The sequence below is a fragment of the Bufo bufo genome, chromosome 5, assembly GCF_905171765.1.
Source record: "Bufo bufo chromosome 5, aBufBuf1.1, whole genome shotgun sequence".
NCBI classification, from domain to species: Eukaryota; Metazoa; Chordata; class Amphibia; order Anura; family Bufonidae; genus Bufo; species Bufo bufo.
Window position 1 is genome coordinate 560530184 of NC_053393.1, and position 72089 is coordinate 560602272.

A 72089-nucleotide genomic window follows, 5' to 3' on the forward strand; every position below is an offset into this window, starting at 1 on the left:
TTTGTTTTATTTGCCTTAAAGCCAAAAGGTGCAGTTCATTATGGACTTGGACTGACCAACAGAGCCTTATTATTCTGTGGGATGATATAAGAGTGGAAGAGTCTAACATAGGTCATAGGTAGAGATAAGTGAATGGAGCCAAGTGATCCATTCTCCTCCAATGGCAATTGACCCTTCAAGAAAATACAAGGGAGTAGAGCAATTCTTAAAAGTTTCATTTCCATTGACAAACACAAGCAAATAGTCTTCCAATAATGGGTGGATGCAATGAATGAGATGGAACAAATGTCCACAAAAGACCCATCACTGGTTGCAACTAAGATTTCACCAAAGAAGTCTCGAAAACGTCATCAAAGAAAGTGCAACTAGAAGGCGAGCACCAAAGAACACAAACAGTGTTCAGATTCACATTATACTCACATATGCCACCATGTTGATACAGTCATGATCCAAAGTTTAAGACCACTTGAAAAATGGCAAAAAATCATATTTAGCATGGCTGGATCTTAGCAAGGTTCCAAGTGGAGCTTCAACATGCAACAAGAAGAAATGGGAGTGAGACAGAACATTTTTTGAGCATTCAATTTAATGAAAACAACGAATAAACTGAAACAGGCTGTTTTTCAGCTGATCAAAAGTTTAGGACCACACCTCCAAAAGAAAACTAAACCCCCCCAAAACAGAAATCCAACTTCCAAACATGAACTCAGTAATGAGTAGCTTCGCCGTTATTGTTTATCACTTCAAAAATTTGTTTCGGCATTCTTGATGCAAGCGTTTCCATGAGGTGAGTGGGAACATTTCTCCAAGTGGTGAAGACGGCCGCACGAAGGCCATCTACTGTCTGGAACTGTTGTCCATTTTTGTAAACTTCCCTTGCCATCCATCCCCAAAGGTTCTCAATTAGATTTAGATCAGGGGAACACGCAGGATGGGCCAAAAGAGTGATGTTATTCTCCTGGAAGAAGTCCCTCGTCCTGCGGGCATTGTGTACTGTAGCGTTGTCCTGTTAAAAAAAAAACAGTCGTTACCACACAGACGAGGGCCCTCAGTCATGAGGAATGCTCACTGCAACATCTGGACATAGCCGGCGGCCGTTTGACGCCCCTGCACTTCCTGAAGCTCCATTGTTCCACTGAAGGAAATAGCACCCCAGACCATTATGGCGCCCCCTCCACTGTGGCGTGTAGGGGCTGCAGTCAGCACCAGTAAGGGCCTTAATTTGGGTCGAGGATCGTCCTGTGTCTTGACGGACAGCCAATTGGATCCTCCGGCTCAGTGCTGAGGACATTTTTTTGGGTCTTCCACTTGACTTTTTTGTTCCATAACCCTCAGGATCATTTAAGAAATTCCAAATGACTGTCTTACTGCGTCCCACCTCAGCAGCGATGGCACGCTGTGAGAGACCCTGCTTATGCAGTTCAACAACCCGACTACGTTAAAAAAGGGAGAGTTTTTTTGCCTTTGCCATCACAACGTGTGACTACCTGACAGAACATGACAATAAATCCACATCTTTGCACAGATTTGGCCTTTTAAAGGCATGTGGTCCTAAACTTTTGATCAGCTGAAAAACAGCCTGTTTCAGTTTAATCGTTATTTTCAATTAATTGAATGCTCAAAAAATGTTTTGTCTCACTCTCATTTCTTCTTGTTGCATGTTGAAGCTCTACTTGGAACCTTGTTAAGATCCAATAATGTAAAATATGATTTTTTGCCATTTTTCAAGTGGTCTTAAACTTTTGATCAGGACTGTATCAGATACAAACATCAGGAAATCTGAAGTTTGGTCTTGGAGGCTTTGGTACCTCCACCCATTGCAAGATCTAAGCTTGGATGATGGAACATTTTCACCTCTGCAGATTGATATGTGACAGTCGTGGTCACATAGTAGGGTGTCATGCACTACAAGTTGGGTCATTATTAGTGTTGAGTGAAGCAATGCATTCAAAGCGGAATTCGGTCCGGAAAACTTAGATTTACAACGAACCCGAATTTCCTCGCACTTCGTGGAATCAAATCAGTTTTTCCTAAAATGGCGGTTGCATGTGTTACAAAGTGAAAGTAATAAGCCCGAGAACACGAGATCACCCATAATGCCATGCAACCAGCCAATTCACAGATAGCCAGCCCCTGTAATGTCAGAGCCCTAGAAAAGCCTCATGCCGTGTGGTCACCGCCATTGTCCTGTGAGCTGAGCATAGGGAGAGATGTGGCGCTAGGGACAGTGTTGCTGAAAATGATTAATAGAAGAATATTGGAGAGGGAGAGTGCAGGGACGGTGCAAGGAGAGTGCGGGGAGAGTGCAGGGAGAGTGCGGGGAGAGTGCAGGGAGAGTGCGGGGAGAGTGCAGGGAGAGTGCGGGGCGAGTGCGGGGAGAGTGCGGGGAGAGTGCAGGGAGAGTGCAAGGAGAGTGCAGGGAGAGTGCAAGGAGAGTGCAGGGAGAGTGCGGGGAGAGTGCGGGGAGAGTGCGGGGAGAGTGCAGGGAGAGTGCAAGGAGAGTGCGGGGAGAGTGCGGGGAGAGTGCGGGGAGAGTGCAGGGAGAGTGCGGGGAGAGTGCGGGGAGAGTGCGGGGAGAGTGCAGGGAGAGTGCAAGGAGAGTGCGGGGAGAGTGCGGGGAGAGTGCGGGGAGAGTGCAGGGAGAGTGCGGGGAGAGTGCGGGGAGAGTTCAGGGAGAGTGCATGGAGAGTGCAGGGAGAGTGCAAGGAGAGTGCGGGGAGAGTGCAGGGAGAGTGCAGGGAGAGTGCAGGGAGACATGCTGCGTCAGTTTTATTTATTTATTCTTACATTAACTTATTCGTACATCAGCTGTAAATGTAACTCGATACCAATAAGATGGAAGTCTTTATTATTCTGGTGCCAGTGTGCAAACCCATACCGTCCAGTCTCCACCCATTAGGGGGTGGGGGAGCAGGTCTTAATGCTGACCATCCTCATCTTTTCCTGGCTTTACTTCTTCAAAAATATCCTTCTTGGTCTCCGTGACCTAGAAAAGTCAGCAAGATGCAGAGCGAGGAGAAGCTGGATGTTCCTGATGACATATTCTCATCAATATTAGATGATGTGGAAAATCAGAAGATAGCAGAAGGGCTCCCACCTATAGGGCATGAGAGCACTGGGGTTGGAAAAGTGGGTATTTATTTCATTATTTATTTTATGCACTTATATAGCGCTACTATATTGGGGCTCACAATCTAAGGTCCCGATCAGTCTGCCTTTGGACTGTGGGAGGAAACCGGAGAACTCAGAGAAAACCCATGCAAACACAGGGAGAACATACAAACTCCATGCAGATGTTGTCCTTGGTCGGACTCGAACCTATGACCCCAGTGCTGCAAAACACCAGTGCTAACCACTGAGCCACCGTGCTGCCCTCATGCCAGAGCTGATTAATATTCTTTGTTTCCTATCAAATTACCTGCAGGAGATTGCAGGCCAGAACAGCAATAATCTGCATATTGTGCCCACAACCTAACCAGCCAAACCCCAGAGCAGTAACAGCCCCTGTGTAAAGATGCTGCGCGGCCATTAACAATGAAGAAGGACCATACAGTGCCGTCTTAAATGAATGGCAGCTGCGGTATAATTGGACGTGTGGTTGTTCACTGCAGCATGGCCGCTCCGTGTGGCCGTACCCTAAGGCAGAGTGGCTGGGTATACCTGATTTATAGCGATTTGTGATGAATTAATTAAGAAATATTTGAATCTCTCTGCTAACTTTGGCAAATTTGCCAAATCGAATTTTTGAAAACTTTGCCCATCTCTAGTCGTTATACCTGTATATATTAGGGAGGATGGAGGATTTTCTAGTGAGTTATTAGGAAAATAACTTTTTTGGAGATTGCCTTTAACTTTTGAGTTTGGTGTGAATCCAGGAAGATTTTATCCTTGGAAAGTCTTTTGATAAGCTGGGAGCATCGATTTCCGAAAGGGTTATCTGCAGAGAAATACATAACTCCAATGGGTATCTTTGCCACCTGGCTCAAGTATAGAACGGGAAGGGAAAGATAGCCAGCTATGATCCTCCACTTAATATCATATTCATTTCCAAGGCTTGGAGCTTCAGGGTTTCCATAGAATTAGTAACATAGTAACATTGTTTATAAGGCTGAGAAAAGACATCTGTCCATCTAGTCCAGCCTGTTATCCTGCAAGTTGATCCAGAGGAAGGCAAATTGATACCAGTTAGGCTACTTTCACACTTCCCATCCCTTTGTTATCCCTGTAGATAAGCCACTGCCATGGGTGTCTAGAGTGGACAGGAGGGTCTGGAGGGTACAGAAAGGTCTGGAGAGGAAAGAAAGATCTGGAATAGAAAGAGAAGTCTGTAAATGAACAGCAGTGTCTGTACGCAACATAGAAGTCTGGAGAGAACAGAAGAGTCTGAAGGGGACAGAGGAGTCTGTAGAAGACAGAAAAGTCTGGATAGGAGAGATGAGTCTGTAGAATACAGAAGGCTGGAGAGGACAGAGGATTCTGGAGGAAATAGAAGGGTCTGGAGGGGACATAAGGATCTGGAAGAGAAAGAGGAGTCTGTAAATGAATAGCAGTGTCTGTACGCGACATAGAAGTCTGGAGAGGACAGACAGACAGAGATTCTGGCAGAAACAGAAGGGTCTGGAGGGGACAGAAATTCCTTGAGAGGACAAAAGGGTCTGGGGGAGACAAATGGGGTCTGTAAATGAACCGCAGTGTATGTAGGGGACATAGAGGTCTGGAGAGGACAGAGGAGTCTGGAAGGGAAAGAGAAGTCTGGAGAAGACAGAAGGGTCTGTAGGAGACAGAAGAGTCTAGAGGGGACAGAGGTGTCTGTAGGAGACAGAGGAGTCTGGAGAGGACAGAGAAGTCTGGAGGAGACGGAGGAGTTATGAAAGGACAGAGAAGTCTGAAGGACACAGAAAAGTTTGGAGAGGACAAATAGTATCCCAAACCTAGAGATATCTGTAGATGTTTGATAATGTGTTATTATGTATTGTTATGTTATGTTTATACCATTCATTCTAGCAGAGGTATGGTTGGCAGGATCAGGGCTAACCATTCTGTTCTTCCCTTCTTGGTAGAGGTGGGCTGGTCCAGACATAGTGGAGGAAGGAAGCACATGTCAGAGCTCCTACTCCAAGGGAGTCAAGATATAGCTTTCCCAAAAGCTACAGCGGATAAAGTTAGCAGAGTGACCAGAAAGATCCAGCTTTACAGACCCTGCTGCTGGTGAGGGTAGACAAGTCAGACACCCATCACCTAGAATAACCATTAGGCCATACTAATGTCAAGCCTAAATCTCACAGTGGACACCTATATCCACAAATGCCTGCAAATGCCATTAAATTGCCACCTAACCAGACACCACACCTTCTCATCTGGTGCCAGAAACTGCTCTTATACTGTTGGATGCGCCACAAGTTATATTCTGCACTAAGTAAAGAGACTTTTATATTTTTTCTTCTGACCTGATTCTTCAAACCACCTTTCCAATGCACTTATCCCAAAAGAGCAATGGCTTGTGGGAATACACTGTGACACAACACCTCATCAGGTCCACTACTACTCACATCCTCTGCACCGGCTCCACAGGGACTCGCTGCAGACAGAGTCTGTAGGGGACAGAGTAGTTGGAAAAGACAAAGGAGTCTGTAGAGGACAGAGTAGTTGGAGGAGACTGGGGAGTCTGTAGGGGACAGAGTAGTTGGAGGAGACTGGGGAGTCTGTAGGGGACAGAGTAGTTGGAAAAGACAAAGGAGTCTGTAGAGGACAGAGTAGTTGGAGGAGACAGAGGAGTCTGTAGAGGACAGAGTAGTTGGAGGAGACAGAGGAGTCTGTAGGGGACAGAGTAGTTGGAGGAGACAGAGGAGTCTGTAGGGGACAGAGTAGTTGGAGGAGACAGAGGAGTCTGTAGAGGAGAGAGTAGTTGGAGGAGACAGAGGAGTCTGTAGGGGACAGAGTAGTTGGAGGAGACAGAGGAGTCTGTAGAGGACAGAGTAGTTGGAGGAGACTGGGGAGTCTGTAGGGGACAGAGTAGTTGGAGGAGACAGAGGAGTCTGTAGAGGACAGAGTAGTTGGAGGAGACTGGGGAGTCTTTAGAGGACAGAGTAGTTGGAGGAGACAAAGGACTGTGGCAGTGGCTTTTTTCCTCTCTTTCTCTCCACTAAATATATGTTTGCAAATGGTGGAGTTGGGAGAGGCAGCTGTCAGCCGAACAACCATTTGTGGAGAACCTCTTGTGGAGGTTCTGACAAATTAGACAGGACTGAAACGGGAAAGCATCAAGATGGAAGCTGAACGGTATAAGATATGTGACTCAGCGTCCATATGAAAAACTTGGAATTGTCCAAAATTCCTGAGATGTGGACAAAAGTTCACATTAGGGTAACTTGACGGCCATGAGACCCACCAAACCTCATTACTAAAAAGATGACTTTCCACTCCATTCCACATGTTTGATGTCATCACAATTATTTCATTATATTCATGTTATGTTAATTTTGTGATTTTGAGATGAAGAATCTAGTCGTTTCAGTGCACGGTCTATGAGGTCTTCAGCTGCGCACGTTCCATCACCTCCTGCTCAGGTTTAATATTAGCCTGGGTAAACACTTCAGGACAGACGTCTTATCCTGCGTGTCAACCAGGCCGTCATTACACAAGGTGTCACCATAAAAGCTGCTGACAGTTAAATAGACTCCTCCTCAGGTGCTTTATGACAGATGTAAAGTCCCAATGACCGGAGGCATTTTTCATCCTGACTTATGGGAAATAAACGCACAGTAAATTCTGTACGAGAGCTCGCTGGAGGGTGCCGCTCTCAGCACTGGGCAGCTTTGTATTGGAGCTGGGAATCCTGGTACATGTGGAAGAGCTAGAGTAGATCCAGGGCGGTTATCAAGACCAGTAAAGAGTTTTTCCCTTTATATAAAGAAGTTATTTGACTAGTCTGAACTCCACAGCCTCATCTAATCAGCCCTTCTTCAGTTACACTCTTTCATCTACCTCCACAGGAATCCCAGTAACTCCTCTTCTGCTGACAGCCTTCTCCTGTAACCCCTCCCCTACTGACAGATTTCTCCTGTAACTCCTCCCCTGCTGACAGCCTTCTCCTATAACCCCTCCCCTGCTTGCACCCTTCTCCTATAACTCCTCCCCTGCTGACAGCCTTCTCCTATAACTCCTCCCCTGCTAAAAGCCTTAACCTGTAACTCCTTTTCTATTGACAACTTTCTCCTGTAACTCCTCCCCTGCTGACAGCCTTCTCCTATAACTCCGCTCCTGCTGACAGCCTTCCCATGTAACTTCTCCCCTGCTGACAGCCTTCCCCTGTAACTCCTTTTCTATTGACAACCTTCCTCTGTAACTCCTCCCCTGCTGACAGTCTTCCCCTGTAACTCCTCCCCTGCTGACAGTCTTCTCCTGTAACTCCTCCCCTGCTGACACCCTTCTCCTATAACTCCTCCCCTGCTGACAGCCTTCTCATTTAACTCCTCCCCTGCTGACAGCCTTCTCCTATAACTCCTCCCCTGCTGACAGCCTTCTCCTATAACTCCTACCCTGCTAAAAGCCTTAACCTGTAACTCCTTTTCTATTGACAACCTTCCTCTGTAACTCCTCCCCTGCTGACAGCCTTCTCCTATAATTCCGCTCCTGCTGACAGTCTTCCCCTGTAACTCCTCCCCTGCTGACAGTCTTCTCCTGTAACTCCTCCCCTGCTGACAGCCGTCACCTGTAACTCCTTTTTTATTGACAACTTTCTCCTGTAACTCCTCCCCTGCTGACAGTCTTCCCCTGTAACTCCTCCCCTGCTGACAATCTTCTCCTGTAACTCCTCCCCTGCTGACAGCCGTCACCTGTAACTCCTTTTTTATTGACAACTTTCTCCAGTAACTCCTCCCCTGCACACAGCCTTCTCCTGTAACTCCTCCCCTGCAGACAACCTTCTCCTGTGACTCCTTCCCTGCTCACAGCCTTCTTCTGTAACTCCTCTCCTGCTGACAGCCTTCTCCTGTAACTCCTCCCCTGCTGACAGCCTTCCCCTTTAACTCCTCCCCTGCTGTCAGCCTTCCCCTGTAACTCCTCCCCTGCTGACAGCCTTTTCCTGTAACTCCACCCCTGCTGACAACCTTCTCCTGTAACTCCTCTCCTGCTGAAAGCTTTCACCTGTAACTCCTTTTCTACGCTGCAGACAACCTTCTCCTGTAACTCCTCTTCTACTGACAGCCTTCTCCTGTATATCCTCTCCTGCTGACAGCCTTCTCCTGTAACTCCACCCCTTTCTGACAGCCTTCTCCTGTAACTCCTCCCCTGCTGACAGCCTTCTCCTGTAACTCCACCCCTTCTGACAGCCTTCTCCTGTAACTCCACCCCTTCTGACAGCCTTCTCCTATAACTCCTCCCCTGCAGACAGCCTTCTCCTGTAACTCCTCCCCTGCTGACAGCCTTCTCCTTTACAGCCTTCTCCTGTAACTCCTCTCCTACTTATAGCCTTCTCCTTTACTTCCTCTCCCGCTGTCAGCCTTCTCCTGTAACTTCTTTGTATATCTATATTATATCTATCTATCTATCTTTTTCCTATCTATCTATCTATCTATCTATCTATCTATCTATCTATCTTTTTCCTATCTATCTATCTATCTATCTATCTATCTATCTATCTCCTCTCCCTCTTTCTCTTTCTATTGCTATGGTGATTTTACTATATGGACATGTACATTGTTGTACATTATATTTAGTGTTGCACGAATCGAAGTTAACAAAGTGGAATTCGATCTAAATTTCAGGAAAAATTCTATTTGCCACGAATCCAAATTTCCTTGTGCTTTGTGGTAACAAATCTGATTTTTTCTAAAATGGCTGCTGCACACATTAAAAGGTGAAAGTAAGAAGCCTGGGAACGAGAGATCACCCATAATGCCATGCGGCCAGCCCCTATGATGTCACAGCCTCATCAAAAGCCTCATCCTTCCGTTCACTGCTATTTTCCAGTAAACTGAGCATAGTTAGAGATGTGACAAGTGATAGGGAAAGTGTTTTACAAAGCTTTTAATAGTATAATGTGGGATAGGGAGAGTGCAGGGTCAATGTAGGGAGATCGTAGGGAGAGTGTTTAGACTCTGTAGGGAGGGCATGGGGAGACTGCAGCACAGTGAAGACACTGTAAGCTAAAGGAATCCATAGGAGACAGTGCAGTTTGCATTGATCCCATGTGCCCACCTTGTTTAATGGATAAGCAAATCTATTAGGCTTCTATTCTCAAATTGAGGTGAATAACCTGTGTAATATAATTATTATTGGGGTGTCCACATTGACAATGAATAACTTATTTTACAGATACAGTTACTGTTACCGTACAGTATGTCCAACATAGAGGTGCCAGGGCTCTCCAAAGGAATGGGCAGTGGCAAAAATGTATCGGGAGCTGGCAGAAGTAGCATCAGAAGAAGGGAGGGAGGTCATCCAGCCATCGTGTTTTGATGACCAATCCCTCTGTCCTGGAATGGTCTTCAACATCATCTAAACTGACATCAGACACCCCCAGCCAGGAGTCAGTGGTTTACTCTGACACCATGCAGGGCCGGCGCCACCAGTAAGGCGAATTAGGCAGTCGCCTAGGGCGCCATTTAGCAGGGGGCGCCCATTGCAGTGTGTAAAAAAAAAAAAAAAAAGTGGTTATACAAGGCCGGCCGGCAGCGCCCCTCATGCTGCCCCGGCTGAGCGCTCACCGCTCTAAAGAATCTTCGGCCACCGGCTCAGTCCTGCGCAGCCTGCCTGCGCCTGCTGTCATTCTGTGTCTGTGCTGTCCGTGGCCGAGCTCTGTTCGGTCCGCGGTACAGGAGCTTTTGTTTCCTGTACCCGGCCGGACTAACAGGAAGTGCTCACTTAGTGTGCACTTCCTTTCAGTCCAGCCGGGTACAGGAAACAAATGCTCCTGTACCGCGAACCAAACAGAGCTCGGCCACGCTACACTAGAGGTGACCGGGGGGGGGGGGGGCTGCTGCAATAAGAGTGACAAGAAAGGGGGGGGGGCTGCTGCAATAAGAGTGACAAGAAAGGGGGGGGCTGCTGCAATAAGAGTGACAAGAAAGGGGGGGGGCTGCTGCAATAAGAGTGACAAGAAAGGGGGGGGGCTGCTGCAATAAGAGTGACAAGAAAGGGGGGGGCTGCTGCAATAAGAGTGACAAGAAAGGGGGGGCTGCTGCAATAAGAGTGACAAGAAAGGGGGGGCTGCTGCAATAAGAGTGACAAGAAAGGGGGGGGGCTGCTGCAATAAGAGTGACAAGAAAGGGGGGGGCTGCTGCAATAAGAGTGACAAGAGAGGGGGGGCTGCTGCAATAAGAGTGACAAGAAAGGGGGGGGCTGCTGCAATAAGAGTGACAAGAAAGGGGGGGGGCTGCTGCAATAAGAGTGACAAGAAAGGGGGGGCTGCTGCAATAAGAGTGACAAGAAAGGGGGGGCTGCAATAATGAGAGTGACAAGGAAGGGGGGGGCTGCAATAATGAGAGTGACAAGGAAGGGGGGGGCTGCAATAATGAGAGTGACAAGGAAGGGGGGGGCTGCAATAATGAGAGTGACAAGGAAGGGGGGGCTGCAATAAGAGTGACAAGAAAGGGGGGGCTGCAATAATGAGAGTGACAAGGAAGGGGGGGGCTGCAATAAGAGTGACAAGAAAGGGGGGGCTGCAATAATGAGAGTGACAAGGAAGGGGGGGCTGCAATAATGAGAGTGACAAGGAAGGGGGGGGCTGCAATAATGAGAGTGACAAGGAAGAGGGGGGCTGCAATAATGAGAGTGACAAGGAAGGGGGGGCTTCAATAATGAGAGTGACAAGGAAGGGGGGGCTGCAATAATGAGAGTGACAAGGGAGGGGGGGCTGCAATAATGAGTGACAAGGGAGGGGGGGCTGCAATAATGAGAGTGACAAGGAAGGGGGGGCTGCAATAATGAGAGTGACAAGGAAGGGGGGGGGGTGCAATAATGAGAGTGACAAGGAAGGGGGGGGCTGCAATGATGAGAGTGACAAGGGAGGGGGGGGCTGAAATAATGAGAGTGACAAGGGAGGGGGGGCTGCAATAATGAGAGTGACAAGGGAGGGGGGGCTGCAATAATGAGAGTGACAAGGAAGGGGGGGGCTGCAATAATGAGAGTGACAAGGAAGGGGGGGGCTGCAATGATAGTGACAAGGAAGGGGGGGGCTGCAATAATGAGAGTGACAAGGAAGGGGGGGCTGCAATGAGAGTGAAAAGGAAGGGGGGCTGGAATGAGAGTGACAAGGAAGGGGGGGGCTGGAATGAGAGTGACAAGGAAGGGGGGGGCTGGAATGAGAGTGACAAGGGAGGGGGGGCTGGAATGAGAGTGACAAGGGAGGGGGGGCTGGAATGAGAGTGACAAGGGAGGGGGGGGCTGGAATGAGAGTGACAAGGGAGGGGTGGGGCTGGAATGAGAGTGACAAGGGAGGGGGGCTGGAATGAGAGTGACAAGGGAAGGGGGGGCTGGAATGAGAGTGACAAGGGAGGGGGGGGGCTGGAATGAGAGTGACAAGGGAGTCCCCAGAGCCAGACCAAGAGCCAGACTGCAGCCAGAGACCAGATCATCTTATTGTCCTGGTGGTAAGTAGACAATGCAATATGTTTATTATGTAATTGTTTAGTTATTAATACTACATTGGAAACTAATTTACCTCACATTCAGGGTCCATTCACACGTCCGTATGTGTTTTGCGGATCCAGAAAACACGGACAGCGGCAATGTGCGTTCCGCATTTTGCGGGCACTAAAAGAATATGCCTATTCTTGTCCGCTATTGCGGACAAGAATAGGACATGTTACATTTTTTTCAGGATCGGAATTGCGGATCCCATAGAAATGTATGGGTCCGCAATTCCGTTCCGCAAAAAGAGACAGCTACAAGAAGCTGGATTAACCCTAAGGGAAACATAGCAGTTCTTTTAATTTAAAAGCTGAGAAAGGGGTGGAACATATGTGATGTCATGATATGGGCAGATCATCTGATAAGGGGGGGCGGCAATTTTTATCTTGCCTAGGGCGGCAAAAATCCTTGCACCGGCCCTGACACCATGCTCAGTTGGCATGGCCTAGGAACAAGCTCTGTGCCCCCACCTGTACTGAACCTGCCTCTCTCATTTTCTGTTCCTTCTGCTTGGGAAGTATTGTATGCCGTCGGCTCGGCTCGGCTTTTCAGCAAGGGTGAGCTTATTGAGAACGGTCGGCAGTTACTACCCAGCCAAGATGTGGGAAAGAGATCTGCTGCTTCCTCAGGTAGGCAGGCAAAGTAGTGACGATGAGGAGTCACATGGGAGCTTGTGTTGCAAGTGGTCAGGGACACAACCAAGACTGGTGAGGGTGACATCAATGACATGCAGACAGTAGTGGATGATGATGTAGCCAATCACACATGGGTGCCAGGTGAAGAGCAACTTCATCATCAGGGGGTGAGGGTGGCAGCTTTCCCATGAGACAGCGACAGAGTGGCAGCGTTCCGCTTAGCCAGCAGGGTGGTAGCGTGGCCATGAGCCAGCAGGGTGGAAGCAGTGTGAGATCTGAAGCCAAACATGCCTGGGGTAGACTGTCAGCTACTCTGGAGCCTTTGTGTGGTGATACAACCAATGGTGGGTGCACGGCTTCATAGAGGCAGGCAGTCATCATGCAGTGGTGGGTGTAAAATGGCATTTTTGCCAGTGTGGGAATTTTTCATGAAGTCGCCGAGGACATCAGAGTGGCCAGATGTAGGATCTGTGGGCAGAAGGTGAAGCGCAGCAAGGGTGCCAATGTTGGCACCACAGCCCTGCGTCAACACATGGAGCGTCACCATAAAGTGGCCTGGGAACAGAGGGGCACTAATGTAGTGGTACAGCCTGATGCATCTCCCAGTGGCCCCCACCCCTTCTCCAGCAGTCAGGGCTCCACCACCTCAGGAGAAGGGAGTTCTTTCCTTCCCATCATTTACTGGTCCTAATGCTCCTCCTCATCACGTTTTTCACCAGCAATAGATCACCTAGGCGATTGCAAAGAGACAACAATATGTTTGCACTCATCCAACGGAGCAGAAGCTGAACGTGCTCCTGGCCAAGTTGCTGATACTGCAGTCCCTCCCTTTCCATGTGGTTGACTCTGCACCTTTTCAGAGAACTGATGGCTTGTGACGAGCTGAGGTAGAGGGTCCCAAGCTGTCACTACGTCTATAAAAAAAAGCTGTACCAGTCCTGCACACATACATACAGCATAAGGTGGGCCAGTCCTTGAGCCTGTCAGTGTTTGCTAAAGTTCACAGCAGTGCCGACATTTGGAGCTATAACTATGGGCAAGGACAATATATATCCTTTACGGCCCACTGTGTAAATGTGGTTCTGGCCCAGGCACACCAGCAACTTGGCCAGGCAATGACAATGCCGCTGCGTTCTCCTGCTGTGATTGCGGAGTCACACCAGGCAGGAACTGCTCGTCGTTATCAACCAAGAAATCGAATGCTGGCTGTCTCCTCACCAACTGAAGATCGGAACCATGGTCACCAATAACGGGAAGAACATTGTGTCGGCGCTGTGTCAAGGAGGACTTACCCATGCGCCCTGCATGGCACACATCTTTAATCTGGTAGTAAACTGGTTCCTCAAGTCTTACACCCAACTGTAAGACGTCTTGAAAATGGCCAGGAAACTGTGCATGCACTTCAGCTATTCTTACACTGCAAAGTACACCCTCCTTGAGTAGCGTGCCAAACATCGCCTGATAAGCAACGTTTCCACCCATTGGAACTACACCCTCTACATGTTGGACTTACTATATGATCAGAAGAAGGCCATAAACGATTTCTTGATGATGCAGGCGGACAGGAGCACTCCCCTGTGTAACTTTGACGTTAGCCAGTGGCAGCTCATGCGTGACACCTCCATTTACTCAGGCCCTTTGAGGAGGCCACGTTATTTGTCAGTCGCCAGGACTATGGGATGAACAACATCATTCCACTCCTTTAAGTCCTGGAGCAGATGCTGCTAAATCTGGCTGGCCAGAGGACAGGAGACGTGGCATCTACATTTCATTAGTGATGAGCGGCAGGGGCAATATTCGAATTCGCAATATTTCGCGAATATTTGGGCGAATATTCACCATATATTCGAGAATTCGCAAATTCATGATCTCCAGGCATTATTTTCTTGATTGCGAAAATTCGCATAAAATTCGCATTAACTGGTATTTTTTTTAAAATTGAATATTCGCGATTACGAATATATTTTGCAATATTCTAAATATTCGTGAATTCTCGAAGTGCCGATATTCGCAATTAAAATTCGCAATTCGAATATTCGTGATCAACACTACATTTCATGGCCACCTGAGCCCTGTGGGGGCTGAACTTGCAGAGGAGGAGTACTTTAACGCCCTGGAATTGTATATAGAAATAGGTGGTTTATTTGCCCAAGTGACAGGAGAGGAGCAGGAGGAGCTAGAGGGCACCATGGCAGTATGCAGTGGAGATGGAGGCAGGGAGTCCCTCCGAGTCCCTTGTGCAAATGGACAAATGCATGCTCACTTGCTTGCGTAATCACAGCCGCATTATCACCATTTGGCAGAGGGATGACTACTGGCTCTCCACAATGTAATACCCTCGCTATTGGGCCAAAATGGGGGCCTTTTTTCCACCTGCTATACAGGCACAGTGTTCTACACCGCTATACAGGCACAGTGTCCTACACCGCTATACAGGCACAGTGTCCTACACCGCTATACAGGCACAGTGTCCTACACCGCTATACAGGCACAGTGTCCTACACCACTATACAGGCACAGTGTTCTACACCACTATACAGGCACAGTGTTCTACACCGATATACAGGCACAGTGTTCTACACCACTATACAGGCACAGTGTTCTACACCACTATATAGGCACAGTGTTCTACACCACTATACAGGCACAGTGTTCTACACCGCTATACAGTCACAGTGTTCTACACCGCTATACAGGCACAGTGTTCTACACCGCTATACAGGCACAGTGTTCTACACCGCTATACAGGCACAGTGTTCTACACCGCTATACAGGCACAGTGTTCTACACCGCTATACAGGCACAGTGTTCTACACCGCTATACAAGCACAGTGCTCTACACCACTATACAGGCACAGTGCTCTACACCACTATACAGGCACAGTGTTCTACACCGCTATACAGGCACAGTGTTCTACACCGCTATACAGGCACAGTGTTCTACACCGCTATACAGGCACAGTGCTCTACACCACTATACAGGCACAGTGTCCTACACCGCTATACAGGCACAGTGTCCTACACCACTATACAGACACAGTGTTCTACACCACTATACAGGCACAGTGTTCTACACCACTATACAGGCACAGTGTTCTACACCACTATACAGGCACAGTGTTCTACACCACTATACAGGCACAGTGCTCTACATCGATATACAGGCACAGTGTACTACACCACTATACAGGCACAGTGTTCTACACCACTATACAGGCACAGTGTTCTACACCGCTATACAGGCACAGTGTTCTACACCACTATACAGGCACAGTGTTCTACACCACTATACAGGCACAGTGTTCTACACCACTATACAAGCACAGTGTTCTACACCGCTATACAGGCACAGTGCTCTACATCGATATACAGGCACAGTGTACTACACCACTATACAGGCACAGTGTTCTACACCACTATACAGGCACAGTGTTCTACACCTCTATACATGCACAGTGTTCTACACCACTATACAGGCACAGTGTTCTATACCGCTATACAGGCACAGTGTTCTACACCACTATACAGGCACAGTGTTCTACACCACTATACAGGCACAGTGTTCTACACCACTATACAAGCACAGTGTTCTACACCGCTATACAGGCACAGTGCTCTACATCGATATACAGGCACAGTGTACTACACCACTATACAGGCTCTCTGCAGCCAGAAAATAGCCATTTTTTTTTATGCAATTCGTCACAAATTAATTTGGATCGAATATTTTTGAAAAATTTTCCGAACCGTCTGCTCACCTCTAATTATATTATTATACATTATTTCATATTTTTGTCTTTTTGCAGTGTTTCAGGTATTACATTGGCTTTCCACTTCCCAGAATTCCCTTGGGGAGCTATTGGTGAATAGTGGGGAGCGGCTGGGGGTGCCCGTCAGATGTCACCTGCTGAACATTAGCTATTATTAATATCTGCTGCTCCATGCTCCGATCCGCCTCGCACCACCATCTTAATATTTATATAGCTAAGACCCCATTATTGGGAGGGGGTGCTCGCATTCTCCGTGTCAAGTCTCTGGTGTAAGCAAATGTGGACCCTCGCACCGCACTAAATCCAGAGGAAATTAGCGCAGCATTACATGAACATCTATGGGAGTGTTAAATCTGTCTGGACCTACAAGGCGTAAATAGCGCCGACCACGTCCCATAATGAGTTCTGCTAAAGTGTATCCAATATTTTCATTTTATATCCCAGGACTAAGACAAAGAAAAACGTAAATTACCATAAAAACTATATATCGCCAATAAGCCGAGCAGTAAAGAGGTGAACTAACGGCATCAAGAGGTGTTACCATGACAACTGGGCCAAAACAAACATCAGTGGGTCACAATTCCCACACTCCTCACATTCCAGGCCTGCCGCTCTGCAATAGTCACCAAAGATGCAACTATGTTCACATAAGGTGTAATAAATAATAAGGAATCATCAGCAGATATCAATATACTGTAAATGTTACCGCCACCTACAATACTAGCGTTATCTAATCCGCCATAAAAAGAGGTGCAAATACAAAGCGTAGAAATGCGATCACAGCGACCCGAGATAAGTGATCTGACACAAAGGTGCAAATACACTGCATGAACATAGAGTTACCTGAGAAAGATTCTGTGCTGCCTGTGGTGACAATAGGGGGAGATCAGCAGCTCAATGCATAGAGATATACTTTACACTGTATATCCAAAAGCACTAAGCTCCCTCTAGTGGTGGCTGTATATATCTGTATGTACTAATCTCCTGAGCTCCCTCTAGTGGTGACTGTAGATATCTGTATGTAGTAATCTCCTGAGCTCCCTCTAGTGGTGGCTGTATATATCTGTATGCAGTAATCTCCTGAGCTCCCTCTAGTGGTGGCTGAATATATGTGTATGCAGTAATCTCCTGAGCTCCCTCTAGTGGTGGCTGTATATATCTGTATGCAGTAATCTCCTGAGCTCCCTCTAGTGGTGGCTGTATATATCTGTATGCAGTAATCTCCTGAGCTCCCTCTAGTGGTGGCTGTATATATCTGTATGTAGTAATCTCCTGAGCTCCCTCTAGTGGTGACTGTATATATCTGTATGTAGTAATCTCCTGAGCTCCCTCTAGTGGTGACTGAATATATCTGTATGCATTAATCTCCTGAGCTCCCTCTAGTGGTGGCTGTATATATCTGTATGCAGTAATCTCCTGAGCTCCCTCTAGTGGTGGCTGTATATATCTGTATGTAGTAATCTCCTGAGCTCCCTCTAGTGGTGTCTGTTTATATCTGTATGTAGTAATCTCCTGAGCTCCCTCTAGTGGTGGCTATATATATCTGTATGCAGTAATCTCTTGAGCTCCCTCTAGTGGTGGCTGTATATATCTGTATGTAGTGATCTCCTGAGCTCTCTCTGGTGGTGGCTGTATATATCTATATGTAGTAATCTCCTGAGCTCCCTCTAGTGGTGGCTGTATATATCTGTATGTAGTAATCTCCTGATCTCCCTCTAGTGGTGGCTGTATATATCTGTATGTAGTAATCTCCTGAGCTCCCTCTAGTGGTGGCTGTATATATCTATACGTAGTAATTTTCTGAGCTCCCTCTAGTGGTGGCTGTATATATCTGTATGCAGTAATCTCCTGAGCTCCCTCTAGTGGTGGCTGTATATATCTGTATGTAGTAATCTCCTGAGCTCCCTCTAGTGGTGGCTGTATATATCTGTATGTAGTGATCTCCTGAGCTCTCTCTGGTGGTGGCTGTATATATCTATATGTAGTAATCTCCTGAGCTCCCTCTAGTGGTGGCTGTATATATCTGTATGTAGTAATCTCCTGATCTCCCTCTAGTGGTGGCTGTATATATCTGTATGTAGTAATCTCCTGAGCTCCCTCTAGTGGTGGCTGTATATATCTATACGTAGTAATTTTCTGAGCTCCCTCTAGTGGTGGCTGTATATATCTGTATGCAGTAATCTTCCGAGATCCCTCTAGTGGTGGCTGTATATATCTGTATGCAGTGATCTCCTGAACTCCCTCTAGTGGTGGCTGTATATATCTGTATGTAGTAATCTCCTGAGCTCCCTCTAGTGGTGACTGCATATATCTGTATGCAGTAATCTCCTGAGCTCCCTCTAGTGGTGGCTGTATATATCTGTATGCAGTAATCTCCTGAGCTCCCTCTAGTGGTGGCTGTATACAGTACAGACCAAAAGTTTGGACACACCTTCTCATTCAAAGAGTTTTCTTTATTTTCATGACTATGAAGGCATCAAAACTATGAATTAACACATGTGGAATTATATACATAACAAACAAGTGTGAAACAACTGAAAATATGTCATATTCTAGGTTCTTCAAAGTAGCCATCTTTTGCTTTGATTACTGCTTTGCACACTCTTGGCATTCTCTTGATGAGCTTCAAGAGGTAGTCCCCTGAAATGGTCTTCCAACAGTCTTGAAGGAGTTCCCAGAGATGCTTAGCACTTGTTGGCCCTTTTGCCTTCACTCTGCGGTCCAGCTCACCCCAAACCATCTCGATTGGGTTCAGGTCCGGTGACTGTGGAGGCCAGGTCATCTGGCACAGCACCCCATCACTCTCCTTAATGGTCAAATAGCCCTTACTTTCAAAGTTTTCCCAATTTTTCGGCTGACTGACTGACTGACCTTCATTTCTTAAAGTAATGATGGCCACTCGATTTTCTTTACTTAGCTGCTTTTTTCTTGCCATAATACAAATTCTAACAGTCTATTCAGTAGGACTATCAGCTGTCTATCCACCTGACTTCTCCTCAACGCAACTGATGGTCCCAACACCATTTATAAGGCAAGAAATCCCACTTATTAAACCTGACAGGGCACACCTGTGAAGTGAAAACCATTTCAGGGGACTACCTCTTGAAGCTCATCAAGAGAATGCCAAGAGTGTGCAAAGCAGTAATCAAAGCAAAAGGTGGCTACTTTGAAGAACCTAGAATATGACATATTTTCAGTTGTTTCACACTTGTTTGTTATGTATATAATTCCACATGTGTTAATTCATAGTTTTGATGCCTTCAGTGTGAATCTACAATTTTCATAGTCATGAAAATAAAGAAAACTCTTTGAATGAGAAGGTGTGTCCAAACTTTTGGTCTGTACTGTATATCTGTATGCAGTAATCTCCTGAGCTCCCTCTAGTGGTGGATGTATATATCTTTATGCAGTAATCTCCTCTAGCGGTGACTTTGTACTGTATATCTGTTTGATGTAAACTTCTGGATCCCAGCTAATGGAGGCTGTATATTTCTGCATGCAGTAATCTCCCGATCTCCCTCTAGTGGTATCTTTATTTATCTCTAAGCAGTAATCTAATGAGCTTCCTCTAGTCACAGGGGTCTGTCCAACGTCATTTGGACTGGTAGGGAGTGCTTCATATGATCCTTCTGTTCCACTATACTACCTGGGCGTCAGTCGTCTCTGTCGTTATGCTGTTAAATTCATGGACCAGGAATCACACGCTCAAAGGTCCACTGCTAATTTTCCATACAGAAAGCCACCACCTCACCTAATGTCAGTTTCTTTACAGTTTGTCACTTTTTTAGCCCCACTGTCTATGAAGGCGAGAGAATAACCAGATGGACATTTTTAATGTTCTATAAGATGTATTATTAGTTCCCTAATTCAGTTATTTTACAGATGTTCTGGAGCAGAACGGAATTTCAAGGATTCGGGGAGGTAGGAGGCACTACTGGCACAACTCCCAGAATGCTGTGCTCTATAATATTTGATTTGGAATCCCCATGACATGATAATAAATGTCATAGAATTTGGATAACACTATGAATGATGCTCACATCACTCACAGAAAGGAGAGCGCCAGCAGAAATGGTGCACAATCAACATCTACTTTTTAAGTTCATTCTCATAACATGAGCAGGTGGGAAAATGTTCATTCCTTGCTCGACCTTTGATTTTGCTATACTCAAATTCATTCAAATGTTTGAGAATTTTGATAGTAATAATGCAGGCTGAGACCTGTAGACATGAGAATGATCTGTAGACTGAAACCTGTAGACATGAGAATGATGTGTAGACTGAAACCTGTAGACATGAGAATGGACTGTAGACTGAGACCTGTATACATGAGAATGACCTGTAGAATGAAACTTGTAAACATGAGAATGACCTGTAGAATGAAACTTGTAGACATGAGAATGACCTGTAGAATGAAACCTGTAGACATGAGAAGGAGCTGTAGAATGAAACTTGTTGACATGAGAATGACCTGTAGACTGAAAACTGTAGACATGAGAATGGACTGTAGACTGAGACCTGTATACATGTGAATGACCTGTAGAATGAAACTTGTAGACATGAGAATGGACTGTAGACTGAGACCTGTAGACATGAGAATGACCTGTAGAATGAAACTTGTAGACATGTGAATGACCTGTAGACTGAAACCTGTAGATATGAGAATGAGCTGTAAAATGAAACTTGTAGACATGAGAATGACCTGTAGACTGAAACCTGTAGACATGAGAAAGACCTGTAGACACGAGAATGATCTGTAGACTGAGACCATTAGATGTGGAAATGACTTGAAGATTAAAACCTATCAGGGGCAGACTGGGAACTTAAAGTGGCCCCTAGTGGCAAATGAGACAAAAATGTAGGCGAAGGTGGGGCAACACTTGTAGGCAGGGCCAATACAAGTAGCTGGGGCCAAAACAAGTAGGCGGGTCAGCAATACTTCAGTGCAGCACAAAATAGTGTTTCAGCAGAACCAAATACCACGATGCAGCCCAATATACTGCCCAGAAAGCTGTTCCTCTGTGGTGGCCATAATAGCATCTTGATTCAGAGGAAGACAAAAAACCCTGTGAGGTAGAAGCCAATTTTCCACATTTTAGGGGGGGAAAGTTCCTTCATGATTCCATTCAGGCAATCAGGATTACTCCCTGAATCAACAATCCTTCTCCAGAAATCTAATAACTATAACCTATCATATTATTACCCTCCAGAAATACATCCAGGCCCCTCCTGAACTCCTTTGCTGAATTTACCACCTCCTCAGGCAGAGAGTTCTATAGTCTCACTGCTCTTACAGTAAAGAGTCCATAGTCTCACTGCTCTTACAGTAAAGAGTCCATAGTCTCACTGCTCTTACAGTAAAAAGTCTATAGTCTCACTGCTCTTACAGTAGAGTCCATAGTCTCACTGCTCTTACAGTAAAGAGTCCATAGTCTCACTGCTCTTACAGTAAAGAGTCCATAGTCTCACTGCTCTTACAGTAAAGAGTCCATAGTCTCACTACTCTTACAGTAAAGAGTCTATAGTCTCACTGCTCTTACAGTAAGGAGTCCATAGTCTCACTGCTCTTACAGTAAAGAGTCCATAGTCTCACTGCTCTTACAGTAAAGAGTCCATAGTCTCACTGCTCTTACAGTAAAGAGTCCATAGTCTCACTACTCTTACAGTAAAGAGTCTATAGTCTCACTGCTCTTACAGTAAAGAGTCCATAGTCTCACTGCTCTTACAGTAAAGAGTCCATAGTCTCACTGCTCTTACAGTAAAAAGTCTATAGTCTCACTGCTCTTACAGTAGAGTCCATAGTCTCACTGCTCTTACAGTAAAGAGTCCATAGTCTCACTGCTCTTACAGTAAAGAGTCCATAGTCTCACTGCTCTTACAGTAAAGAGTCCATAGTCTCACTGCTCTTACAGTAGAGTCCATAGTCTCACTGCTATTACAGTAAAGAGTCCATAGTCTCACTGCTCTTACCGTAAAGAGTCCATAGTCTCACTGCTCTTACAGTATAGAGTCCATAGTCTCACTGATCTTACAGTAAAGAATCCATAGTCTCACTGCTCTTACAGTAAAGAATCCATAGTCTCACTGCTCTTACAGTAAAGAGTCCATAGTCTCACTGCTCTTACAGTATAGAGTCCATAGTCTCACCGCTCTTACAGTAAAGAGTCCATAGTCTCGCTGCTCTTACAGTATAGAGTCCATAGTCTCACTGCTCTTACAGTAAAGAGTCCATAGTCTCACTGCTCTTACAGTAAAGAGTCCATAGTCTCACTGCTCTTACAGTAAAGAGTCCATAGTCTCACTGCTCTTACAGTATAGAGTCCATAGTCTCACTGCTCTTACAGTAAAGAGTCCATAGTCTCACTGCTCTTACACTAAAGAGTCCATAGTCTCACTGCTCTTACTGTAAAGAGTCCATAGTCTCACTGCTCTTACTGTAAAGAGTCCATAGTCTCACTGCTCTTACAGTAAAGAGTCCATAGTCTCACTGCTCTTACAGTAAAGAGTCCATAGTCTCACTGCTCTTACAGTAAAGAGTCCATAGTCTCACTGCTTTTACAGTAAAGAGTCCATAGTCTCACTGCTCTTACAGTAAAGAGTCCATAGTCTCACTGCTCTTACCGTAAAGAGTCCATAGTCTCACTGCTCTTACAGTAAAGAGACCATAGTCTCACTGCTCTTACAGTATATAGTCCATAGTCTCACTGCTCTTACAGTAAAAAGTCCATAGTCTCACTGCTCTTACAGTACAGAGTCCATAGTCTCACTGCTCTTACAGTATAGAGTCCATAGTCTCACTGCTCTTACAGTAAAGAGCCCATAGTCTCACTCCTCTTACAGTAAAGAGTCCATAGTCTCACTGCTATTACAGTAAAGAGTCCATAGTCTCACTGCTCTTACAGTAAAGAGTCCATAGTCTCACTGCTCTTACAGTATAGAGTCCATAGTCTCACTGCACTTACAGTAAAGAGTCCATAGTCTCACTGCTCTTACAGTAAAGAGCCCATAGTCTCACTTCTCTTACAGTAAAGAGTCCAAAGTCTCACTGCTATTACAGTAAAGAGTCCATAGTCTTACTGCTCTTACAGTAAAGAGTCCATAGTCTCACTGCTCTTACAGTAAAGAGTCCATAGTCTCACTGCTCGTACAGTATAGAGTCCATAGTCTCACTGCTCTTACTGTAAAGAGTCCATAGTCTCACTGCTCTTACCGTAAAGAGTCCATAGTCTCACTGCTCTTACAGTATAGAGTCCATAGTCTCACTGCTCTTACAGTACAGAGTCCATAGTCTCACTGCTCTTACAGTAGAGAGTCCATAGTCTCACTGCTCTTACAGTAAAGAGTCCATAGTCTCACTGCTCTTACAGTAAAGAGTCCATAGTCTCACCGCTCTTACAGTAAAGAGTCCATAGTCTCACTTCTCTTACAGTAAAGAGTCCATAGTCTCACTGCTCTTACAGTAAAGAGTCCATAGTCTCACTGCTCTTACAGTATAGAGTCCATAGTCTCACTGCTCTTACAGTACAGAGTCCATAGTCTCACTGCTCTTACAGTATAGAGTCCATAGTCTCACTGCTCTTACAGTAAAGAGTCCATAGTCTCACTGCTCTTACAGTAAAGAGTCCATAGTCTCACTGCTCTTACAGTAAAGAGTCCATAGTCTCACTGCTCTTACAGTATAGAGTCCATAGTCTCACTGCTCTTACAGTATAGAGCCCATAGTCTCACTGCTCTTACAGTAAAGAGTCCATAGTCTCACTGCTCTTACAGTAAAGAGTCCATAGTCTCACTGCTCTTACAGTAAAGAGTCCATAGTCTCACTGCTCTTACAGTAAAGAGTCCATAGTCTCACTGCTCTTACAGTAAAGAGTCCATAGTCTCACTGCTCTTACAGTAAAGAGCCCATAGTCTCACTGCTCTTACAGTAAAGAGTCCAGTCTCACTGTTCTTACAGTATAGAGTCCATAGTCTCACTGATCTTACAGTAAAGAATCCATAGTCTCACTGCTCTTACAGTAAAGAATCCATAGTCTCACTGCTCTTACAGTAAAGAATCCATAGTCTCACTGCTCTTACAGTAAAGAATCCATAGTCTCACTGCTCTTACAGTAAAGAGTCCATAGTCTCACTGCTCTTACAGTAAATAGTCCATAGTCTCACTGCTCTTACAGTAAAGAGTCCATAGACTCACTGCTCTTACAGTATAGAGTCCATAGTCTCACTGCTCTTACAGTACAGAGTCCATAGTCTCACTGCTCTTACAGTACAGAGTCCATAGTCTCACTGCTCTTACAGTATAGAGTCCATAGTCTCACTGCTCTTACAGTAAAGAGTCCATAGTCTCACTGCTCTTACAGTAAAGAGTCCATAGTCTCACTGCTCTTACAGTAAAGAGTCCATAGTCTCACTGCTCTTACAGTATAGAGTCCATAGTCTCACTGCTCTTACAGTAAAGAGTCCATAGTCTCACTGCTCTTACAGTATAGAGTCCATAGTCTCACTGCTCTTACAGTAAAGAATCCTCTTCTATGTTTGTGTAGAAACCTTCTTTCCTCCAGACGCAGAGGATGTTCCATCGTCAGTCACAGTCCTGGGGATAAATAGATGATGGGATAGATCTCTGTACTGACCCCTGATATATTTATACATAGTAATTAGATCTCCCCTCAGTCGTCTTTTTTCTAAAGTGAATAACCCTAATTTTGATAATCTTTCAGGGTACTGTAGTTGCCCATTCCAGTTATTACTTTAGTTGCCCTCCTCTGGACTCTCTCCAGCTCTGCTATGTCTGCCTTGTTCACAGGAGCTCAGAACTGTACACAGTCCTCCATGTGTGGTCTGACCAGTGATGTGTAAAGTGGTAGGACTATGTTCTCATCACCGGCATCCATGCCCCTTTTGATGCAACCCATTTTCATATTGGCCTCGGAAGCAGCTGCCTGACACTGGTTTTTGCAGCTTAGTTTGCTGTTCACTAAAATTCCTAGGTCCTTTTTCGTGTAGTATGTATGAGTGACATGTATTATTCCTTCCCATGTGCAAAACCTACATTTCTCAGTGTTGAACCTCATCTGCCACTTCTCTGCACAAGCCCCCAACATACCCCGAGATCATATGTAGACGTATACTGTGCTTTGTAGTATATAAACAGTATACTGTCCTCTGTAGTATATATATACAGTATACTGTCCTCTGTAGTATATATACAGTATACTGTCCTCTGTAGTATATATACAGTATACTGTCCTCTGTCGTATATATACAGTACACTGCTGTCCTCTGTAATATATATATATATACAGTATACTGTCCTCTGTAGTATATATATATATATATATACAGTATATACACAGTACACTGTCCTTTGTAGTATATATACAGTATATTGTCCTCAGTAGTATATATACAGTATACTGTCCTCTGTATTATATATATACAGTGTGGCGAAACCAACCTCGCCACTGGGTTTTGGAGAGGCCTGTTTATCAGCCTCTTGCCCCAGGATTATGGCCCATACTAACTTTTAAACCCCTGAACCTATTCAAGTGAATTTTGGATAGGTTTGTCCCCAAGTTATACTGTTTAAATTGATGTTAGTTATATGTATGGCCAATGTAAACTCACAAAGTTGTAACAAATTATAATAAGTGTAACTTGTCAGCTTGGGAGGAATATGCTGGGTGTGTTTCTATTGTGCCATTGTCCCATTGTGTGTTTAAATGGTGATGTCTGTCCTGTTGTCTGCACATGTGTATTGGCGATCTCCCTTTGTCCTGAGAGATAATTGGATTGCGCCTCGGGTGTCTCCAGGGCAGAGAGGAGGAAACTATGATGCATTGTGGGGATGTATTGTCTCTGTGTATCCTACAGTGCTGCATATCTGTCCTATGTCACAAGTCTTCATTCTGGTCCCCTAGGGGCGTGTACACCAGAGGGGCTTGGTTGTTTTATACCTCCCTGTGGGCGGACCTGTATTTGCAAACAACTGTAATAAAAACCAGGCTGGGTGTGCCAGCACCTCAGACCACTGCTTGACCCTCAACACGGAGCCTTGTCTCGTTATCGGGGGGATCCGCTGTATGCTGTTAGAGACTGATTGCCAGGAGTGTAAGCTGATTCCTGTTCGTCTGCTAGCAGCTATTCGTGAGGTTCCAGTTTGGAGTGCTACTTTGTATCCAGTTCGGGAGGTTGGTGTCCTACAGTAGCTGTGCCTGTCTCTCAGAAAAGGGGCACATCGCCTAAACGGATTTTAACCCCTTGTCTGCTAAAACGGTCCGTTACATACAGTATAGTGTTCTCAGTAGTATACACTCACCTAAAGAATTATTAGTGCCCCCATACTAATACGGTGTTGGACCCCCTTTTGCCTTCAGAACTGCCTTAATTCTACGTGGCATTGATTCCACAAGGTGCTGATAGCATTCTTTAGAAATGTTGGCTCATATTGATAGGATAGCATCTTGCAGTTGATGGAGATTTGAGGGATGCACATCCAGGGCACAAAGCTCCCGTTCGACCACATCCCAAAGATGCTCTATTGGGTTGAGATCTGGTGACTGTGGGGCCATTTTAGTACAGTGAACTCATTGTCATGTTCAAGAAACCAATGTGAAATGATTGGAGCTTTGTGACATGGTGCATTATCCTGCTGGAAGTAGCCATCAGAGGATGGATACATGTTCTCATTCTGTTTACGCCAAATCCGGACTCTACCATTTGAATGTCTCAACAGAAATCGAGACTCATCAGACCAGGCAACATTTTTCCAGTCTTCAACAGTCCAGTGTTGGTGAGCTCGTGCAAATTGTAGCCTCTTTTTCCTATTTGTAGTGGAGATGAGTGGTACCCGGTGGGGTCTTCTGCTGTTGTAGCCCATCCGCCTCAAGGTTGTGCGTGTTGTGGCTTTACAAATGCTTTGCTGCAGACCTCGGTTGTAACGAGTGGTTATTTCAGTCAACGTTGCTCTTCTATCAGCTTGAATCAGTCGGCCCATTCTCCTCTGACCTCTAGCATCCACAAGGCATTTTTGCCCACAGGACGGCCGCATACTGGATGTTTTTCCCTTTTCACACCATTCTTTGTAAACCCTAGAAATGGTTGTGCGTGAAAATCCCAGTAATTGAGCAGATTGTGAAATACTCAGACCGGCCCGTCTGGCACCAACAACCATGCCACGCTCAAAATGGCTTAAATCACCTTTCTTTCCCATTCTGACATTCAGTTTGGAGTTCAGGAGATTGTCTTGACCAGGAGCACCCCCCTAAATGCATCGAAGCAACTGCCATGTGATTGGTTGACTAGAGAATTGCATTAATGAGAAATAGAACAGGTGTTCCTAATAATTCTTTAGGTGAGTGTGTGTGTATATATATATATATATATATATATATATATATATAGTATACTGTCCTCTGTATTACATTATATATACAGTATAATGTTCTCTGCAGTATATATATACAGTATTCTGTCTTATGTAATATATATATATACACACACTGAACAAAAATATAAACACAACACTTTTGGTTTTGCTCCCATTTTGCATGAGCTGAACTCAAAGATCTGAAACATTTTCTACATACACAGAAGACCCATTACTCTCAAATATTGTTCACAAATCTGTCTAGATCTGTGTCAGTGAGCACTTCTCCTTTGCCGAGATAATCCATCCCACCTCACAGGTGTGGCATATCAAGGTGCTGATCAGACACATGAATATTGCACAGGTGTGCCTTAGACTGCCCACAATAAAAGGCCACTCTGAAATGTGCACAGTTTTGCTTTACTGGGGGGGTCAGAAAACCAGTCAGTATCTGGTGTGGCCACCATTTGCCTCATGCAGTGCAACACATCTCCGTCGCATACAGTTGATCAGGTTGCTGATTGTGGCCTGTGGAATGTTGGTCCACTCCTCTTCTGTGCGAAGTTGCAGAATATTGGCAGGAACTGGAGCACGCTGTTATATACGCCGATCCAGAGCGTCCAAAACCTGCTCAATGGGTGACATGTCCGGTGAGGGTGCTGCCAGGCAAGAACTGGGATGTTTTCAGCTTCCAGGAATTGTGTACAGATCCTTGCAATATGGGGCCGTGCATTATCATGCTGCAACATGAGGTGATGGTCGTGGATGAACGGCACAACAATGGGCCTCAGGATCTCGTCACGGTATCTCTGTGCATTCAAAATGCCATCAATAAAATGCACCTCTGTTCGTTGTCCATAACATACCCCACCGCCGCCATGGGCCACTCGATCCACAACGTTGACGTCAGCAAACCGCTCACCCATACGACGCTGTCTGCCATCTGCCCTGAACAGTGAAAACCGGGACTCATCCGTGAACAGAACGCCTCTCCAATGTGCCAGACGCCATCGAATGTGAGTATTTTCCCACTCAAGTCGGTTACGACAACAAACTGCAGTCAGGTCCAGACCCCGTTGAGGATGACGAGCGTGCAGATGAGTTTCCCTGAGACGGTTTCTGACAGTTTGTGCAGAATTTCTTTGGTTATACAAACCGATTGTTGCTGCAGCCGTCCGGGTGGCTGGTCTCAGACGATCATGGAGGTGAACTTGCTGGATGTGGAGGTCCTGGGCTGATGTGGTTACACGTGGTCTACGGTTGTGAGGCCGGTTGGATGTACTGCCAAATTCTCTGAAACGCCTTTGTAGACGGCTTATGGTAGAGAAATGAACATTCATTGCACGGGCAACAGCTCTGGTAGACATTCCTGCAGTCAGCATGCCAATTGCACGCTCCCTCAAACGTTGCGACATCTGTGGCATTGTGCTGTGTGATCAAACTGCACATTTCAGAGTGGCCTTTTATTGTGGGCAGTCTAAGGCACACCTGTGCAATATTCATGTTGTCTAATCAGCACCTTGATATGCCACAGCTGTGAGGTGGGATGGATTATCTCGGCAGAGGAGAAGTGCTCACTGACACAGATTCAGACAGATCTGTGAAGAATATTTGAGAGTAATGGGTCTTCTGTGTATGTAGAAAATGTTTCTGATCTTTGAGTTCAGCTCATGCAAAATGGGAGCAAAACCAAAAGTGTTGCGTTTATATTTTTGTTCAGTGTGTGTGTGTGTGTATATATATATATATACACAGTATATATACACAGTATACTGCCCTCTGTAGTATATATACAGTATACTGTCCTCTGTAGTATATATATACAGTATACTGTCCTCTGTAGTATATATACAGTATACTGTCCTCTGTAGTTTATATACAGTATACTGTCCTCTGTAGTATATATACAGTATACTGTCCTCTGTAGTATATATACAGTATACTGTCCTCTGTAGTATATATATATACAGTATACTGTCCTCTGTAGTATATATGTACAGTATACTGTCCTCTGTAGTATATATGTACAGTATACTGTCCTCTGTAGTGTATATGTACAGTATACTGTCCTCTGTAGTATATACACAGTATACTGTCCTCTGTAGTATATATATACAGTATACTGTCCTCTGTAGTATATATACAGTATACTGTCCTCTGTAGTATATATACAGTATACTGTCCTCTGTAGTATATATACAGTATACTGTCCTCTGTAGTATATATACAGTATACTGTCCTCTGTAGTATATACACAGTATACTGTCCTCTGTAGTATATATATACAGTATACTGTCCTCTGTAGTGTATATATACAGTATACTGCCCTCTGTAGTATATATATACAGTATACTGTCCTCTGTAGTATATATACAGTACACTGTCCTCTGTAATATATATACAGTATACTGTGGCTGAAGCAGGTGGCCAGAAGAAATGGGTCTCTTTTCACAAAGTTTGGGTGAGGCACGCAGAATGATCTAGTCTGATGCATCAGGCACCGGCGTGTGGAAATCCTGGTTGATCCACACCTGATTCATCTTCACAAAAGTTATTCTCTCCACATTTTGGATGGAAAGGCAAGTTCTCCTGGGGTGACTATGCCCCCATCCGCACTAAACACCCGCTATGATGCCACACTTCTGGCCGAGCAGGAATGCTTGTCTAGGGCAAAATCGCGCACTTGCGGTCACAAATCAAATTTGGCAGCCCAGTAGTCATGGGGATCTTGGATGTCAGGTGGCAGGGTGCAGTCCAAGTATGCCACCACCTGCTGGTTCAGGTTCTGCTCCATGTCTTGCTGCTGCTGCTGGTGGGTGGTTTCTTAAGTAGGCATGTGAAGAAGGTAGAGAATCCAGACTTAAGTTGCTGCTGATGGAGCTGGTGCTCCTCCTGCCCTCCGCCCCCCTTCCTCAGTGGAACATAAGAATGTCTCGATAGTAGTTCACAGTTTATTCTCCCTCTAAGCGGGTGAAAAAAAGGCCCCCATTTTGCACCGGTAGCGAGGGTCCAAAAAGGTGGAGAGCCAGAAGTCATCCCTCTCCTGAATGGTGATAATATGGCTGTCGCTATGAAAGCAACTCAGCATGCATCTGGCCATTTGCGCAAGGGACTCCATCTCCACTGCATACTGCCATGTTGTGTCGGGGTCATTTGCCTGGTCTTCCTCATCGCCCTCTATCTCCTCCTGCTCCTCTCCTGTGCAGATAATCCACCCATGCCTGTATACATTGCTTGTGCGTGAATGTCCTCCTCCTCCAGTTCAGCCCCCACAGGGCTCAGGTGGCTGTGAGATGTAGGTCCCATGTCTCCTGTAACCTGGCCTGCCAAATTTATCAGCATCTGTTCCAGGACATGAAGAAGTATAATGACGTTGTTCATCCCATCGTCCTGGCGACTGACAAATAAAGTGGCCTCCTCAAAAGGCCTGACCAAACGGCAGGTGTCACGCATGAGCTGCCAGTGGATAACGTAGAAGTTACACAGGGGAGTACTCCTGTCCGCCTACATCATCAAAAAATCATTTACGGCTTTCCTCTGCTCATGTAGTCGGGTGCAACATGTGGAGGGTGGAGTTCCAACGGGTGGAAACATTGCATATCAGGTGACGTTGGGGAAATCTATTTTGCCTTTGCAGCTCAAGGAGGGGTTGTTTTGCAGTGTAAGATTGGCTGAAGTGCATGCACAGTTTCGTAGACATTTTCAGGATGTCTTGCAGATGGGTGGAAGACTTCAGGAACCGCTTTACTACCAGATTAACCATGTGTGCCATGCAGGGCGCATGGGTCAGCCCACCTTGACACAGCGCCGACCAGGTTTCAATTTTAAGATGGCGAGGAGAGAGCGAGGATTGGATTTCCTCTTGAAGCACAAGGAGCAGTTCCTCCCCGGTGTGACTCCATTCGGCCAGGCAAACCAGGTGCAGAACAGCGTGACACTGCCATACTCTGCACAGGTGGTATGCTGGAGTAGGATTCTGAATTGTGCCTGCAGTGGAGGCTGAGGACAAGGTGGAGGATGAGCTGGCAAAGGAGGACATTGGCGCAGGACTCACAGTTGAGAACCTGGAGGCAGCAGTGCCGTCAGTGCCGTCACCTGGACAAGTTGCTGGTGTGGCTGGGCAGGAACCACATTTACCCAGTGGCCTGCAAAGGCCATATATTGTCCTTGACCATAATTATAGCTCCACATGTTGGTGCTGCCGTGAACTTTAGCAGTCACCGACAGGCTGAAGGACTGGCCCACCTTCTGTTCAACATATGTGTGCAGGGCTGGTGCAGTCTTTTTGGAGAAGTAATGATGGCTTGGGACTCTACACCTTGGCTCGGCACAGTTCTCTGAAAGGAGCAGCGTCCTTCACATGGAAAGGGAGGGACTGCAGCACCAGCAACTGGGCCAGGAGCACATTAACCTTCTGTGCCGCATACTGTTGTCTTTTAGCAATCGCCTCTGTGATAGATTGCTGATGAAATGAGTGATGAGGAGGAGCAGAAGCATTAGGACCAGTAGAGGATGAGAAGGAAACACAGCTCACTTGTGCTGAGGGGTGCGGTTGCTGAGTCAGGCTGTACCACTACATTAGCACCATGATTTTCCCAGGCCACTTCATGGTGACGCTGCATGTGTTAATGCAGGGCCGTGGTGCCAACATTGGTACCCTGGCCACGCTTCACCTTCTGCTCACAGATTCCGCAAATGGCCACGCTGACGTCTTCTGGCCGCTTGATGAAAAATTCCCACACCGCCGAGTAGCGCATTTCCCCCCTACCACTCCGTGCTGACTGCCTGCTGCCTCCGAGAACCCGTGCACCACTAGTTCTTTCTGGAAAGGTAGGCTCCTGTGTAGCAGACAGTATACCTTGGGTACGTATGGCTCCAGACCTCACACTGCTGCCAACCTGCTGACGGCCTGGCTACCACCCTGCTGACTCAGCCACTGCCTCACGCTCATGCTGCAACCCTCATCCCCTGATGATGAAGCCCCCTCTTCACCCGGCTCCCACATGCGATCGGCTACATCATCACCCGCTGCTGTCGGCACATCACTGATGTCACCCTCACCAGTCTCAGGGTCTAGTGCCTGACCGCTCGCAACACTAGTTCCCATGCAACTCTCATCGTCGCTACTTGCCCACCTACCGCAGGAAGCAGCGGATCTCTTCTCCACATCTTGACTGGGCAGTAGCTGCTGACTGTCCTCTAAAAGCTCGTCCTCACTGAAAAGTGGAGCCAAGCCGATGGCATACAATACTTCCCGAGCAGAAGGAACAGAAAATTAAAGAGGCAGATTCAGGACAGGTGGGGGCACAGAGCTTGTTCCTGGACCATGCTAACTAACAGTGGTGTCAGAGGAACCCACCAACTCCTGGCTGAGGGTGTCTGATGTCACCTGAGTCAACCATTCAAGGACAGCCGGGTTGCTGGTCAAAACCTGACCGTTGGATGACACTGGCAGCTCTGGTCTGTCACTGTGACTGCTGCTACCACCCCCCTTCTTTATTCTGCTGCTACTTCTTCCAGCACCAGAAACATTTTGGCCACTGCCCATTCCCTTAGAAGGGGGTGACACCTGTCTGTCGGACATACTGTACTGTAACAGTAACTGTAAGTGTAAAAGAGCAGTAGTGTCAGGCCACAATTTCACCCCAGAATCAAGCATGAATGGATGCACCCTAAAATCTGTAGTATAAGATCACTTTTTGCAACCCCAATTAGTGCAGCAAAAATAGCCCCTATAAGCCAAGTTTTATACTCTTCTATTGGTCCCTGCTCTCTACCTATTGTGCAGATAAAGCCTTCCTATTATATCCCTACACTATCAATAAGCTGTCCCTCCTCTCTCCCTATAGTGTGGATGAATCCTCCCTATTATATCCCTACAGTATCTCTGTGCTGTCCCTGCTCTCTCCCTATTGTGTGGATAATGCCTCCCTATTATATCCCTACACTATCTCTAAGCTGTCCCTGATCTCTCCCTATAGTGTGGATAATGCCTCCCTATTATATCCCTACACTATAACTAAGCTGTCCCTGCTCTCTCCCTATAGTGGGGATAATGCCTCTCTGTCCTTTTTCTACACTATCACTAAGCTGTCCCTGTTCTCTCCCTATAGTGTGGATAAATCCTCCCTATTATATCCCTACACTATCTCTAAGCTGTCCCTGCTCTCTCCCTATAGTGTGGATAAAGCCTCCCTATTATATCCCTACACTATCTATAAGCTGTTCCTGCTATCCCTATAGTGTGGATAATGCTTCCCTATTATATCCCTACACTATCTCTAAGCTGTCCCTGCTCTCTCCATATAGTGTGGATAAAGCCTCCCTATTGTATCCCTACACTATCTCTAAGCTGTTCCTGCTATCCCTATAGTGTGGATAATGCTTCCCTAGTATATCCCTACACTATCTCTAAGCTGTCCCTGCACTCTCCCTATAGTGTGGATAAAGCCTCCCTATCCTTTCCCTACACTATCTCTAAGCTGTCCCTGCACTCTCCCTATAGTGTGGATAATGCCTCCCTATCCTTTCCCTACACTATAACTAAGCTGTCCCTGCTCTATACCTATAGTGTGGATAAAGCCTCCCTATTATATCCCTACACTATCTCTAAGCTGTCCCTGCTCTCACCCTATAGTGTGGATAATGCCTCCATATCCTTCCCCTACACTATCACTAAGCTGTCCCTGCTCTATACCTATAGTGTGGATAAAGCCTCCCTATTCTATCCCTATAGTGTGGATAAAGCCTCCCTATTATATCCCTACACTATCTATAAGCTGTCCCTGCTCTCTCCCTTAAGTGTGGATAATGCCTCCCTATTATATCCCTACACTATCTCTAAGCTGTCCCTGCTCTCTCCATATAGTGTGGATAAAGCCTCCCTATCCTTTCCCTACACTATCTCTAAGCTGTCCCTGCTCTTTCCCTATAGTGTGGATAATGCCTCCCTATTATATCCCTACACTATCTCTAAGCTGTCCCTGCTCTCACCCTATAGTGTGGATAATGCCTCCCTATTATATCCCTACACTGTCTTTAAGCTGTCCCTGCACTCTCCCTATAGTGTTGATAACGCCTCCCTATCCTTTCCCTACACTATCTCTAAGCTGTCCCTGCTCTCTCCGTATAGTGTGGATAAAGCCTCCCTATTATATCCCTACACTATCTCTAAGCTGTCCCTGCTCTCTCCCTTCAGTGTGGATAATGCCTCCCTATTATATCCCTACACTGTCTTTAAGCTGTCCCTGCACTCACCCTATAGTGATGATAATGCCTCCCTATCCTTTCCGTACACTATAAATAATCTTTCCCTGAACTGCTCAATAGTAATTTTTTGTGAATAAAGTCTTTCATAAACATTGTCCCTAGTGCCTCTCACGTCTCTCCCTGCACTAAGTTCACTGTAAAATGGCAGAGACCGAGCAGGCTGAAGCTATTTATAGGGCTGGCTATCTGCTGATTTCTGTATGGCATTATGGGTGCTCCCTCGTTCCTGGGCTTCTTACTTCCTCTTTCTCACATGTGCAGCAGCCGTTTTAGGAAAAATCTGATTCGTTATCACGAAGCGCAAGGAAATTCGACTTCAGGATGAATCAGATTTTTCCTGAAATTCAGATCAAATTCCACTTCGTCAACTTTGATTTGCTCATCTCTAATATTCAGTATACTGTCCTTTTTTGTTTCAATAACTGCAATGTTCTATCCACCTCCTCCAATTACATTTAATTAAGATTTAGTAGTGGACTTGCAGCCAGCCAGTAGGGCAGGGGCCACACGTGAGGTGCACGGTGGACCGATGAGGGGCCAAATAATAACACACAGTTCATCAGTTTACTCATGGTTAGCAGAAAGCCTCCCTGGGCCGGCAGCACAGTGTTGAGGTGGACAGCACGAAATCCTCCGGGGCACGCTCTGTGGTAGGGAAGCATCAGCCAAGATGGAGGTTGAAGTGACCTTGATGTTAGTGGTGCTTAGGGTGCTTGTTGTGGCTGAGTCCCTTGATGGTTTTTATCGTGACGCCAGTACCGTTAATGGTGGTACAACCAATGGTAGTAATAATGAAGTAGACAGTGGTAAGATACAACTCACAACTTTTACTGAGGTTGACTTTGGTTGCAGCAGTACAGAATACAGTCTCTTGTTGGCATTAGAGTTAATCTGCAAATCCACTGTTCCTAGGCTTTCTTAGGCCTGACTTAAGCTAAGCCGGATATTTTCTATATCAGTGTAATTTGGTGAGGTGGCCGGAGGCTATGGTATCCTTCACCTGAATATCCCAAAGGTCCTTGATGCCTGATTTGTGGCTTTTATCATTTGGATGTTTAAGTCTTTTCTTTTGTCCCTTTCTGGACTAAACTTTCATCAGAGCAGAAGTGCTGGATCTGCACTCTCTCACTCTCAGCAGATTAACCACTGATCTGTCCCCGTCCTGTCTCACTAGGCCTGAACTAGGTATATATATAAGACCTAAGTTTTATCCCCATCTAGTGGTCTGATGTAAAAATTACACCTAATCTGCCTGGTAACAGGGATTTTGCAGATAAATTAGTACAAAGTCACATAATACAGCATAATACAATTTTTAGGGTAAAAAGTGCTTTTAAGCAGTGCCCACACACGTGTAGTGGGACGCTGCAGACTTTGGAGGCAAGATGCCAGACACAACAACATGCCAGCCCTTACTTCATGCTACCTAACTTCAGCATACTCTCCATAGTAATGGCCACTATGGTATACTTCGCAAGTGGCCAAGGAAAGACAAAAAAAAAAAAAAATAGCTAAGTCCCGTTCCAAACTGCTATCTCTGGTGTAGGACACAGGACTTTTCCAGCCTGCGATCTCAGAGGCCTTTGTCCCTGTGCCAGTTCTATATGGACTCATATAGTGACATGTGGCCTATGAGGGCAGGGAGCCATGGCATTCTATGCCCCACCGCAATATTCAACTGTATCGACGTCATGAGGACAGTGATATAATTGAATTTAGGAAAACATCTGCGGCCTCTGGCCAGGTACATAAATACGTGATGCTCCCAGTATTAGTTAACCCTGAGAACCTCAGATCATTATGCATTCAGCCAGCGGCTGTGAGGAGGACTTGGGAAGTGACCTGGACATTGGCCCACCTGGAAACTTCCCTGTAGGGTCTATGGCCAGCCCATCACTGAAACCTATAGACATGAGAATGACCTGTAGACTTAGACCTTTTGACATGGGATAAACCTGTAGACATGAGAATGATCGGTAGAGTGAGACCTGTAGATGTCAGAATGACCTGAAGATTAAAACCTATAGACATGAGAATGACCTGTAGATTGAAAATTGTAGACACGAGAGTGACCTGTGGACTGAGACCTGTAGACATGAGAATGAACTAAAGATTTAAACCTCACATGAGAATGATCTGTAAAATGAGACTTGTAGACATGAGAATAACCTGCAGACTGAGATACAGTCCTGATCAAAAGTTTAAGACCACTTGAAAAATGGCAAAAAAATCATATTTTACATTGTTGGATCTTAATAAGGTTCCAAGTAGAGCTTCAACATGCAACAAGAAGAAATGGGAGTGAGACAAAACATTTTTTGAGCATTCAATTAATTGAAAATAACGATTAAACTGAAACAGGCTGTTTTTCATCTGATCCAAATTTTAGGACCACATGCCTTTAAAAGGCCAAATCTGTGCAAAGATGTGGATTCATTGTCATTTTCTGTCAGGTAGTCACATGTTGTGATGGCAAAGGCAAAAAGACTCTCCCTTTTTGAACGTGGTCGGGTTGTTGAACTGCATAAGCAGGGTCTCTCACAGCGCGCCATCGTGATCCTGAGGGTTATGGAACAAAAAAGTCAAGTGGAAGACCCAAAAAAATGTCATCAGCACTGAGCCGGAGGATCCAATTGGCTGTCCGTCAAGACACTGGACGATCCTCGACCCAAATTAAGGCCCTTACTGGTGCTGACTGCAGCCCCATAACCATCAGACGGCATCTGAGACTGAAGGGCTTCAAAAACAAAAAACTTCTTCAAAGACCTCGTCTCCTTGAACGCCACATAACTGCTCGTTTGGACTTTGCAAGAGAGCACCAAACATGGGACATTCAAAGGTGGAAGAAAGTTTTATTCTCTGATGAGAAAAAATGTAACCTTGATGGTCCTGATGGTTTCCAACGTTACTGGCAGGACAAGCGGATCCCACCTGAGATGTTTTCTACGCGCCACAGTGGAGGGGGCGCCATAATGGTCTGGGGTGCTTTTTCCTTCAGTGGAACAATGGAGCTTCAGGAAGTGCAGGGGCGTCAAACGGCCGCTGGCTATGTCCAGATGTTGCAGAGAGCATTCCTCATGACTGAGGGCCCTCGTCTGTGTGGTAACGACTGGGTTTTTCAACAGGACAACGCTACAGTACACAATGCCCGCAGGACAAGGGACTTCTTCCAGGAGAATAACATCACTTTTTTGGCCCATCCTGCGTGTTCCCCTGATCTAAATCCAATTGAGATCCTTTGGGGATGGATGGCAAGGGAAGTTTACAAAAATGGACAACAGTTCCAGATAGTAGATGGCCTTCGTGCGGCCATCTTCACCACTTGGAGAAATGTTCCCACTCACCTCATGGAAACGCTTGCATCAAGCATACCAAAACGAATTTTTGAAGTGATAAACAATAACGGCGGAGCTACTCATTACTGAGTTCATGTTTGGAAGTTGGATTTCTGTTTTGGGGGGGTTATTTTTTTTTTGGAGGTGTGGTCCTAAACTTTCGATCAGCTGAAAAACAGCCTGTTCCAGTTAATTTGTTGTTTTCATTAATTTGAATGCTCAAAAAATGTTTTGTCTCACTCCCATTTCTTCGTGTTGCATGTTGAAGCTCTACTTGGAACCTTGTTAAGATCCAGCCATGCTAAATAAGATTTTTTGCCATTTTTCAAGTGGTCTTAAACTTTTGATCAGGACTGTATATTGACATAAGAATGATCTGTAGATTGAGACCTGCAGATATGAGAATGACTTGTAGCTTGAGACCTATAAGCAAAGATAAAGATCTATAAGCATGAGATTGACTTGTTGACTAAGTCCTGTAGATGTGAGACTGACCCATAGGTTGAAGCCACAAGACATTAAAATGACCTGTAGATTGAGACTTGTAAACAAGAGAATGATGTGTAGATTAAAACTTGTAGACATGAGAATGAACTGTAGATTGAGACCTGTAGACATGAGAATTCCTGGTAAATGACCCATACTGTAGTTGACACTCATAGATATGAGAATGACAGGTAGATTGAGATCTGTAGACATCAGAATGACCTGTAGATTGAGACCTTTAGGAATGTATCACAGATTTGCGAGTGTGAACCCACTGTGCCAACTAGCCGGTATGGTTTTGGGCTAAACCCTATAAGCGTTGTTCCAGCACTTCTATGCTATTCCCCCTTCAACCCTTGTGTAGGCATATGGACTTCACTGAAACAGAGCAACCAGACTGATATGTCTTGGTATAGCCCCAGTATAGTTGACAGCTGACCCACTGGAGTCAGGGACACAGTTGCAAGCACCAGAAGCTCTAGGCACAGAAAACGCACCAAGAATCCGCCAAACCCACAAGTACAGTCTGAACAGTGACTTACACTGATTATGTGTTTTTTTGGCAGAACTTGACTGTAGGAAACTTGACTGGATGGTTAAAATGCAGGGTATTGCTGAAGAGAGTGCCTTATATACCTGGACCCTCAGCCATTGGCTAGGAAGGATTTGAAGATGTGCCCACTGGCCCATAAAGAAGCAGGTGAGTGTGCAAGTGCCCTATAGGAACAGAAACGAGAGAAATGGAGACAACAGCTTGCATAGGACGCTGGGCAGAATGGTGAGTAGTATGGCAGCAGTGGGCAAGGACCGCTGACCTAACAGCATGAGAATGACCTGTAGATTGAAACCTATAGGCATGAGAATACCATGTAGAGTAAGACCTGTAGACATCTGTTACCGCCAGTTCTGTGAGAAGATCTGGCAGACGTTCTTCTCTACCTCTTGTATGATGTTCTTTGTTTTGGTTTCACTTTCTCATCTCCTTTCCTTCTGCCAGGTGTCACTTATTTCGACTAATTGTCATCCTTTATAATCCCTCCCATACTGCCTCACTTTGCGGTTTATACTACTTCCTGGATGAGGTGTTCACTGCTGGAGGCTGCTTCTGCTGTTTGTTCAGATAAGTCATTTACTTTATTGTGTTTCCTTGCTGGCTTGATTCTAGGTGACCCTGACTCCGTCCGTATTAAGTGCAGGGAGCCGGTGGTCGTGTCTGTAAAGGAACCCATATAATACAGATGAGCCCTTATGCAGCTTACGCCCGAACCCACAGCCGAAAATCCGAAATAAGGCGAATAGAAGATCCCAGTCCCCCAAACATGCGCCGAGACTCCATGAAGGGGTAAAATCAGTGTGTTTTATTAGCAGTTGAGTCTTCCCTTTTATGCCCTCCTCCCATGCAAGGGAGACACCCACAACAAATATGCATTAACCCATAACACAAGGTTACAACCCACATAGACTCCTCCCCTCGGCCCGTGATATAATCATGGTACACCATGGTTAACATAATCAACACAGGCAGGACAATACACACAGAGAGACAATGGAACAGACATCACTTACTCAACGTATACAATGCCCCACCTTTTACAATACACATAGACGTTTAACATCCCAACATGGCACGAATTAGTAAAAGTAAGCAGAAACCTCCCTTTCTCCACATAGCTCCCCCTCAGTTCCATGGGACGGCATACCCACCTAGACCTTAACGGGTTGTCTTGGGGATGTCCGGTGTTAAACGTAGTTTTTCCAGTTCTGTTTGCCGAGATAGCCCATCTGCATTGGCATTCTGCTTCCCTGGCCGGTACTGCATTGTAAAATTATAAGGTTGCAGTGCCAAGCTCCACCTAAGCAGTCTGGGGTTATCTCCGGCCACCCTGTTGAGCCAGATGAGGGGGTTATGATCCGTCATAACAGTGAAAGATCGTCCGTATAAATAAGGCTGTAATTTCTTGAGGGCCCAGACCAATGCTAAACATTCCTTCTCAACGGTGGCATAACTGACCTCTCTGGGTATAAGTTTTCTGCTCAGATATGCCACCGGATGCTCCAGTCCATCATCCCCCACTTGGCTTAGCACGGCTCCCAGTCCAAACATTGAGGCATCTGTGTGAACGAGAAATCTCTTGATCCGGTGCCGCCAATACAGGGGTTTTACTTAATGCAAGCTTGAGTTTCTGGAAAGCTTCCTCACACTCTGGAGACCATACTACCTGCCTAGGTAAGGACTTTTTGGTAAGGTCGGTCAGGGGTTTGGCTATGGTGCTATAATCTGACACAAATTTCCTATAATAGCCAGCGGTCCCTAAGAAATCCATAACCTGAGTCTTGGTGCGGGGTTGAGGCCACTGAGTGATAGCCTCAATTTTAGCGGGTTCAGGCCTCTGCTTGCCTGACCCTACCCTATGGCCTAGGTATTGGACCTCCGCCATGCCCACATGACACTTTTCTGGTTTCAAGGTTAATCCAGCCTCTTGAATGCTCTTGAGTACTACCGAAATGTGCTCCAGGTGGGCCTCCCAAGTGCTGCTGTAGATGGCTATGTCATCTAAATAAGCACAGGCAAAGCCCTGAAATCCCTCTAGGAGCCGGTCTGCCATCCTTTGAAAAGTGGCGGGGGCATTCTTCATCCTAAATGGCATGACCTTAAATTGGTACAAGCCAAATGGGGTGACGAATGCCGACTTAGGAATAGCATCAGGCTCCAAGGGGATTTGCCAATAACCCTTGCACAAGTCAATAGTGGTCAAGTAATTCCCTCCTGCCATACGGTCTAATAGCTCATCTACCCTGGGCATGGGGTAGGCATCCGTAACTGTTCGGTCATTAAGCCTGCGGTAATCCACGCAAAACCGTGTGGTACTGTCTTTCTTTGGTACTAACACCACTGGGGAGGCCCAGGGGCTCTGAGAGGGTTCTATAACCCTTAGGTCTAGCATCTCCTGAATTTCCTTTAACATGCTATCTCTAACTGCCTCAGGAATTCTGTACGGTTGCTGTCTCAAAGGTACCTGACCTGGGGTCTCTACCCGGTGTACAGCCAGGGTGGTGTAGCCTGGAAGAGCCGAGAACATATCTCGAAATTCCTGCAATAGCTGGGTAGCCTGTGCCCTTTCCTCTGGCTTTAGCTATGGCCCTAATCCAACCTGCTCCACCCCCGTGGGTTCTTTGTGGAGCAAATTGGGTAAGGGTATACCCTCACTATCCTCAAACGCCGGAGCGCATACGGCAGAGACCTCCTCTGGTCTCTCTAAGTAGGGTTTTAACATATTGACATGAAATGACCTGCGAATCCTTTCATTGCTACAATCTGTTACTATGTACGTGGTATCGCTGACCCTGGCTAATACTTTGTAGGGCCCTTGCCAAGAGGCCTGCAACTTATTGGTTTTTGTCGGTTTGAGGACTAGCACCTTTTGATCTATCTCTAGGATACGATCTCTAGCTCCCCTATCGTACCAGTGTTTTTGTCGCTGTTGAGCCGCCTGCAGGTTTTCTCTTACCGATTGAGTAAGGGCATGCAGTCGGTCTCTCAACTCCAAAACAAATGGTACTATAGGCGTGCCAGATTCCCCCATATCCCCTTCCCAGTGTTCGCGGACCAGGTCCAGAGGTCCTCGGACTCTCCTTCCATATAATAGTTCGAAAGGAGAGAATCCGGTGGATGCCTGGGGTACTTCCAGTAGGTGGGGAAGGAATTTTTCCCAGTTCCGACAGGTCTCTGTGAACGTGATTAGCATCTGTTTCAGAGTGCCATTAAAGCGTTCGCAGAGCCCGTTCGCTTGGGGATGATATGGAGAACTTAGTATGGGTTTTACTCCGCAGCTCTGCCAGAGCTGCTGAGTAACTACCGCCGTGAATTGGGTCCCTTGGTCAGATACTATTTCCCTAGGGAACTCCACTCTAGTGAATACCTGGATGAGAGCTTCAGCTACGGTTTCAGCAGTGATATTAGGTAGGGCTATAGCTTCCGGGTAGCGAGTAGCATAGTCCACCACTGTAAGAATATACTTCTTACCTGATGGACTAGGCTTACTAAGGGGTCCTACCAAATCTACTGCTACCCTGAAGAAAGGTTCCTCTATTATGGGTAGTGGGTGTAGTTTCGCTCTGGGGTGGTCACCCCTCTTTCCTACTTTCTGACATACGTCGCAGGTTCTACAATAATTTCGCAAATCTCGGGTAACACCTGGCCAAAAAAATCTCTGGGTCAACCTATCCTGGGTTTTCTTGATCCCTAAAAGTCCTGCTAACGGTATGTCATGGCTAATCCGTAATAGCTCTGCCCTATATTTGCGGGGTACCACTAACTGCTTCTTTATTACCTGTCGGGCTCCTCCCCCTGCCCCCTCTGTTAACCGATATAGTAAACCTTTCTCCCACTGGAACTTCTCATGTCCTATGTCTCCCTGGGGATTATCCGCCTCCCTCCTGTACCCACTTAACGTGCTATCCTCCCTCTGTGCTTGCCCAAAGTCTGTGGGAGTGCCCCAATACATGTTAGGACTAGAATTTACGGCAGCATTATCAGTGCCTACCTGGTCATCCGAGGAGTGTGAGGTACCCATAGCGCGTGCCTGTTGTCTGGTTGAGACTGGGAGTGCTCCTGCTGGAGTTAGCTGTACAAATTGAGACGTCAAGCACCCCAAGTCATTTCCAAGCAAAACCTCTGCTGGTAGCTCTGGCATGATGCCCACCTCCACAGCCTTAGCCCGAGTACCCCAGTCAATGTGTACCATGGCGGTGGGTAACTTGTGAATAGCCCCTCCTGCCACCCTTACCACCACAGATCGCCTGGTATGTTGGGACGGCTTAACACGGTGAGGTTGGACTAGAGTGATCGTAGCTCCAGTGTCTCTCAGTCCTCTGGCTTCCTGCCCATTAAGGGTCACGGTCTGTCGATGGTGTGCCCGGTTGTCATCTGCTGCTTGCACTGGATTGACCTCATGTAGTATGGACCAATTCTCAGATGGATTGCGGTCCCCCCCTTGTGTAGAATAGTTGTAATCCTCTTGTACACAGTGAGCAGCTGCTCTCGTTGGAGGGTTTGGTGCTCGCCCCCATCGATCATTATTACGGTGGGGACAATTAGGTCTGATGTGTCCCACTTGCTTACACCCAAAACACATCGGTGCAGTTTTCTGAACCCCAGTGGCGGTAGGTTGACTCACCGGTGGTACTGGTTTCGGTTGCTGTGTTGGGGCAGGAGTGTGATACTGTGGTCGAAATCCTGAGGCTCCCCGGTTGTTATCTGCCCGTCTGCTTTCGTAAAATTCGTCTGCTAAACGTGCGGCTTCTTCTACTGACGGTGGTTTTCTGTCCTTGACCCAATCCCTGGTATCTGTAGGAGTGTGGTCAAAAAACTGCTCCAACAATATTAACTGTAATGCATCCTCCAGTGTAGTCGCCTGGCATCCCTGCATCCAATTACTGGCAGTGCGGTGCATGCGGAATGCCCACTCCGTGTAAGAGTCTTTGCCCTGTTTCCGTAGAGACCGAAATTTTCTCCGGTGTGCCTCTGGGGTAACTGCATAACGGGCCAACAATATCTACTTCACTTTCTCATAATTTTGCATGTCTGCATCCGGTAACGCTCTAAAGGCTTCTGCGGCTCTGCCTGAAAGCTTGCTGCTCAATATCGCAGCCCAATTAGTGTTATCCACATCTTCCTGCAGATAATTGTCAATATCCATTTCACTTTCTATGAAACTTTTAAAAGCAGCATAATTTATCTTACGTGGCCGCCCCATAGAGGATCCTGGTAGTGACAATATATCCATTTGCTGTGATCTTTCTCTGGCCTCCCGTGCTTCCCGGCGGCTTTCTGCTTCCGAAGCTTGTGCCATAATCTGTACCACAATTTCTGGTGTAGGATTCGGTCCTACCAAACTGAGTCTCCATCTCACATCTTTCTGAAACTCCATTTCCTCTGTGTTCGCCATTTGCACCTCGCTGTTTCGGTCACTCTCCAGTAATTCGGCTATTATCGTGGCTTTCGGCTTGTTGCTTGCCACTATGCCTCGAGCTTCCAGCAGGTTTTTAAGTGTTGTTCGTTTCAGCCGTTCGTATTCATGCGCCATTCACTTTCTTTTCGGTTCAATGAAGTAAATCCATTCGGGAGAAATCCCGCTGCTGCCCCCAGTGTAAAGGAACCCATATAATACAGATGAGCCCTTATGCAGCTTACTCCCGAACCCACAGCCGAAAATCCGAAATAAGGCGATTAGAAGATCCTAGTCCCCCAAACATGCGCCGAGACTCCATGAAGGGGTAAAATCAGTGTGTTTTATTAGCAGTTGAGTCTTCCCTTTTATACCCTCCTCCCATGCAAGGGAGACACCCACAACAAATATGCATTAACCCATAACACAAGGTTACAACCCACATAGAATCCTCCCCTTGGCCCGTGATATAATCATGGTAAACCATGGTTAACATAATCAACACAGGCAGGACAATACACACAGAGAGACAATGGAACAGACATCACTTACTCAACGTATACAATGTCCCACCCTTTACAATACACATAGACGTTTAACATCCCAACATGGCACGAATTAGTAAAAGTAAGCAGAAACCTCCCTTTCTCCACAGTGTCCCCTCACTTTTATAGGGTTTTCAGGTGTCACACAGTATTAGGTACGCGGGCATGCAATCGTCTACCATACAGACCCTTGCATGTGCATAGCAGTCAGGGAGAGCTCTTAGGGTTTTATACGGCTCACCTATAAGCTCCTTAGTTTGGGATCAAGCCAGTCGCTCGTTTATTTATATGTTCCAGCTATCTGCTAACTTCATCCGTGACATTAAAAACCGCCATAACCGTCTTAAGCATGGATCCGGTTTCAGCCTTGATTGACCGCATGCAAGGTCTTTCACTGGAGGTAGCAGATCTCTGTAAAACTGTGTCTCAGTTTCAGGTGACCGGTTCTGCTTGCGTTCATGGAGTTTTTCCGAGCCTAAGATCTCGCTTCCGGATACGTTCTCAGGGGGTAGTGAGAATTTTGTTTGCTTTAGAGATGCTTGCAAACTCCATTTTCACCTACTTCCCCATTCCTCTGGTGATGAGGAGCAGAGGGTGGGGATCATCATCTCGCTGCTCAGGGAAAACGCTCAGTCTTGGGCCTTTTGGCTGCCGGTTGGGGCACGGCCCCTCCAATCGGTGGATGAATTTTTTTTAGCCCTGGGGCAGATATATGATGACCCGGATCGTATTGCTCTGGCTGAATCTAAACTGCGTCTTTTATGCCAGGGTAAACAGTCTGCAGAGATATATTGTTCTGAATTTCGGAGATGGGCAGCTGATACTGGTTGGAATGATGCTGCACTCCGAAGTCAATTTTGCCATGGTCTTTCGGAAATATTGAAAGATGCATTTGCTTTTCATGAGAGACCAGCCTCGTTAGAATCTGCTATGTCTCTAGCTGTTCGTATTGACAGGCCTCTTAGAGAGAGAGAGGAGACTACTCCTTCCTGTCATATTCAGCCCAAGGACAGTGGGGCTGTCTCATTCAGTGCGCAGGGGTCTCAGTCTGTCTCAATCCCCTCTGAGGAGGAGGCCATGCAGCTGGGTTTGCTTGCCTCTGATAGTAGAGGATTCAGGTCTCAGAGGAGGGTTTGTTTCTGTTGTGGGGGTATAAATCATTTGGCTAATGTTTGCCCCTCTAAGAGATTCATGGCGTTTTCTGAGGGTAATAAAAACAAAACAAAAAAAACCTCTAAAAACTTTCCATTTGCTACTATTGGCAAGGTTGATGCGGAAATTGAAGGTTTGCCGTTTGCTTGTAGTTCCCGTTTTCTCCTACCTGCCAGGGTGGCGCTAGATAGCAAGAACATTTTTTGTGAGATTTTTGTAGATAGTGGAGCAGCTGTCAATCTCAATGATAATCAATTTGCAATAACTCATGGTTTCCAGGTATGCACTTTGGGAAAGGATATACCTGTTTTTGCTATCAATTCCGCTCCACTTTCTCAAAGATCGTTAAAGGGCATAGTTCACAATATCCGTTTGACTGTGGGTGACGCTCATGTTGAGGATATGTCATGTTTCGTCTTAAGCGGATTACCTACTCCTCTAGTGTTGGGGCTACCCTGGCTCACTAAACATAACCCCACCATTGATTGGCAAGCAAGGCAAATAAATGGTTGGAGTGAGTTTTGCAGAGAGAATTGCCTCACGGCGTCTCTTTCAGAGGTTTCTACCAAGACTGTGCCATCTTTTCTCTCTGAATTTTCGGATGTGTTTTCCGAGAGTGGTGTCCAGGAGCTGCCAAAATCACGACTATACAATCTCTCCCAACCTGAAAGGGTCGCTATGCGTACTTATATCTCTGAGAGCCTGAGAAAGGGACACATCCGACCCTCGAAGTCACCTGTTGCCGCTGTTTTTTTTTTTGTTAAGAAAAAAGATGGTTCTTTAAGACCTTGTCTGGATTTCAGGGAGCTGAACCGTATCACGATTCGTGACCCATATCCGCTTCCTCTGATCCCGGACCTGTTTAACCAGATTGTTGGGGCTAAAGTTTTTTCTAAGTTGGATTTAAGAGGGGCATACAACCTGGTCAGGGTCAGGGAAGGGGACGAATGGAAGACGGCCTTCAATACCCCTGAGGGTCATTTCGAGAATTTGGTTATGTCCTTTGGTTTGATGAATGCTCCGGCCGTCTTCCAACATTTTGTGAACAGCATTTTTTATCATTTAATGGGGAGATTTGTACTGGTGTATCTAGATGACATTTAGATTTTTTCTCCTGATTTCAAGACTCATCGGGACCACCTACGTCAGATCTTGCTGATTCTGCGGGAGAATAAATTAAACGCTAAGGGTACTTTCACACTTGCGTTTTTCTTTTCCGGCATAGAGGGGCTCTATACCGGAAAAGAACTGATCATTTTTATCCCCATGCATTCTGAATGGAGAGTAATCCGTTCAGGATGCATCAGGATGTCTTCAGTTCAGTCATTTTGACTGATCAGGCAAAAGAGAAAATCGTAGCATGCTACGGTTTTATCTCCAGCGAAAAAAACTGAAGACTGAAAACGGATCCGGCATTTTTTCCCATAGGAATGTATCAGAATACCGGAATGCCGGATCCGTCCTTCCGGTCTGTGCATGCGTTTTGCCGGATGACACCGGAAAAAGACGGATCCGGCATTTCAATGCATTTTTTCGACTGATCAGGCATTTTTAAGACTGATAAGGATCCTGATCAGTCTTACTAATGCCATCAGTTGGCATACGTTTTGCCTGATCCGGCAGGCAGTTCCGGCGATGGAACTGCTTGCCGGATCTCTCTGCCACAAGTGTGAAAGTACCCTAAACTGGAAAAATGTGTGTTTGCGGTTCCGGAGATTCAATTTCTTCTCCGCTTCTGGTTTTTGGATGGACCCTGAGAAGGTCCGCGCTGTGCTTGATTGGGAGCTTCCTAAGAATCAGAAGGCGCTGATGCGGTTTTTGGGTTTTGCCAATTATTACAGAAAGCTCATTTTGAATTATTCCTCTGTTGTTAAGCCACTCACTGATATGACTAAAAAGGGGGTGGATTTTTCCTCGTGGTCGGTAGATGCGCTTAAAGCCTTTTCTAGGTACAACCTGATGTCTCTCTACCTTTTACTGTTGAGGTGGACGCTTCTAAGGTGGGTGTGGGTGCGGTCTTATCTCAGGGTCCCTCTCCTGCCAAATGGCGATCGTGTGCCTTTTTCTCAAGGAAACTCTCCTCTGCAGAGAGAAATTACGATGTGGGAAATAGGGAGTTGTTGGCCATCAAATTAGCTTTTGAGGAATGGCGCCATTGGTTAGAGGGGGCCAGACACACTATTACCGTGTTTACCGATCATAAGAATCTGGCCTACTTGAAATCGGCCAAGCGTCTGAACCCGAGACAGCTGGAACATATAAATAAACGACCGACTGGCTTGATCCCAAACTAAGGAGCTTATAGGTGAGCCCTATAAAACCTTACGAGCTCTCCCTGACTGCTATGCACATGCAAGGGTCTGTATGGTAGACAATTGCATGCCCGCGTACCTAATACTGTGTGACACCTGAAAACCCTATAATAGTGAGGGGACACGACCACTGGCTCCCTGCACTTAATACGGACGGAGTCAGGGTCCCCTAGAATCAAGCCAGCAAGGAAACACAATAAAGTAAATGACTTATCTGAACAAACAGCAGAATCAGCCTCCAGCAGTGAACACCTCATCCAGGAAGTAGTATAAAGTGAGGCAGTATGGGAGGGATTATAAAGGAAGACGATTAGTCGAAATAAGTGACACCTGGCAGAAGGAAAGGAGATGAGAAAGTGAAACCAAAACAAAGAACATCATACAAGAGGTAGAGAAAAACGTCTTCCAGATCTTCTCACAGAACTGGCGGTGACACTCTAGACCGAGAATAACGTAGATTGAGATCTGTAGACATAAGAATGAACTGCAGATTGAGATCTGTAGACATGAGAATGAGCTGTCGACCAAGACCTGTAGAAATGAAAATGAAGCCTGTAGACACGAGAATGATCTAGACCGAGATTAGTAGATGTGAAAATGACCTGAAGATTAAAAGGTATCAGGGGCAGACTGGGAACTTAAAGTGCCCATGAAAAAAATACTAAAAGTTGCCCTATGTTGTAGGTGGGCCCAAATTTTTAGAAGGTGGGGCAATACATGTAACGCAATGACCTATAGACTGGGACCTGTAGACATGAGAATGACCTATACAACATTCTCATCATTTGTGCTTAAACTTGAAAATAATTCTTCTGGATCCCAATCCCTAGAAATCCTGGATTCCAAACCAGTCCTTTCCTGCATCCCTTATTCACTATAAAGATGGAACACAAGTAGGGGGATGCTAAACCACTGAGGAAGGGGTCATTCTTTAAATCCCCGAAACGCGTCTGGTGTTAATCCCCCCCATTGGGAAGAGAGACCCTGCAAGACCGAGGAAGCCTGGAAGATTGCTGTCCAAACCAACGAATTGCCGCAGTGATTTAATCGCTACTATACGATCGGCTCATACCTCGTGTAGCAAACACACTTCACTGGCGCCAAAATTCAAACTTGGACATCAGCTCTTGAGACCGGAGATACGACAGACATGCCGAGTCGAGAGCGCATTATCCAGCACAACCAAATCCTCGGGTAAGATCTTGCATACTTCTTCCAAGCGATCGCTTCTCATAGCAAATACAGCGGGACGCCGCTGTGCGTATGAACAGCCAGTTCATTGCTCAATAAAATCTTCAGGCTGATTACGCTTGGGATATTGACTACTCTTAACAATTGTGATTAAGGACTGTCTTCAGGCTGCACACGCTTGGGATACTGACAATTGTGATCAAGGACTGTTTGCAGGAGAGGATTATCTGCATTACCGCAACAAAAATTTTTAAAAATTTTAAAAATTTATGGATTAATATACCAAATACGATCAGTGGATCATCCGCACGATCATTATTATTAACTGGTATGATCATCATTGAACAGTTCAATTTATTACAGATTGTATGAACTTCACAATATATTTATTGGGATCCATAGTTATATTTATTGTCCGATTATATATTTTTATTGTGTATCTATTTATTGTTGTTTTTTAAACTTACTATCTTAATATTGGTGATAATATTTATCTGCTGCTCTTCTATTCTATAATTATATATGCTGATACCATATCGTATTGTGATAAATAGTGTTATATGTTAATAAAGATCCCTATACTTTTAGAGTGTGCCCCACCTCAATTATTTATACCTTTTACCTCTTTCAGACTGGGTGTTGTCTGTTAGTGGGAGCACCTCTGTTTGGATCTCCACCTTATTTTAGTGCGACATATCCATTTAATACATTCTCATCATTGCTATGACCCTACTGCAGTGTTGAATGATGAACCAGTGTTAACCCTGAGAATGCTAGTCAACCTGAGAATCATTCAGCTGTCTCATGAAGGAACATATGCTGGGATGTGTGGCTTAACACTGAGCATTGAACGTTGTCTTCTTCTCTATTGCATAAGGTTATATTGATGCATATCTACAAGGCGTGGTCAGTGGTGTTTTTGTGACACTAGACTTCCCATTGACTGACATGGGGTATAATTGCTGCACACATCATGTGACGCACATGACTCTGACATTGCACACTGGTGCAGGTACTGTATCCCCTCCCTCACCATTATGTGTTATTTAGGTTACTCCACCGGCCGCCTCACAATGTGACTGGGATCTGAGCAAAACTTGGAAAGCAGCTGCTCCCCCTGGCACTGCCAGCCACTTTACCCAGCGCGCGAATGTGCACATCTAGACTGAAGCCTGGTTAAGCAGCTTGCAGGTACTTAGACTTCGTGCCATGAACACTTAATACTAAACCCCTTTTAATTTGTTCGGTGATGTCGGCGAGCTCTGTCGTCCCCGGCTGGAGCTGATGGAATTTTTATTTCATATTTGATAAGGATTTAGCCGTCTTTATTGGCTGTAATTGAATCCGGCTGCTGAGATGGCGCAGTCAGCTGATCACCGCAGTGTCTAATCGCCCATCTTATCCCTTTATGAAAATTTGTTGGAGGGGAATTGTTAAGCCGCGGTAAACGCCTCCCGAACAAAGCACCGAGAAAACACGCAGCAAATATCAAAGCTTTCCAATTCAGCTGCTGAAATAATAACGTGCTCAGTGCTAATCCGGACCCTCCAAGTAGCTGCAGCCTCTGCTGTGCCAGAACGCGCTCCCTGGCGGAATCCATCCACTGTGTGGCGCTCTTCTGCTGTGTCTGGAAGTACAAACTATGAAAGGCTGGGGCAACAAGCTAAGAATGGGGGGGGGGGGGGGAATTACCCAAATCCTTGAGGGCACATCTGGTATGGACTCAAATATCCTGTGAAGTAGAGAAGGGAAGGATGAGTTCTAAGACTTAACAGGAGAACTCCTCTTATCCCCACATCAGGAGTCAGTGTGAGGTATTTGACTCCTCTCCACACATTGTGGAATTTTTGACCCCTCCCATACACCATGAGACAACACAGTGTGAAGTATTCGACTCCTCTCCACATCATGAGCCCACTCCCCACACTGTGTGAAGTCTTTAACCCTACCCCTCCATCATGAGCCCCTCCCCACACCATGTGAAGTCTTTAACCCTACCCCTACATCGTGAGCCCATTCCCCACACCATGTGAAGTCTTTAACCCTATCCATACATCATGAGCCCCTCCCCACACCATGTGAAGTCTTTAACCCTACCCCTATATAATGAGCCCACTCCCCACACCATGTGAAGTCTTTAACCCTACATCATGAGCCCACTCCCCACACTGTGTGAAGTCTTTAACCCTACCCCTACATCAAGAGCCCCTCCCCACACTGTGTAAAGTCTTTAACCCTACCCCTCCATCATGAGCCCACTCCCCACACCATGTGAAGTCTTTAACCCTACCCCTATATCATGAGCCCACTCCCCACACCATGTGAAGTCTTTAACCCTACCCCTACATCAAGAGCCCCTCCCCACACCATGTGAAGTCTTTAACCCTACCCCTCCATCATGAGCCCACTCCCCACACCATGTGAAGTCTTTAACCCTACCCCTACATCAAGAGCCCCTCCCCACACCATGTGAAGTCTTTAACCGTACCCCTACATCATGAGCCCCTCCCCACACCATGTGAAGTCTTTAACCCTACCCCTCCATCATGAGCACACTCCCCACACCATGTGAAGTCTTTAACCCTACCCCCACATCATGAGCCCCTCCCCACACCATGTGAAGTCTTTAACCCTACCCCTACATCATGAGCCCACTCCCCACACCATGTGAAGTCTTTAACCCTACCCCTATATCATGAGCCCACTCCCCACACCATGTGAAGTCTTTAACCCTACCCCTACATCATGAGCCCACTCCCCACACCATGTGAAGTCTTTAACCCTACCCCTACATCATGAGCACACTCCCCACACCATGTGAAGTCTTTAACCCTACCCCTATATCATGAGCCCACTCCCCACACCATGTGAAGTCTTTAACCCTACCCCTACATCATGAGCCCCTCCCCACAACATGTGAAGTCTTTAACCCTACCCCTACATCAAGAGCCCCTCCCCACACCATGTGAAGTCTTTAACCCTACCCCTACATCATGAGCCCCTCCCCACACCATGTGAAGTCTTTAACCCTACCCCTACATCATGAGCCCACTCCCCACACCATGTGAAGTCTTTAACCCTACCCCTACATCATGAACCCACTCCCCACACCATGTGAAGTCTTTAACCCTACCCCTACATCATGAGCCCACTCCCCACACTGTGTCAAGTCTTTAACCCTACTCCTACATAATGAGCCCACTCCCCACAACATGTGAAGTCTTTAACCCTACCCCTACATCATGAGCCCACTCCCCACACCATGTGGAGTCTTTAACCCTACCCCTACATCATGAGCCCACTCCCCACACCATGTGAAGTCTTTAACCCTACCCCTACATCATGAGCCCACTCCCCACACATGTGAAGTCTTTAACCCTACCCCTACATCATGCGCCCACTCCCCACACCATGTGAAGTCTTTGACCCCAGCTTCTACATCATAAGACCCTCCCTACATTGTGTGAAGTACTTAACCCCTCCCTTACATCATAAGCCCCTCCTCACTCTGGCAAGTTTTAACCCCTCCCCTCGATCATAAGCCCCCCCACACACACTGTGTGTCATCTTTAACCTCTTCCCTACATCATGAACCCCTCCCCATGGAAGTTTGTACATTGTAGCACCTTATTTGTCTCCAGGACAATGCTTTTCCCGTGCCAGTAAGATCTTGTCCGACTCCACCCAGTTCTCTAAATATGGGTCATGTTACAATCAAGCTCCTCCCGGGGAGGGTAAGATTTAGGAAATTACAAGGATCTAGAAGATATTTCCAATCTTCCATACGATCAGATCAGTTCCTCCACCGTCTCCTGTAGTGGGCTCTTTGTAAAGAATTAATGTCTCAGATTTCTCGACCATGAGGCAGACATTATTTCAGGTTCTTTTGCAAACATCACAGCAAAACTACAGTCTCCCCTACTTAGCAATGGTGCCTATCTGCAGACATTTAGAGGTTCTGACTGCTCTACTTTTATACAGTTTTTAACTGATCCAGAATCTTTTAGTGGGAAGGATGAAGCTGTAGAAGCACAGCCTAACAGAAACAATGTTATAGTTCAAGGCTGCCGTACACTTGTATCAAGCCTCAATACAAGTCAATGGGAATGACTAAGCTGTTTCATTGGTAAACAATGGACTGACAGAGCTAAACTACAAAATTTCACTGGAATGTCACGAAGTCTGTCAGTATTAGCTGGCTGTGCATTTACCCCTCTAACAATTCAGTGCAAAATCCTTGCAATAACAGGATATAGCATATAAAATGCAGTTCAAGAGTATAAAACAATCAACGTACACACAATGGCATAAATCACAGTGCAAGTTATCCCTTCAAAATGCACTAAAGTAGTGAGTTGAAGGCTTTTCATAGCAGCAATAGGGGCAAGCGTCAACAAACATCCAGACTCCAAAGTATCTTTGCTCCTGGGCACTCTACCAGAAGATGTGTGAGCAGCTGTTAAGGGATAGTAGTCGTGGTAGTTAGTTACATAGTTAATACGGTTGAAAAAAGACATACGTCCATCAAGTTCAACCAAGGTATCGGTGGGGACATGAATCCCAGAAGGAAGTGAGTCTCAGATTTCTACACGTTTCCATAAGCATTAATGTTGTTTACTTTTAAGAATTCATCTAAACCCTTTTTAAAACTGTCCACTGTTCCTGCTGTGACCACGTCCTGAGGAGTCTATTCCACAGATTCACCGTATTTGCAGTAAAGAAGTTTTGACGCTTCCAGAGACTGAGCTTCTTCCTCCCCAGTTGGAGGCAGCGCCCCCTTGTCTTCTGAGGACATTTTACATGGAACAGTTTTTCTCCGTATTTTTTGTATGGCTCATTTATATATTTGTACAGGTTCATCCTGTCCCCCCTTAGACGTCTCTTCTCAAGACTAAATACATTAAATTATTTTAATCTTTCTCCATAACTCAGACCCTCCAGGCCCCTTATCAGTTTAGTCGCTTTCCCCCTTACTTTTTCCAGCTGCAGTGCATCCTTTCTATGGACTGGTGCCCAGAACTGAACTGCATATTCCAGATGAGGCCGCACCAACGCTTTGTAAAGTGGTGATATTACATCCCTGCCCCGCGAGTCCATGCCTCGTATAATGCATAACAATATCCTGGTGGCCTTAGAAGCAGCTGATTGACATTGTGCTGTAATTTAATCTATAATCTACAAGGACACCCAAATCCTTCTCTATAAGTGACTCTCCCAGTGTTACATCACCTAGGACATATGAAGCACAGAGATTATTACTACCAAGATGCAGAACTTTACATTTATCCACATTGAACCTCATTTGCCAAGTTGATGCCCAATCACTCAGAGTGTCCAAGTCAGTTTGTAGTTTATGGACATCTTCCATAGACTGTACAGTACTACACAGCTTAGTGTCATCTGCAAAAATAGAAATGGTGCTATTAATCCCATCCTCAATATCATTAATATACTGTATAAATTAAATAACAGAGGACCTAGCACTGCCCTTGGGGTCACCACTTATAACCTGGGACCATTCTGAATAGGAATCATTGACCACATCGCTCTGGACACGGTCCTTCAGCTAGTTTTCAATCCAATTACAGACTATACTTTCCACTCTTATAGACCTTACTTTACCTATTAAACGTCTATGAGGGACAGTATCAAAAGCCTCTGCAAAATCCAGGAACACTACATCCACAGCCGCCCCTCTGTCCAGGCTACTACTCACCTCTCTACATCCACAGCCGCCCCTCTGTCCAGGCTACTACTCACCTCTCTACATCCACAGCCGCCCCTCTGTCCAGGCTACTACTCACCTCTCTACATCCACAGCCACCCCTCTGTCCAGGCTACTACTCACCTCTCTACATCCACAGCCGCCCCTCTGACCAGGCTACTACTCACCTCACTACATCCACAGCCGCCCCTCTGTCCAGGCTACTACTCACCGCACTACATCCACAGCCGCCCCTCTGTCCAGGCTTCTACTCACCTCTCTACATCCACAGCCGCCCCTCTGTCCAGGCTACTACTCACCTCACTACATCCACAGCCGCCCCTCTGTCCAGGCTACTACTCACTGCACTACATCCACAGCCGCCCCTCTGTCCAGGCTTCTACTCACCTCTCTACATCCACAGCCGCCCCTCTGTCCAGGCTACTACTCACCTCACTACATCCACAGCCGCCCCTCTGTCCAGGCTACTACTCACCGCACTACATCCACAGCCGCCCCTCTGTCCAGGCCTCTACTCACCTCTCTACATCCACAGCCGCCCCTCTGTCCAGGCTACTACTCACCTCACTACATCCACAGCCGCCCCTCTGTCCAGGCTACTACTCACCTCACTACATCCACAGCCGCCCCTCTGTCCAGGCTACTACTCACCTCACTACATCCACAGCCGCCCCTCTGTCCAGGCTTCTACTCACCTCTCTACATCCACAGCCGCCCCTCTGTCCAGGCTACTACTTACCTCACTACATCCACAGCCGCCCCTCTGTCCAGGCTTCTACTCACCGCACTACATCCACAGCCGCCCCTCTGTCCAGGCTACTACTCACCTCACTACATCCACAGCCGCCCCTCTGTCCAGGCTACTACTCACCGCACTACATCCACAGCCGCCCCTCTGTCCAGGCTTCTACTCACCTCTCTACATACACAGCCGCCCCTCTGTCCAGGCTACTACTTACCTCACTACATCCACAGCCGCCCCTCTGTCCAGGCTTCTACTCGCCACACTACATCCACAGCCGCCCCTCTGTCCAGGCTTCTTCTCTCCTCCCTACACCCACAGCCGCCCCTCTGTCCAGGCTACTACTCACCTCCCTACATCCACAGCCGCCCCTCTGTCCAGGCTTCTACTTACCTCACTACATCCACAGCCGCCCCTCTGTCCAGGCTTCTACTCACCTCACTACATCCACAGCCGCCCCTCTGTCCAGGCTACTACTCACCTCACTACATCCACAGCCGCCCCTCTGTCCAGGCTTCTACTCACCTCTCTACATCCATAGCCGCGCTTCTGTCCAGGCTACTACTCACCACACTACATCCACAGCCGCCCCTCTGTCCAGGCTACTACTCACCTCCCTACATCCACAGCTGCCCCTCTGTCCAGGCTTCTACTTACCTCACTACATCCACAGCTGCCCCTCTGTCCAGGCTTCTTCTCACCTCACTACATCGGCAGCCGCCCCTCTGTAGCCCTTTCAAACGCTACAGCTGACCCCTCAGATTAGTATTCTTTAAATGTCCTTTTTTGTCTTTTATAGCCCTTTTTACAGTAGCTGTAAGCCATGGGGGTTTAATTTTAGCCCAGTGGCGTAACTACCGGGGAAGCAGGGGAAGCAGCTGCTTCGGGGCCCGGGCTGCCAAGGGGGCCCGGCGTCGGCAGCGTGTGTGACAGTTTATTTTCAAGTTCTATCGATGTCTTAAAGGGGTTATCCGAGTTAACTTAATTTATCTCTATGGCTTTATTTCTCCTATACATTAGTTTTCCTAAATCACTTACTGTACCTATCTTGTGCCGTTTCTCTGCTATACTAAACAGTCATGTGACCGCCCACATCATCAGCTGTGACGTTCCGTTGACATGGAGCTCTCTGCTTGTCGGAGTGACTAAGCCATGTAAACGGAACGTCATCAGCCTTGGCCACGCCCCCACCTCTCTGCATTACAGTCCGTGCGGCTGTGAGTTGATCGCGCATGCGCAATCCTCACTTGTGCCGCGGCTACCTCCAAGTTCCTCCCTGCGGCTAATAGCTGATCGCATATGCGCGATCCTCAGGTCAGGCAAAACAAGCAATAGCTTGGGGCCCCGAACTGGTTGGGGCCCCGAGCTGGCCAAGCAGAGTAACAGTCAGAAGATCCAATGGTATAAAATATTCTAACCCCCAGGCGTTCCCATGGTGACGGGGACGCTTGCCTGGTTAGAATATACCATCGGATCTGAGTTTTTCGAGCTCAGTGAGATCGTAAAAAACTCAAATCCGATGGTATATTCTAACCCCCAAGCATTCCCATGGTGACAGGGATGCTTGCCTGGGGGTTAGAATATACAGGGCGCTGTAGTGAGCTCTTTACTTGGATTATTACAGGATATCTCTTACTTTGTCTTAGCTCCGTACTCCGGTAATAGCAGAGCAGGCAGTTCGGGGGGCGGCGCTCACTCACTGTCACTGACGTCATGCGCCTGCTCCTCCCACTAGGCGGCGCAGGTCCGTGACGTCAGTGAGTGAACGCCGCCTGCACTGCCTGCTGTTGTTACCGGAGCTAAGCCAAAGTAAGAGTCAGAGACTCAGAGATATCAAAATAATAAGTAAAGAGCTCAGCATTGAGAAATGAAGTGACTGATTAGTTTATTAATATACTGCTGCTGTGAGCGTCGGGGAGGGGGATCTGTGGATGGCACTGTAGGGGGATCTGTGGTCTGTGGATGGCAGGCAGTGCCATCCACAGATCCCCCTACAGTGCCATCCACAGATCCCCCCTCCCCTAAACAGTGCCATCCACAGATCAACCCCTCCCACAAATATTCATGAGGGAGAGATGAGTCATTGTTGTTACTGCTGCATGTAAACACAGCAATAACAGAACCTAGAAAAGGTGTAAAGATCGTTCTTTTTTCAAAAAATCAAGCTTGACTAATGTATATGTATATCCTGATTAATTTTGTTAGGTTTTATTTTTTTCCCCATAACTCGGATAACCCCTTTAACTGTTCAGGGCCCCTTCACAGCAGCTGACCAGGCTTCCCTCTCGCTAATATGATCTAATCTTTCTGTCTCCTAAAGTCTTCTGATGTGTCTGGGATTCGAACCCACAACCTCCAAAGTCTGAGTGTATCAGAGGCAAAGCATTAACCCTCACAACCATAAAGGCTGCAATACTACTGACTAAAAAAAATGAGACTTCTACTGTTATAGCTGGCTAAGTGTACAGCTATACACATGACAGCTGCCCCAACACACCCAGCACTGCTATATCTCTATATGACAGCTGTCCCAGCACACTCACCTCCGCTATATTTCTATAAATGAGCAGCTGTCATGTGTATAGATGTACACTTAGCCAGCTATAACAGTAGAAGTCTCAAATTTTTTTTAGTCAGCAGCAAGGTGTCTCCTATGGTGGCACCTGATACTGGCACATTGGGGGGGGGGGAGAGAGGCACCTCATACTGGCACATGGGGGGGGGGAGGGGTTGGCACCTGATACTGGCACCTGGGGGGGAGGGGGGGTTGGCACCTGATACTGGCACCTGGGGGGGGGGAGAGGCACTTGATACTGGCACTTTTTTTGTGGGGGGGGAGATGGCACTATGATACTGGGACATGTGGGGGGGGGAGGAGAGAGGCACTTGATACTGGCACATGATGGGGGGCATTATGGGGGACACTAGGCCGGGGACACTGGGGGCATTACAAGGGGGTATTTTTTGCACTGTCACATTATAAGGAGAATTATTACTACTGGGGGGCTTTATTACTCCCCCATGGTATGACCCCCTAGTAGCAGCACCAGCCTCTCCCTGCTCTGCTATCCCTCTGCCCCTTCTCCAAATCCTTATTATGAAATCTTTCTCATTAGGATAAAGCACAACATCAGCTCCGCCGAGCCCCCGGCCAAGTGTGGAAGTGGCGTCCGAGACCCCCAAGGGCCAAGTAACTGTAAGTGTTCATGTGGAGTATGTTTGTTATACACATATAGCCTACACTGTGCCACACAATATACAGTATACCGCTACACTGTGCCCCACAATATACAGTATACCGCTACACTGTGCCACACAATATACAGTATACCGCTACACTGTGCCACACAATATACAGTATACCGCTACACTGTGCCCCACAATATACAGTATACCTCTACACTGTGCCCAAAATATACAGTATACCGCTACACTGTGCCACACAATATACAGTATACCGCTACACTGTGCCCCACAATATACAGTATACCTCTACACTGTGCCCCACAATATACAGTATACCTCTACACTGTGCCACACAATATACAGTCTACCTCTACACTGTGCCACACAATATACAGTATACCTCTACACTGTGCCACACAATATACAGTATACCTCTACACTGTGCCACACAATATACAGTATACCTCTACACTGTGCCACACAATATACAGTATACCTCTACACTGTGCCACACAATATACAGTATACCGCTACACTGTGCCACACAATATACAGTATACCTCTACACTGTGCCACACAATATACAGTATACCTCTATACTGTGCCCCACAATATACAGTATACCGCTACACTGTGCCCCACAATATACAGTATACCTCTACACTGTGCCACACTATATACAGTATACCTCTACACTGTGCCCCACAATATACAGTATACCTCTACACTGTGCCCCACAATATACAGTATACCGCTACACTGTGCCACACAATATACAGTATACCTCTACACTGTGCCACACAATATACAGTATACCTCTACACTGTGCCCCACAATATACAGTATACCTCTACACTGTGCCCCACAATATACAGTATACCTCTACACTGTGCCCCACAATATACAGTATACCTCTACACTGTGCCCCACAATATACATTACACCTCTACACTGTGCCACACAATATACAGTATACCGCTACACTGTGCCACACAATATACAGTATACCTCTACACTGTGCCACACAATATACAGTATACCTCTACACTGTGCCACACAATATACAGTATACCTCTACACTGTGCCACACAATATACAGTATACCTCTACACTGTGCCACACAATATACAGTATACCTCTACACTGTGCCACACAATATACAGTATACCTCTACACTGTGCCCCACAATATACAGTATACCTCTACACTGTGCCACACAATATACAGTATACCTCTACACTGTGCCACACAATATACAGTATACCGCTACACTGTGCCACACAATATACAGTATACCTCTACACTGTGCCACACAATATACAGTATACCGCTACACTGTGCCACACAATATACAGTATACCTCTACACTGTGCCCCACAATATACAGTATACCTCTACACTGTGCACACAATATACAGTATACCTCTACACTGTGCCACACAATATACAGTATACCGCTACACTGTGCCACACAATATACAGTATACCCCTACACTGTGCCCCACAATATACCTCTACACTGTGCCCCACAATATACAGTATACCGCTACACTGTGCCACACAATATACAGTATACCTCTACACTGTGCCACACAATATACAGTATACCTCTACACTGTGCCCCACAATATACAGTATACCGCTACACTGTGCCACACAATATACAGTATACCTCTACACTGTGCCCCACAATATACAGTATACCTCTACACTGTGCCACACAATATACAGTATACCGCTACACTGTGCCCCACAATATACAGTATACCGCTACACTGTGCCCACAATATACAGTATACCTCTACACTGTGCCCCACAATATACAGTATACCTCTACACTGTGCCCCACAATATTCAGTATACCGCTACACTGTGCCAAAGGAGTGGGGTTTACACAGGAGGAGGAAGGTGCGAAGCGCGCTGGGGGGGGGGCCTTACAAATATTTGCTGTGGGGCCCAGTCACTTCTAGTTACGCCCCTGTTTTAGCCGCTTATACTTGTTACCTAAAAGGATAAGTTTTTTAGTGCAATTACTCAATGTGGATCCTCAGTATTATTATGTGACAGCAGCTGCTCCCAGTCTATGCTGTGTAGTGGTAATGGTAGTTGGGGAGTAGTACCTGTGGCAGCAGAAGCAGCCATACAGTATAGGACATGATGGTAGGCAGACAGACAGCGGCAGTGGCAAGATGGGGCACCGTCAACAAGAACAGATCTATTTATCGGCCTCAGCCGGAGGAATGTGAAAATCCTCCCGGATCCATGTTTCCATTTGACAAATGTGATGTTTCGACACTGTTGGAGGATAACTTGGTCTGTTTAGATGTCACCATGCCCCCTGCAGCGCTGAAAACCCTCCCCAAGATGACATTGGATGTGGGGCAAGAAAGAAGACAGACAGTGTGCTGTTCCAGTTTGGGCCACTATTCCAGTCTGCCTGCCCACTAGTCCATGGGGTAAGAGGACAGGGTATGCCACACAGACGGCCATAGTTTAGGTAGACTGGAAACTGGGCGTTGAGGAGGTAGGTCTCTGCTGATTTGTGTTAGTCTGGAATGGCACATAAAATGACTGCTCCATCATGTTGATGAACCTGAACTGTCTGATGCAGCGGCTTCTGGTAGCAAGGCGCCTGGAGTGCACAGCGTCATAGAAACCAGTGACGCTGTGCACTACGGGTGTCAGGAGGAGCATGGCAACAGAGCTGATGGCACAATGGGGGCAGAGCTGATGGCACAATGGGGGCAGAGCTGATGGCACAATGGGGGCAAAGCTGATGATGGCACAAGGGGGCAGAGCTGCTGATGGCACAAGGGGGCAGAGCTGCTGATGGCACAAGGGGGCAGAGCTGCTGATGGCACAAGGGGGCAGAGCTGCTGATGGCACAAGGGGGCAGAGCTGCTGATGGCACAAGGGGGCAGAGCTGCTGATGGCACAAGGGGGCAGAGCTGATGGAACAAGGGGGCAGAGCTGATGGCACTGGGGGGAACTGATGCACTTGGGCTGATCGCACAGTGGGGAACAAAGGGTGTTGGGGGCTAATGGCAGGGGGTCTGAGTTTTTATAAAGGAAAACAGTATTATTTTTTTCTTATTAGATTACTCGATTAATCGTAAAAAATAATCGATAGAATACTCGATTACTAAAATAATCGTTTACTGCAGCCCTAGTAGGAACAGTCTATATTCAATGGCAAGGGAACTTGACCACACTGACTGGTGGCTGAGACTGGTGGCTGTGGCTGAGACTGCTGGCACTGACTGGTGGCTGTGGCTGAGACTGCTAGCACTGACTGGTGGCTGTGGCCGAGACTGCTGGCACTGACTGGTGGCTGTGGCCGAGACTGCTGGCACTGACTGGTGGCTGTGGCTGAGACTTCTGGCTACGGCTGAGACTGCTGGCAATGACTGGTGGCTGTGGCTGAGACTGCTGGCACTGACTGGTGCCCGAGACTGGTGGCTGTGGCTGAGATTGCTGACTGTGGCTTGTGGCTGAAAGAAACTGCTGGCACTGAGTGCTGGCTGTGGCTGAGACTGCTGACTGCGGCTTGTGGCTGAGACTGCTGGCACTGAGTGCTGGCTGTGGCTGGTGGCACTGACTGATGGCTGAGACTGCTGGCACTGAGTGCTGGCTGTGGCTGAGACTGCTGACTGCGGCTGGTGGCTGAGACTGCTGGCACTGACTGGTGGCTGTGGCTGAGACTGCTGACTGCGGCTTGTGGCTGAGACTGCTGGCACTGAGTGCTGGCTGTGGCTGATGGCACTGACTGATGGCTGAGACTGCTGGCACTGACTGGTGGCTGTGGCTGAGACTGCTGACTGCGGCTTGTGGCTGAGACTGCTGGCACTGAGTGCTGGTTGTGGCTGGTGGCACTGACTGATGGCTGAGACTGGTGGCTGTGGCTGGTGGCACTGACTGATGGGTGAGATGTCTGGCACTGACTGGTGGCTGACACTGCTGGCACTGTGACTGGTGGCTGGGGCTGTACGACTGGCACTGACTGCTGGTGCTGAGACTGCTGGTAGCGACTGGTAGGTCAGACTGCTGACAGGGACTGTGAAAGACGAACTGAAATGGTGTCGCTCCGCCCTATTTGCCGGCGCGCAGATGTGGGCGGTGCAGGCAGCGTGTGGAGCGCCGTATCCTGATTGGTTGGCGCGCTGGTGTAAGCGGTGCGGGGGGCGTGTTATTAGGGTTATTCCTATAGAAATAATTTGCTAGATGTAGTTGTGCACTGTGTGTATGTATATATGAGGCAAGGTAACCAAAAAATGGCTGTTATAGCAGTTTTTATTATTAGTTTTTTTACAATGTTCACCTAACAGAGTGGATATTGTGATATTTTTATAGAGCAGATTGTAACGATGCAGCGATACCTAATAAGTCTATTTTTTTTTATGTTATTTTGGATTTACACAATAAATTATTATTTTTTTAAAATCATGTTTTTGTGTTTCCATTTTCTGAAAGCCATAAAAAAAAATTTGGGGCGATTGTCTTAGGTAGGGTCTCATTTTTTGCTGGAAGAGATGATGGTTTGATTGGTACCATTTTGGGGCACACATGAATTTTTGATCGCTTGGTATTACACATTTTGTGATGTAAGGTGATAAAAAAAAAGGCTTTTTTGGCAATTTTTTTTTTTTATGGTGTTCACCAGATGGGTTGGATCACATGCTATTTTTATAGAGCAGGTCGTTACGGACATGACGATACCTAATATGTGCATTTTTTTTAACTTTATTTTATTCAATAAAAGCATGTTTAGAAAAAAAAAGCATGTTTTTGTGTCTCCATTTTCTGAAAGATTATTTAATTTTTTTTGGACTATTGGCTTATGTAGGGGCTCATTTTTTGAGGTCACGGTTTGATTGGTGCTAATTTTGGATACATATGACTTTTTGATCACTTTTTATACCATTTTTTGGGAAGTGCGGCGGGCAAAATTGCAATTCCATCATAGTTCTTCTCTTTTTTTTATGGTGTTCACCATGCGGTAAAAGTAACATGATTCTTTTATAGATCAGATCCTTACGGACGCAGCGATACCAAACATGTTTAGCGGTTTCAAATTTTTTACATTTTTAACCAATTATGTGTAATAATTTTTTAAACTTTTTTGCACTTTTTTTTTACATTTTTTGGACACAGACCTACTTGGTTTTTAACCCCTTAAGGACTTAGGACGTACCGGTATGCCATGTTTGCCGAGTCCTTAAGGACCCATGACGTACCGGTACGTCCTAACTTTAAAACTACATTGCAGCGCGGCGGGGGTTAATCGGAACAGGATGTCTTCTGAAATCATTCAGCGGGCATCCTGTCACAACGCCGGGGGGGTTCAAGTGACCCCCCGCATCAGCGATCGCAGCAAACCGCAGGTCAATTCAGATTTACCTGAGGTTTGCGGCTTTACCTGAGGTTTGCGGGGGCGATCGGCGGTGACATAGGGTCCCCGTAGGGCTGTGGGGGGGGGGGGACCCGATGGCATGGAAGACAGCGGGATGTCTAAGGAAGGCATTGCGCTGCCTTCCGGTGACGAGCCTGTGAGATCCAGCCCCCCGGAAGCTGTATGAGTAATGCACACAGTATTACTCATACAGCCAATGCATTCCAATACAGAAGTATTGGAATGCATTGTAAAGGGGATTAGACCCCCAAAAGTTCAAGTCCCAAAGTGGGACAAAAAATAAAGTAAAAGAAAGTTGAAAAAATAAAGTTTTCCGCAAAAAAAATAAAAGTTTCAAGTAAAAATAAACAAAAACGTAATTTTCCCCAAATAAAGTTAAAAAAAATTGGTAAAAAATAGGGGGGGGGGGAGTATACATATTAGGTATCGCCGGCTCTATAAACATATCACATGACCTAACCCCTCAGATAAACACCGTAAAAAATAAAAAATAAAAACTGTGCTAAATAAACAATTTTTTTGTCACCTTACATCACAAAGGTACAACAGCAAGCGATCAAAAAGGCGTTTGCCCAACAAAATAGTACCAATATAACTGTCACCTCATCCCGCAAAAAATGAACCCCTACCTGAGACAATCGCCCAAAAAATAAAAAAAACTATTGCTCAGAATATGGAGACACTAAAACATCCTTTTTTTTGTTTTAAAAAGGCTGTTATTGTGCAAAACTTACATAAAAAAAAAAAAAAGGATACATATTTGGTATCGCCGCGTCCGTATCGACCGGCTCTATAAAAATATCACATGACCTAACCCCTGAGAAGAACACTGTGAAAAAATAAAAATAAAAACTGTGCTAAATAAACCATTTTTTGTCATATGCACCCCAAAATAGTGCCAATCAAATCGTCATCTCATCCCGCAAAAAATGAGACCCTACCTACGATAATCGCCCAAAAACGGAAAAAATTATGGCTCTCAGACTATGGAAACACTAAAACATGATTTTTTATGCTTCAAAAATGAAATCATTGTGTAAAACTTACATAAATAAAAAAAAAGTATACATATTAGATATCGCAGCGTCCGTAATAACTTGCTCTATAAAAATATCACATGACCTAACCCCTCAGGTGAATACCGTAAAAAAATAAAAATAAAAACAGTGTAAAAAAAGCCATTTTCTGTCACTTTACATCACAAAAAGTGTAATAGCAAGCGATCAAAAAGTCACACACACCCCAAAATAGACAACCTGGTCTATAAAAATATCACATGATCTAACCTGTCAGACGAATGTTGTAACAAAAAATAAAAACGGTGCCAAAACAGCTATTTCTTATTACCTTTTGCCTCACAAAAAGTGTAATATAGAGCAACCAAAGATCATATGTACCCTAAACTAGTACCAACAATACTGCCACCCTATCCTGTAGTTTCTAAAATGGGGTCACTTTTTTGGAGTTTCTACTCTCGGGGGGCATCAGGGGGGCTTCAAATGGGACATGGTGTCAAAAAACCAGTCCAGCAAAACCTGCCTTCCAAAAACCGTATGGCGTTCCTTTCCTTCTGCGCCCTGCCGTGTGCCCGTACAGCAGTTTACGACCACATATGGGGTGTTTCTGTAAACTACAGAATCTGGGCCATAAATATTGAGTTTGGTTTGGCTGTTAACCCTTGCTTTGTAACTGGAAAGAAATTATTAAAATGGAAAATCTGCCAAAAATGTTAAATTTTGAAATTGTAGCTCTATTTTCCCTTTATTCTTGTGGAACGCCTAAAGGGTTAACAAAATTTGTAAAATCAGTTTTGAATACCTTGAGGGGTGTAGTTTATAGAATGGGGTCATTTTTGGGTGGTTTCTATTATGTAAGCCTCGCAAAGTGACTTCAGACCTGAACTGGTCCCTAAAAATTGGGTTTTGCTTCAAAACTTCTAAGCCTTGTAACATCCCCAAAAAATAAAATATCATTCCCAAAGTGATCCAAACATGAAGTAGACATATGGGGAATGTAAAGTAATAACTATTTTTGGAGGTATTACTATGTATTACAGAAGTAGAGAAATTGAAACTAGGAAATTTGCAATTTTTTAAATTTTTTTGGTAAATTTGGTATTTGTTTTATAAATAAAAATTAATTTTTTTTACTTCATTTTACCAGTGTCATGAAGTACAATATGTGACGAAAAAACTATCTCAGAACGGCCTGTATAAGTCAAAGCCTTTTAAAGTTATCACCACTAAAAGTGACTCTGGTCAGATTTTAAAAAAATGGCCAAGTCCTTAAGGTGAAATGGGGCTGAGTCCTTAAGGGGTTAAAGATCCAGTGGGTCTTATTGAACTCTAAGGCTGGGTTCAGACCTGAGCATATTCGATATGCGCTTTTTTCAGGTGTTTTTATCGGGCGTTTTTAATGGGCGGAAACAAGCAAACGCCCATTTAGGCGCGTTCCCGCTGAAGTCTATGGGCAGGAAAGCGCGACAATACGCCCCAAAGAAGCTCCTGTACTTCTTGAGGCATAGGGCATTTTACAGCGCGTTCGTATGCGCTGTAAAACGCTCAGGTGAGAACCATGCCCATAGGGAAACATTGGTTTTTGCCTGTTGAGCGTTTTACAGCGCGTAGGAACGCGCTGTAAAATGCTCAGGTCTGAACCCAGCCTTAGCCTTTAGCAGGAGCCTGATGAGATATACCACGGCAAGCCGGATGCCTGTGAAAACGTCTGGTTGCCATGGTAACCACCGGGACGCTGCCACAGTGCCGCGGCCCGATGGGGGAGGGAGCTCTCTCCCTCAGTTTACCCTTCAAGCATCGCCCGCTGCCACAGCAGAGCAGCGGCCCGATGGTGAGCCCTTCCATACAGCAGTCCCTAAGGACTGCGGCATGGAAGGGGTTAAACATTTATTTGAAGCAGAGTGTCAGCGACGTGTCCCGATTGGTCGGCGCGATGTTGCGGGCGGTGCGGCTGCGTGTGGAGCGCTGTGTCCCGATTGGTTGCCCCGCCGCGCACGCCCAGTGCAAAACTGGTGAGACACACGGACACGGCGCACGCACACAGCGCTGTTATTATATAGGATACTCTCCCTCTCAGTGTCATGTGATCCTTCATCCTCCTTCGTGTTTCTCCACCAATTTTCACAGTAAACGGGGCCATTTCTGTAAGATTCGTCCGAAATGAATGGCTAAAACGTAGGATTCATTTGGCAGACAAATTAATTCTTGTGAAATTTTGAACAAATCCAAATAGTTCAGAATCAGTCGGCTCATCTCTGTAAAGTGTATCGGCATTATCTGTATAATATGTATCTTTATATTGTGCCAACATATTCCGCAGTGATTAACAATGAGAAAGAGCAAGTGCAGAAAAGGAGACCATACCGAGTATTCAGACCAGAGCAGCGAGGAGCTGACCTCAAGGGCTCGCAATCTAGGAAGAGATAGAGGAGACACAAGAGGAGCGAGGACCTGATCACAAGAGCTTACAATCTATGAGGAGACACAAGAGGAGTGAGGGCCCTGATCACAAGAGCTTACAATCTACAGGGAGTGCAGAATTATTAGGCAAGTTGTATTTTTGAGGATTAATTTTATTATTGAACAACAACCATGTTCTCAATGAACCCAAAAAACTCATTAATATCAAAGCTGAATATTTTTGGAAGTAGTTTTTAGTTTGTTTTTAGTTTTAGCTATTTTAGGGGGATATCTGTGTGTGCAGGTGACTATTACTGTGCATAATTATTAGGCAACTTAACAAAAAACAAATATATACCCATTTCAATTATTTATTTTTACCAGTGAAACCAATATAACATCTCAACATTCACAAATATACATTTCTGACATTCAAAAACAAAACAAAAACAAATCAGTGACCAATATAGCCACCTTTCTTTGCAAGGACACTCAAAAGCCTGCCATCCATGGATTCTGTCAGTGTTTTGATCTGTTCACCATCAACATTGCGTGCAGAAGCAACCACAGCCTCCCAGACACTGTTCAGAGAGGTGTACTGTTTTCCCTCCTTGTAAATCTCACATTTGATGATGGACCACAGGTTCTCAATGGGGTTCAGATCAGGTGAACAAGGAGGCCATGTCATTAGATTTTCTTCTTTTATACCCTTTCTTGCCAGCCACGCTGTGGAGTACTTGGACGCGTGTGATGGAGCATTGTCCTGCATGAAAATCATGTTTTTATTGAAGGATGCAGACTTCTTCCTGTACCACTGCTTGAAGAAGGTGTCTTCCAGAAACTGGCAGTAGGACTGGGAGTTGAGCTTGACTCCATCCTCAACCCGAAAAGGCCCCACAAGCTCATCTTTGATGATACCAGCCCAAACCAGTACTCCACCTCCACCTTGCTGGCGTCTGAGTCGGACTGGAGCTCTCTGCCCTTTACCAATCCAGCCACGGGCCCATCCATCTGGCCCATCAAGACTTACTCTCATTTCATCAGTCCATAAAACCTTAGAAAAATCAGTCTTGAGATATTTCTTGGCCCAGTCTTGACGTTTCAGCTTGTGTGTCTTGTTCAGTGGTGGTCGTCTTTCAGCCTTTCTTACCTTGGCCATGTCTCTGAGTATTGCACACCTTGTGCTTTTGGGCACTCCAGTGATGTTGCAGCTCTGAAATATGGCCAAACTGGTGGCAAGTGGCATCTTGGAAGCTGCACGCTTGACTTTTCTCAGTTCATGGGCAGTTATTTTGCGCCTTGGTTTTTCCACACGCTTCTTGCGACCCTGTTGACTATTTTGAATGAAACGCTTGATTGTTCGATGATCACGCTTCAGAAGCTTTGCAATTTTAAGAGTGCTGCATCCCTCTGCAAGATATCTCACTATTTTTGACTTTTCTGAGCCTGTCAAGTCCTTCTTTTGACCCATTTTGCCAAAGGAAAGGAAGTTGCCTAATAATTATGCACACCTAATATATGGTGTTGATGTCATTAGACCACACCCCTTCTCATTACAGAGATGCACATCACCTAATATGCTTAATTGGTAGTAGGCTTTCGAGCCTATACAGCTTGGAGTAAGACAACATGCATAAAGAGGATGATGTGGTCAAAATACTCATTTGCCTAATAATTCTGCACGCAGTGTATAAGGAGACACAAGAGGAGCGAGGACCTGATCGCAAGAGCTTACAATCTATAAGGAGACAAGAGGAGCGAAGGCCCTGATCACAAGAGCTTACAATCTATGAGGAGATAGAGGAGACATAAGAAGAGTGAGGACCTGATCACAAGAACTTACAATCTATGAGGAGACACAAGAGGAGTGAGGGCCCTGATCACAAGGGCTTACAATCTATGAGGAGACACAAGAGGAGCGAGGACCTGATCACAAGAGCTTACAATCTATGAGGAGATAGAGGAGACACAAGAGGAGTGAGGACCTGATCACAAGAGCTTACAATCTATGAGGAGACACAAGAGAAGCGAAGACCTGATCACAAGAGCTTACAATCTATGAGGAGTGAGGGCCCTGATCACAAGAGCTTACAATCTATGAGGAGACACAAGAGAAGTGAGGGCCCTGATCACAAGAGCTTACAATCTATGAGGAGACACAAGAGAAGTGAGGGCCCTGATCACAAGAGCTTACAATCTATGAGGAGACACAAGAGGAGTGAGGGCCCTGATCACAAGAGCTTACAATCTATGAGGAGACACAAGAGGAGTGAGGGCCTGATCACAAGAGCTTACAATCTATGAGGAGACACAAGAGGAGTGAGGGCCCTGATCACAAGAGCTTACAATCTATGAGGAGACACAAGAGAAGTGAGGGCCCTGATCACAAGAGCTTACAATCTATGAGGAGACACAAGAGGAGTGAGGGCCCTGATCACAAGAGCTTACAATCTATGAGGAGATAGAGGAGACATAAGAAGAGTGAGGACCTGATCACAAGAGCTTACAATCTATGAGGAGACACAAGAGGAGTGAGGACCTGATCACAAGAGCTTACAATCTATGAGGAGACACAAGAGGAGCGAGGACCTGATCACAAGAGCTTACAATCTATGAGGAGACACAAGAGGAGCGAGGACCTGATCACAAGAGCTTACAATCTATAAGGAGACAAGAGGAGCGAAGGCCCTGATCACAAGAGCTTACAATCTATGAGGAGATAGAGGAGACATAAGAAGAGTGAGGACCTGTATAATATGTATCTTTATATTGTGCCAACATATTCCGCAGTGATTAACAATGAGAAAGAGCAAGTGCAGAAAAGGAGACCATACCGAGTATTCAGACCAGAGCAGCGAGGAGCTGACCTCAAGGGCTCGCAATCTAGGAAGAGATAGAGGAGACACAAGAGGAGCGAGGACCTGATCACAAGAGCTTACAATCTATGAGGAGACACAAGAGGAGTGAGGGCCCTGATCACAAGAGCTTACAATCTATAAGGAGACACAAGAGGAGCGAGGACCTGATCACAAGAGCTTACAATCTATAAGGAGACAAGAGGAGCGAAGGCCCTGATCACAAGAGCTTACAATCTATGAGGAGATAGAGGAGACATAAGAAGAGTGAGGACCTGATCACAAGAACTTACAATCTATGAGGAGACACAAGAGGAGCGAGGACCCTGATCACAAGAGCTTACAATTTATGAGGAGACACAAGAGGAGCGAGGACCTGATCACAAGAGCTTACAATCTATAAGGAGACAAGAGGAGCGAGAGCCCTGATCACAAGAGCTTACAATCTATGAGGAGACACAGGAGGAGTGAGGACCTGATCACAAGAGCTTACAATCTATGAGGAGACATAAGAGGAGTGAGGGCCCTGATCACAAGAGCTTACAATCTATGAGGAGACACAAGAGGAGCGAGGACCTGATCACAAGAGCTTACAATCTATGAGGAGACATAAGAGGAGTGAGGGCCCTGATCACAAGAGCTTACAATCTATGAGGAGACACAAGAGGAGTGAGGGCCCTGATCACAAGAGCTTACAATCTATGAGGAGACACAAGAGGAGCGAGGACCTGATCACAAGAGCTTACAATCTATGAGGAGACATAAGAGGAGTGAGGGCCCTGATCACAAGAGCTTACAATCTATGAGGAGACACAAGAGGAGCGAGGACCTGATCACAAGAGCTTACAATCTATGAGGAGTGAGGGCCCTGATCACAAGAGCTTACAATCTATGAGGAGACACAAGAGGAGCGAGGACCTGATCACAAGAGCTTACAATCTATGAGGAGACATAAGAGGAGTGAGGGCCCTGATCACAAGAGCTTACAATCTATGAGGAGACACAAGAGGAGCGAGGACCTGATCACAAGAGCTTACAATCTATGAGGAGACACAAGAGAAGTGAGGGCCCTGATCACAAGAGCTTACAATCTATGAGGAGACACAAGAGGAGCGA